Source organism: Thunnus albacares, chromosome 12 (genome assembly GCF_914725855.1).
Source record: "Thunnus albacares chromosome 12, fThuAlb1.1, whole genome shotgun sequence".
Taxonomy (NCBI): domain Eukaryota; kingdom Metazoa; phylum Chordata; class Actinopteri; order Scombriformes; family Scombridae; genus Thunnus; species Thunnus albacares.
This window is the reverse complement of record NC_058117.1, coordinates 32,877,768-32,948,744: the sequence shown is the minus strand read 5'-3', so window position 1 is coordinate 32,948,744 and position 70,977 is coordinate 32,877,768. Positions and strand designations below refer to the sequence as shown.

Here is a 70,977-nt window from a genome sequence, read left to right as displayed (position 1 = left end):
CTCTGTCCTACAACTACTCCAAAGCTGCTGCAGCTGATGATCATTTCTTCTGGTATCGACAATATCCAGGAAAACCACCAGAGTTCCTCATGTACATCTCAGGTGGTAGTTTCACAAGACCAGCAGATTCTCTGAAGTCAGAAACAAGATTCTTCACTGAACTGTTTGAAGACAAGCGTGGAGTCAAACTGCAGATCTCCTCTGCTGCAGTGTCTGACTCTGCTGTGTACTACTGTGCTGTGAGGCCCACAGTGGCAGGAAACACCAAAACTCTGTACAAAAACCTTTGGAGCAAAGACAACAGAATACTCCACAACATCCACTAGAGGGAGTCACACACTGTTAAACTTCAGAGGTTTGAATCTTCACATATTTGACTCAGTCCTACAAAAGACTCATCTGTATCCAACATGTGTGAAACCTGGATTATGATGGTGACTGCAGCATCACTGTCATTTCCACAGTTGAATCACAGAAGTGTAACAGAAGGGATGAATGGGTCCGACTCTTTCTCTCTTGATAAGGATTCCTGTCTCTCAGCTCAGAGTATCTGCTGATGCAGAGTACTGATCCCATAGCAGTGCTCTCTTTTTCCCACATTCAAATCTGTGAACCCCACTGCTTGAAACTCATTGGAACAACTTCAGCATGAGGTCTCATGAGGTCATGGATTGCTGATGTGACTGAATGAATATAACTGGTAGTGAAAACACTGAAATGTTATAATGACATGGAAGAAGAGACTGTATTACATGTAGATTGGTCTCATCATGGCAGATACTTGATCTGATGAATCACCTGAGTATTACTGCAGATACTGATGTAGTGTGTCAGTGTTTGTCTGTTCAAGGCTCCATTCTGGGGCTTTTTCTCTTCAACATCTACATGCTGCCACTAGCTCAGGTTATGGAAAACAACTAAATATGTTACTAGTTATGCAGATGATACACAAATTTACATAACCATATCACCAGGAAACTATGGTCCAATACAAGCACTGAGTAAGTGCACTGAACAAATCAATGATTGGATGTGCCAGAATTTTATTCAATTAAACAAAGATAAAACTGAAGTAATTGTTTTTGGAGCCAAGGAAGAACGTTTAAAAGTCAGCACTCAGCTTCAATCGATAATGTTAAAAACTACAAACCAAGCCAGAAATCTTGGTGTAGTCATGGACTCAGACCTGAATTTCAACAGCTACATTAAGACAATTACAAAGTCAGACTACTATCACCTGAAGAATATATCAAGAATTAAAGGAATTATGTCTCAGCAGGATTTGGAAAAACTTGTCCATGTATTTATCTTCAGTAGACTCGACTACTGTAACGCTGTCTTCACAGGTCTACCTAAAAAACAATCAGACAGTTGCAGCTGATTCAGACGCTGCTGCTCGAGTCCTCACTAAGACCAAGAAAGTGGATCAAATCACTCCACTTCTCAGATCTTTACACTGGCTTCCTGTCTGTTAAAGAACTGAATCTAAAATACTGCTGTATGTTTATAAAGCACTGAATGGTTTAGGGCCAAAATACATTTCTGATCTGCTGCTTCATTATGAACCATCCAGACCTCTCAGGTCGTCTGGATCAGGTCTGCTTTCTGTCCCCAGAGTCAAAACTAAACATGGAGAAGCAGCGTTCAGTTTTTATGCTCCACATATCTGAACAAACTCCCAGAAAACTGCAGATCTGCTGCAACTCTCAATTCTTTTAAATTGCAGCTGAAGACTTTTCTGTTTGAGTTTTATTGAACCAAATTTGAGGGTCAATATTTTACACTGCACTGTAACTTTTATTCTCCTATTTTATCTGTCTTGTTCTTTTTTAGCTTCTTTTTATTTCCAAATGTAACACATTTTAATTGTATTTAAATGTCTTTTTACTTGTGTTGCTTTTATATTCTGTCTTGATGCCTTTTATGGTCTATGTAGAGCACTTTGAATTGCCTTGTTGTTGAAATGTGCTACACAAATAAACTTGCCTTTCCTAACAGAGAGAACAATAAATACAGAACTACAAAGAGACTGAGACATTCAGGGAGGAGCTAAACTGTTACTGAACTATAGAAGAGAGACGCACTTCCATATTCAGCAGAGTTCAATACACAAACCACAAACATTACCTTCATTCAACATGCTGGCTTTGCAATACTCCGTATTTTATTTACTATTTCTGGCCATTCTTGCAGGTATGTTGGATTCTGTATTCTATAAAAGTTTAATACAAATAGTATCTGAATGTGATTAATTCATTGAGACTTTGACAACATGTTATAACAGAGTTATCTCTTCCTTTAGGTGTCAGCTGTCAAGAACTCACTCCAGTCAACAATGAAGAGAACAGTTTAGAAGGCAGCACTGTTACTCTGTCCTACAAATACTCCAAAAAACCAGGTGGTGGTGATGAGTTTTACTGGTATCGACAATATCCAGCAAAACCACCAGAGTTCCTCATCTCTCACTCAGGAACAGGAAGTCTGATATCAGATCCAGTACCTAGACTGTCTTTTAATGTGATTAAAGATAAAACCCAAATGGATCTGCAGATCTCCTCTGCTGCAGTGACAGACTCTGCTCTGTATTACTGTGCTGTGAGGCCCACAGTGACAGCAAACCCACAGTCTCTGTACAAAAACACAAGCTGACACACTGACAAGCTGCTGGAAGCCTTTTTTCCACACTGTTGTACTGAACTTTTTACCTCCACTAGAGGGCCACATTATCAAGTAGGCGGTGCACTACTTCTGCACTGTGTTCAACCATTCTGTCAATAATAACTGCTGCTGTGAAGAGAACAATTCTCAGACTGAATGTTGAACATCAGATAGTTTCACCTGTTGATTTAAACCTTGTTGTAGAGATGGAACATTGGCTGTGGATTATTCTTGCTGCTCTTTTCTTTGGTAACGTAGAAAACACATCATGTTTTTATATATCATTTTATTTTAAAAGTGTCTCTGTTTTGATCAGTTTTTGTCCACAGAGTAACACTGTACAGTTGATATTTTCCACTGTCTTCTCCTCTCAGCCTCATGAACAATGTTAGTCTAATGGCTTCATTTTCTCTACTTTTTCCAGGACTAATAGCTGGAGACACAATCTCTCCTGAACAAGATGAAGTCAGTGGAAGAGAAGGAGAATCTGTCACACTCACATGTACCTATCAGACAAGTTATAACAAGATTTACCTTTACTGGTACAAACATCATTCTGACCTTCAGGCACTTCAGTTTACACTCTGGAAAAGAGCAAAGGGGAGCACAACTGAATATATTCCTAATAAACGATATAAATCCTATCAGGTTATTCCACAATTGGGGAGCTCTAACAGCAAATGCCCTTCTACCCCGTCTCAAGCTTTGCCCTGGGGACTGAGAGCAACAGCTGGTCCACAGATCTTAGAGAACAAGCTGGGGTGCAAGAGATGAAGGTCAGTGATATAAGATCACTGGGGGCCGTTCAGAGATTTAAAAACAAGCAGTAAAATTTTAAAATCAATTCTAAAAACCACAGGTAACCAGTGCAATGAGGCGAGAACAGGGGAAATGTGATCATATTTTCTAGGTCCTATAAGAAACCTAGCCACAGTATTCTGTACAAGCTGTAGGCGGTTGATTGATTTTAGGGGCAGTTCAGCAAATAAGGAGTTGCAGTAATCTAAATGACTAGAGACAAAAGCATGAATGAGTATTTCAGCATCACTGAAAGAAAGAAAAGATCTAATCTTTGCAATGTTCCTGATTTGAGTGATAGCTGATTTGGTGATTTTGGTAAAATGTTTAGAAAAATTCAAGTCTGAATCAAAGATTACACCCAGATTTCTGGCCTCATGTGTGCACTGCAAACCCTGGGAAACTAAGGTCTTGCTTATAGAGTCCCTGTGTGCTCTGGGCCCAAACACCATCACTTCAGTTTTGTCATTATTGAGCATTAAGAAATTATTGGACATCCAAGATCTAATACTTGAAAGACACGTTGTGAGTGAGGTAAGTGAGGTAATGTCTGATGGATTTATGGATAGATATCTGTGTATCGTCTGCATAAAAATGGAAGGAAATATTGGAGTTGTGAATGACTTGACCCAGTGGTAACATGTAAATGGAAAACAGTAAAGGGCCAAGAACTGATCCTTGAGGAACTTTGCAGCTGATAATTGAGGATTTGGAAGAGACATTTCCAATTGAAACTGAGAATGTTCTGTTGTCAAATAAGATTTAAACCAGTCTAGAGCAGTACCAGTCACGCCGATGCAGTTTTCTAGTCGATTAATTAATATTCCATGATTGACTATGTCAAATGCTGCAGAAAGGTCTAAAAGTACCAGAACAGTACAGCAGCCAGCATCCAAATTCATTCGAATGTCATTTAAAACTTACTTTAAAAGTGCAGTTTCTGTGCTATGATGAGTGTGAAAACCAGCCTGAAATTTGTCAAAGAGAGAGTGGTCATTCATAAAAGAAATAAGCTGAGAGTAAACCACTTTCTCCAGCACCTTGGTGAGAAAGGGTCATTTGGATATAGATCTAAAATTATTCAGATTAGTGGTGTCAAGATTTGATTTTTTGAGAAGGGGGTGAAAAACAGCAGATTTAAAAATCGGAGGCACAATCCCTGAAGACATAGATTTGTTAAAAATTGCTAAAATATTTGACGATAAAAAGGCAGAAAACTCCTTTAAAAATCTAGTGGGTAAAACATCAGAGGGAGAGGTGGAAGATTTCATGCCATTGATTATCCTCAGTAAATCTAACTTAAAGAATTAAAAAACTGATGCACTTCACAGTGTGGCAAAATAAGCAGAAATGGTATGATTTGGGCTCTAATGTTGAAAACTTTATTGACAAAAAACAAATGAAAACTCACACCTTTCAATTGAGGAGACTTCTATGGAATTGGGAGTTAATGGTAATAAAAAGTAACTTGTTGGGGATTTGCAGCAATAAGATGAGAGAAGAATTTTGATCTTTTGTCCTTTACAGTGTAATTAAATTCTTTTAAAAGCTCTTTCATGGCATTAAAATCGTGTCTTAATTTGGAAACTTTCCATTTCCGTTCAGCATGTTTACATGCCCTTCTAATGTTCTGGACACACTCATTAAACCATGGAGATGGTTTTGTCAAAATAGGGCTTTGGACAATTATACAGGTGCTACAGTGTCCAGTGTAGTAGCACAACGTTGCTAATATTTAGAAACCAGCTCCTCTACAGAGGAGGAATAATCTAAAGGGTCAAGCTGCTGTGAAGCATGATGGGTATTGCAGAAATTCTCACAGGTTTGTGGCGTGATGGGTCTAAAATAACGAGGGCCTCTAGGGTTCGAAACCATAGACACTAATGGGATGTTAAAAAGGATAGCTGCAAGGTCAGAAACATGCTTGTTTAAGGACTGTAGATTTACTGGATTAATGTCATAAATAATAATTAGGTCAAGAGTATGACCATGTTGGTGAGTAGAGCCAGAGACATGCTGAATACAGTCAAAAGTACTGATAAGATCAAGGAATTCAGATGCACGTTTGTCACTTTGGTTGTCAAGGTCTAAGATTTGACCACAGCTGTGAGTTGGTTCATTGACATGTTGTATGAAGCTCAGATCTTCCAATAGATGTGAAAAGTCAGAAGCCTTCTTGTCTGTGTTATTGTCAGTGTGTAAATTAGAGTCAGCAATGATGATTATATTGTCATAGTTAGAGCTGATGATAGATAAGAGCTCAGAGAGATCAGACAAGACATTTGGGCAACGCTTTGGTGGTCTACAGACAATAGCTGCAAAAAGACATTTCAGTATGACAGCATGGTACTCAAATGAACTAAAATCATCTAAAGAAACATCCCTCAGCCTCAGAGCATCGATACATATGGCGGCTGTCCCTCCGCCCCTCTTCCCTTGTCTAATGGAGTAGGAGAAATTATAAGTTTGCAGGTTAAATTTCATTAAGAGCATCTGTGTTTAGCCAGGTTTCAGTTGAAAATAGACAGTCAAACTGAGGCTCTACAATAAGATCATTCATTTAAAAGTTTGACTGCTGAGGGACCTGATATTTAAAAGTGCTATTTGCAGATTTACTGTCTTGCTTTGATCTGTAAGTGGTTGGTAACAGCTACTGGATGCAGGGATGCATATGAGGTCTTATAAGAGACTGAGATTTGTTGAATTAGATTTTAAAATGGTCTATGAGGTCTTTCGGTTGCATGGACTGGAATCCTGTCTGGTGAGCAGATAGATGGTACATGCTGATCAGATAAACTTGAGGATATGTGTGAAGTATTTGTTGCAGCAGAACAAAGTCTGTGAAAAGTCTGATGGTCAATTTTACAGTCAGAGTCTGAATAAACACTGAGGGAGGATTCACTTGAGCAGCAAATCCACATCAATGACAAACCAGCTGGATGAGGCTTCAAACACAAACTGTGATGAAGTTCATGATGTCATTGATGGTTCGACAACCTACAGAGATGATTTCCTGGCCCCGCCCTCTGAGGTTCAACTCAACCAATGAGATTATTTCTGTCTGCAGAGCAGAAATGTTTGAGGAAGTAAAATCCCAATCAGCTTGATGCTGAGGAGAAGGGCTGTGCAGCAGAGAGGCTGTTTAGTTTCTTCATTCTACTGCAGTGGAAGAACATTGATCATCTGCTGTCTGTTTGGTTTCAACAACTCCAAAGACATGTTGCTTTACCTCTTTATACTTTTATCTCACTTTATAGGTGAGTGTTAGAACAGAGATGAAAGTCTCATTTTACCTGATGTATTAACCAGATATCTGTTTTTCATAGCTGGATGATTTTGTGGAAGTAAATTCAGAAACGAACCTGCTGATTGTTCTCCTTTAATCAATCATCTTTATTCATTCATCTCTTCCTCTGCATGTTCTGTTCTTCCCCAGAGTGTAAAGGACAAGACAGCGTGACCCAGCCAACAGGAGATGTCATTGCTGCTGAAGGAGACACAGTTACACTTCCTTGTACATTTGAGACCAGTGCTCTTAATGCATATTTGTTCTGGTACAAACAAGAAGTAAATGATCTTCCAAAGTATATTTTGCGACGAGATACCTTTGGAACAGGAGATAATGCTCCTGAGTTTGTGAGAGAAAGATTTAATGCTACAATCATCAAACCATCAGTTCCTCTGAAGATCCAGAAGCTGCAGCTGTCTGACTCTGCTGTGTACTACTGTCCTCTGCAGCCCACAGTGACAGGAAACACCAAAACTCTGTACAAAAACCTTTGGAGCAAAGACAACAGAATACTCCACAACATCCACTAGAGGGAGTCACACACTGTTAAACTTCAGTGGTTTCTTATCAAACAGTCTAGATTCTTTTCCCTCATGAGACACAGTTGTGATGAAGAGTTTTACAAATGAATGTCATTTGACATATGAGTCTCCTCCTACTGACTGCAGAGGTGGCTGCATGGCAGAGAGCTGTTTGATTCCAGCTGTGAACATCAGACCAAACACAACTCACAAAACCACTCAACACTTATTCAAACTCAACATTCACTTACAGCATTTCACTTGTGTAACCATGGAAACACTGGCTGTCATTTTACTGTTTTCAGCTCTTGTAGGTACGTATGTTTTTGTCATTGTGTGATATTTTCCAAATGATGGATATTTGACTCTGGAACAGAACTTTAATACAACATGTTTCCTTCACTAGGTAACACCTTGGAAGATGATTTCTATAGAAATCAGTCAAATGAACAGTTGATCAGTTTGTGTCCACAGAGTAACACTGTACAGTTGACATTTTCCACTGTCTTCTCCTCTCAGCCTCATGAACAATGTTAGTCTAATGGCTTCATTTTCTCTACTTTTTCCAGGACTAATAGCTGGAGACACAATCTCTCCTGAACGAGATGAAGTCAGTGGAAGAGAAGGAGAATCTGTCACACTCACATGTACCTATCAGACGAGTTATAGAGGTGCTTACCTTTACTGGTACAAACATCATTCTGACCTTCAGGCACCTCAGTTTATACTCAGTGATGTATATATTCCTGATAAACGATATAAATCCAAAACATCAGCTACATCAACTGAGCTGACCATACAGAATCTAACCCTGGCAGACACAGCTCTCTACTACTGTGCTCTAGACACACAGTGATAGAAAGTGTAGAAGAGGCTGTACAAAAACCTGAACACAGATATCTGACTACTCTTCAAAGAGGAGGGAAGTGGTATTCAAACCACAGCTTCATATCAGATGGATTCTGCTAATTCCTGTTTTATCAGAGTCACTGTGGTTACAGCTGCTAATGAAACACTGTGGGAGGATTCACATGAGCAGCAAATCCACATCAATGACAAACCAGCTGGATGATGCTTCAAACACAAGACACCATCAAACATAAAGTGACATAAAACTGTGTGTTGAGCAAAAACCTGAAGTTACTCGTCGGGTTAAAAAGTGAATGTAATGAAAATATGAGAATGTTTGTTTCATACTGTCAGTTTTTATCATGAGCTGTTTCCATTAGACATTCAACAAGGGTGTCTGCTGCCTCCACTGTTTGAACCACGAGTGTGAATGAGATATGGTCACTGACTACTGAGCACGTGCAGGAACGCTATTCTGTTAACAGAGCTTCGCTAGCTTGTTGTGCTACATATCACTATCTATTAACATGGTACTACATTATGAATTTCTTGAAGAATTTCAGTACAAGTTACAGTACATTTCTCAAACAGGTTGTAGCCACTGTAGGTCTTTGGTTATTGGCCATGATTAATGTTCTTAACTGTCTAAAGTTAACTAGTGTGCAGTGTCTGCTTAACAAACCTGATCTGGATCCAACTGTATGCAATCATTTCAGGTCTAGCTCAAAATGACCTTTTATTTCAAAAAATATTTTGAGTTGTTGGATCTTAGCTCAGATTTCGATACAGTGGATCATGGAGTCCTCAGTGACAGGCTACAACGGTGGGTTGGCCCATCTGTTTCTGATTTAAGCTGGTTTATATCATATTTATCAAATAAACAATTATTTGTGATGGTTGGTAATGATATGTCTGATGCTGCTGTCTTGAGTTATGGAGTGCCTCAAGGGTCTGTTATTGGTCCTGATCTTATTTTCTATTCATATACTACTGTTTTAACATATCTTTTCACTTTTATGCAGACGACAAACAGCTGTACATTTCCCTCAGATGTGGCAATTTCAGCAAACTGTCTGATTTAAAGGATTGCCTGGACTCTATGAGAAGCTGGATGTTTAAAAACTTCTTTAACTTTCTTATTCAGTGATGATACAACAGAGGTTTTGAGGCATTATTTAACTACATAACTAAATCTTTACTTCAAGATTCAAGATTTAGTTTATTGACATTTTCTTGTGTATTTGCATATACAAAAAACAAAATGCTGTTCCTCCCAGCTCACAGCAATGTAACAACAACAGAGAGGATAAAGATATACTGTGTATGCAAAAATTCTATTTAAAAAATTGATAACAACACATAAATCCCAAGAGAAAAAAACAAAAAAAGAACTAGCAGTTAGCAGCACAGTGTATTAAAGTGCATTTAGAGAGAAAAGTACATGTCTCAATTGGATGTAGACAGCTCTTGCATGTCAACGACTGACCAGCACTGATGGGGGAGTTATATAATCCATTATGCTGTCCAGAGAACATTTGGCAACATGATTGTTGTTGCATGACCGGTATGTATAGGTTAGCAGTTAGCCTAGCTTGCACTCATCTGCACTTGCTTTGGGTCCACTGGGTGCAGCAGACCAAACGCCATCAGCTGATTTAGCTCCCAGCCAGTATTTCCCGAAGCAAAAGTCTTTGTCACAAATGTCCAAAAAAACTGATATAGACATATTATAGACATATTTCCCCTACACTCCACAGGTTGACACAGACGTAGACGTAGACATGGACAACGATACTGCAAGTCAGAACTACGAGAGGCCGCTGCAAACGTTGGTTGTGCCACCATCACACCAGTTCATGGAGAGAGAGAATACCACCAACAAGGACCCCTTAATTTCTCTTCTTGTCTCTTTCTCTTCTTCACAAAATAACTCTTCTGTTAGCTTCATCAGTGCAGTTTCTCCTTTGGAATGTAGGTAACAGTAGCAGGTAGCAGTTGACAGCTAGCTAGCTGTTTTGGTTTAAAAATATATCTAAAGATGATATTTCCTCTACTGTTAATTAATTTTGTTACCTCTTCTGTAGAGTATCTTCTGAAGGTTATTTTAAGGTTATTTTGCAAAATGTCCCACTTTGTAGGTCCACGTTTGAGATGTATTCAGGAGCCCATCTCTGGTGCAGCCACTCTCTGAGCTGTGAGAGCAGGGAGGAGGAGATTAAGGGAGGAGCAAAACTGTCACTGAAGTACAGAAAGACACAAACTTTCACTGTGGTGTTTCATACTAAACAACACAGACAGTTTCTTCTTATCTTCAAGATGGTGTCAATGCAATTAAGTCTGTTTTCAACTTTGTTTCTGATCACACTAACAGGTAGGTGACACATTTCATATTTACTTCTATTGATGTTTGATTGAAAACTGAGCATGAAGTTGTATGTATTCATGTTATGAGTCTTTGACAACATGTTATAACAGAGTTATCTCTTCCTTTAGGTGTCAGCTGTCAAGAACTCACTCCAGTCAACAATGAAGAGAACAGTTTAGAAGGCAGCACTGTTACTCTGTCCTACACACACTACAAACAACCAACTGGTAGTGATGAGTTTTACTGGTATCGACAATATCCAGGAAAACCACCAGAATTCATCATCTATCATTTAGGAACTGGAGAGATATTAAATGCTCTAATTTCTGGACTGGAGATTACAGTGAAAGACAAACAAATCCATCTGCAGATCTCCTCTGCTGCAGTGACAGACTCTGCTCTGTACTACTGTGCTGTGAGGCCCACAGTGACAGCAAACCCACAGTCTCTGTACAAAAACACAAGCTGACACACTGACAAGCTGCTGGAAGCCTTTTTTCCACACTGTTGTACTGAACTTTTTACCTCCACTAGAGGGCCACATTATCAAGTAGGCGGTGCACTACTTCTGCACTGTGTTCAACCATTCTGTCAATAATAACTGCTGCTGTGAAGAGAACAATTCTCAGACTGAATGTTGAACATCAGATAGTTTCTCCTGTTGATTTAAACCTTGTTGTAGAGATGGAACATTGGCTGTGGATTATTCTCGCTGCTCTTTTCTTTGGTAAGACAGAAAGCAGAATGTGTTTCCTTTCTCAACAGTTTTTAACACAGAACTGATCTATAAGTGCTTTTAATGTCCATCATAAAGGAAACAGGTAATTTCTGCCTCCATTTATAACTTTTTTAGAAAACTAGATGTGGTTCAGTCTGACAGACAGCAGTCAGTAAAAACAGACTATTCTAGATGTCTCAGTGTCTGCTAGGTAACTCTTTAAAGCTGCTGATTGTTCTCCTTTAATCAATCATCTTTATTGATTCATCTCTTCCTCTGCATGTTCTGTTCTTAACCAGAGTGTAAAGGACAAGACAGCGTGACCCAGCCAACAGGAGATGTCATTGCTGCTGAAGGAGACACAGTTACACTTCCTTGTACATTTAAGACCAGTTACTCAAATCCCACTTTGTTCTGGTACAAACAGGATGGAAACAACAGCCCCAAATTCATCCTGAGCCGAGTTAAACTGGATGAAGGGAACACACCAGATGAGTTTAAAGAAAGATTTTCATCCACGTTGGATTCAACCTCAAAATCAGTTCCTCTGCAGATCTCCTCTGCTGCAGTGTCTGACTCTGCTGTGTACTACTGTGCTCTGCAGCCCACAGTGACAGGAAACACCAAAACTCTGTACAAAAACCTTTGGAGCAAAGACAACAGAATACTCCACAACATCCACTAGAGGGAGTCACACACTGTTAAACTTCAGTGGTTTCTTATCAAACAGTCTAGATTCTTTTCCCTCATGAGACACAGTTGTGATGAAGAGTTTTACAAATGAATGTCATTTGACATATGAGTCTCCTCCTACTGACTGCAGAGGTGGCTGCATGGCAGAGAGCTGTTTGATTCCAGCTGTGAACATCAGACCAAACACAACTCACAAAACCACTCAACACTTATTCAAACTCAACATTCACTTACAGCACATTTCACTTGTGTAACCATGGAAACACTGGCTGTCATTTTACTGTTTTCAGCTCTTGTAGGTACGTATGTTTTTGTCATTGTGTGATATTTTCCAAATGATGGATATTTGACTCTGGAACAGAACTTTAATACAACATGTTTCCTTCACTAGGTAACACCTTGGAAGATGATTTCTATAGAAATCAGTCAAATGAACAGTTGATCAGTTTGTGTCCACAGAGTAACACTGTACAGTTGACATTTTCCACTGTCTTCTCCTCTCAGCCTCATGAACAATGTTAGTCTAATGGCTTCATTTTCTCGACTTTTTCCAGGACTAATAGCTGGAGACACAATCTCTCCTGTAAAAGATGAAGTCAGTGGAAGAGAAGGAGAATCTGTCACACTCACATGTACCTATGATACAACCGAGACTGGTGTTTACCTTTACTGGTACAGACATCATTCTGATCTTCAGGCACCTCAGTTTATACTCTGGAAAGGAGCAAAGGGATATAGTAGACAATATAGGCCTGATAATCGATATGATTCCAAAACAACAGATACATCAACTGAGCTGACCATACAGAGTCTAACCCTGGCAGACTCAGCTCTCTACTACTGTGCTCTAGACACACAGTGATAGAAAGTGTAGAAGAGGCTGTACAAAAACCTGAACACAGATATCTGACTACTCTTCAAAGAGGAGGGAAGTGGTATTCAAACCACAGCTTCATATCAGATGGATTCTGCTAATTCCTGTTTTATCAGAGTCACTGTGGTTACAGCTGCTAATGAAACACTGTGGGAGGATTCACATGAGCAGCAAATCCACATCAATGACAAACCAGCTGGATGATGCTTCAAACACAAGACACCATCAAACATAAAGTCACATAAAACTGTGTGTTGAACAAAAACCTGAAGTTACTGGTCTGGTTAAAAAGTGAATGTAATGAAAATATGAGAATGTTTGTTTCATACTGTCAGTTTTTATAATGAGCTGTTTCCATTAGACATTCAACAAGGGTGTCTGCTGCCTCCACTGTTTGAACTACGAGTGTGAATGAGATATGGTCACTGACTTCATGTTGTCTTCAGGTATTTACATTTGTTGACATAAGAACTGTCAGTTGTCAGTGTTTTACTATTATCTACCTGATAAAAGTTTTAAGTTATGTAAACCAGGACAGAAAAGACTCAAACTTTCACTGTTTCCAGGTTTTCAAGCCTCTCATGAGCTGTTCTGGATAAGAACGTCAGCAGAAAAGACTGTTACAAGGATGTTTAATATAGAAAAACAGGGAATTCATCTTCATCTTTACCCAAAGTTGTGGGATATTAAATATGTGGATGAAGTATTTCTTACCTTTCTGTCCACTGTTTTATCCTTCGGGAGTGTAGCAGCTGTGAAATATAGGTGATCCCTCTGGAAACTAAAAATAAACTAAACAAGACACATAAATAAATGACCAAAAAACCTCTTCCATGGACGACCTGAACAAGGTCATCCCAGTCCTTCCCTGTTATTAGCAGTGTTCCTCAGGGCTCTGTCTTGGGCCTCCTTCATTTTATCATTCATCTCTTACCACTTGGCCATATTCTCAGAAAATTTGGGATACAGTTCCACTGCTATGTGGATGACACCCAGCTCTACCTGTCTACCAAACCTACTTCCACTCTTGCATCCTCTTCCTCTTCCACTTGCCTGCTGGAAATCAAATCCTGGCTTTCACATAATTTCCTCAAACTTAACAGTGATAAAACAGAGATTCTCCTCGTGGGTACAAAATCTACTTATCCAAACTCACCAGTTTTTCACTGACTATTGATTATTCCACAGTCACCCCTTCCCCCCAGGTTAAGAGTCTGGGCGTCATCCTTGACAGCACATTATCCTTTGAGCCACACATCAATAATATCACCCTGTCTGCTGACTTCCACTTACACAATATCTCTCATCTTTGTCTGTCTCTTACATCCAACAGTACTGCCATTCTCACTCATGCTCTGATTACATCCTGTATTGATTACTTCAACTCTATCCTTTCTGGTCTTCCTCACAAGTTCCTCCATAAACTTCAACTGGTTCAAGATTCTGTCGCCTGTATCATTACCAGAACCTCTTCAAAGAACATTTCACCTCTGTTCTCCAGCAACTATACTGGCTTCCTGTTAAACACCGTATTGACTTTAAGATTCTGCTTCTCACCTTCAAGGCCCTTCATAAGTTAGCACCTCTGTATCTCTCTGACCTCCTTCACACCTTCACATCCTCCTGTACTCTCAGATCATCCTCTGCCATTCTCCTCACTACACCTCCTGCCTGCTTGACAACCATGGGGTCCAGAGCCTTCAGCTGTGCTGCCCCTCACCTCTGGACCTCTGTCTCCCAGACATACACAACACTGATTCTCTCCCAACCTTCAAATCCCGTCTTAAAACGCACCTTTTCAAAGTGGCTTATTCCCTCTGATTGCTTCATTCAAATCAAGTTTGCACTGATGATAATTTTATACTTCTATTTACTATTTTAACCCTATTTTATATGATGCTGCTTTGTTGGATTTATTGATGTTGTTTTCACTGCTAAGTGTTTCATTTTAGTTTGTGTTTGTAAGGTTTTTTTGTGGCAGTGACAGGAAACACCAAAACTCTGTACAAAAACCTTTGGAGCAAAGACAACAGAATACTCCACAACATCCACTAGAGGGAGTCACACACTGTTAAACTTCAGTGGTTTCTTATCAAACAGTCTAGATTCTTTTCCCTCATGAGACACAGTTGTGATGAAGAGTTTTACAAATGAATGTCATTTGACATATGAGTCTCCTCCTACTGACTGCAGAGGTGACTGCATGGCAGAGAGCTGTTTGATTCCAGCTGTGAACATCAGACCAAACACAACTCACAAAACCACTCAACACTTATTCAAACTCAACAACTTCACTTACAGCACATTTCACTTGTGTAACCATGGAAACACTGGCTGTCATTTTACTGTTTTCAGCTCTTGTAGGTACGTATGTTTTTGTCATTGTGTGATATTTTCCAAATGATGGATATTTGACTCTGGAACAGAACTTTAATACAACATGTTTCCTTCACTAGGTAACACCTTGGAAGATGATATTACTGCCAGCAGTGCTGAAGTGTTTTCATCAGAGGGCAGTAGTGTTACTCTGTCCTGTAACTATTCAGTTAAAGCTAATAATCTCCAGTGGTATCGACAAGATCCTGGATCAGCTCCTCAGTTCCTTCTCCTGATCACTGATACAACATCTCCTACTGTGGTGAATGCAAAACCTGCAGACCCTCGACTGACTGTTGAACTGAAGACAAAGCGAGTTGATCTGCAGATCTCCTCTGCTGCAGTGTCTGACTCTGCTGTGTACTACTGTGCTCTGCAGCCCACAGTGACAGGAAACACCAAAACTCTGTACAAAAACCTTTGGAGCAAAGACAACAGAATACTCCACAACATCCACTAGAGGGAGTCACACACTGTTAAACTTTAAGGATATTAAACAACAAATGTTTGAGGAACATCCACTAAAGGTGTCCCCTCTCTCTCTCTCTCTCTCTCTCTCTCTCTCTCTCTCTCTCTCTCTCTCTCTCTCTCTCTTTCTCTCTGCTGCTGTTTATCCTTCAAACTGAAACTGGTTCACACAACCTGAAGGTTTCGGTCCAGAAATTTTATTTTTTTATTTTAATACAGTGAAACTTAAGTTTTACACTCTTGCTAACGGGCGATTTTTTAAACGATCAAGATGTAAACTATTAGTTTGGTTGTTGAAAATGATACATTGGAGTAAGAGAGAGCGCTTTCAACTTTTTATCTTTAGTACTGAAACTGTTATACTTCAGTGGTTTCTTATCAAACAGTCTAGATTTCTTGTAGTGGTGATAAAAACATCAGAAAATGAAACACTACAGATAAAACATGTATTATTTATATAAACAATAACATCATAACTGAGTGTTACAGCAAATCCTCTGATATCTAATAGAGCTCACATTAAACTCTGTGAACCAACTATTTTTATGAGGCACTCTTCATAACTGCCCAAATACAAAACTGTTTTAATAATGTGAACAATATATTTGAGTAAAATATTCAGTATATGAATAACATGGTTATCATATTGTTACATAATATACAAGCTGCAGTGGAATATGTGTGGAAAGTGGTGTAAGTAAGTAAAGTAAATCCTGCTGAAACTGTCTGTTGATGTTAATCTTACTGCTCATAGTCTGGGTATAATATTTGATGCTGTGTTTTACTTTCATCATCAGCTGAGTTAAGTTGAATAGTGATGAAATAATGTCGTCTCCATGTTTGAAGCAAACAATCAGGTCCTTTTTGTGTTTGTAAAGCCTGAAAAGGTGATCAGCTACCTTTCTGCAACTCCAGTTATAAATGTAACCAGTCTGTTAACCAGGAGGAAGAGTAACTGAGAGAAGTGAAAATACAGATCTAAGAGGAGACGGAGAGATTCAGGGAGGAGCTAAGCTGTTACTGAACTATAGAAGAGAGACGAACTTCCATATTCAGCAGAGTTCAATACACAAACCACAAACATTACCTTCATTCAACATGCTGGCATTGGACTGTTATGTATTTCCTGTGTTTTTTCTTGTAATTCTAACAGGTATGTTATATTTTATTCCTGTATTTTTTAAATTCTGAATCATTCATTGAAATGTTAACAACATGTTATAACAGAGTTATCTCTTCCTTTAGATGTCAGCTGTGAAGAACTCACTCCAGTCAACAATGAAGAGAACAGTTTAGAAGGCAGCACTGTTACTCTGTCCTACAAATACTACACAGAAGCTGATAACTACGATTATTTCTATTGGTATCGACAATATCCAGGAAAACCACCAAAATTCCTCATCTCTCACACAGGAACGGGGAATCCACTATCAGCTGCAGTATCTAGACTGTCTTTTAAAGTGAGTGAAGATAAAACCCAAATGGATCTGCAGATCTCCTCTGCTGCAGTGTCAGACACAGCTCTCTACTACTGTGCTGTAGACACACAGTGATAGAAAGTGTAGAAGAGGCTGTACAAAAACCTGAACACAGATATCTGACTACTCTTCAAAGAGGAGGGAAGTGGTATTCAAACCACAGCTTCATATCAGATGGATTCTGCTAATTCCTGTTTTATCAGAGTCACTGTGGTTACAGCTGCTAATGAAACACTGTGGGAGGATTCACATGAGCAGCAAATCCACATCAATGACAAACCAGCTGGATGATGCTTCAAACACAAGACACCATCAAACATAAAGTGACATAAAAGCAATGCTGCTGCTCCGCATACGCAGAGTACGCAGAGTGCATGGGGCTTCAAGTACCAGGCGGGGGCCCAAAATTAAGGTTGATAAAAATGTCATGATAATTATCACATTATTACATTTTAACACTAATTGAAAAAATATATAAATTAGTTATGGAAAGGCCCACCGTTGTTTTTTTCATTGTATGTACCCTATCACTCAATTCAGGCAAATTAGATGTTTTTACCTAATACATAAAAAGAGCTCTCTCAGCTTCTTCTGTTCATTCTCTATGGTGGTTCTTATCTCTATGGGTGTAATCCCCCCTCCCACCACAGTGTGGGTTGCGATGGCAGAGTGGCGCTGTCCGTATTTCTGCTCGTTAACTCTGCGGGAAGTGAAGACCGCAGAAGCAGCGATTCAAAGTTTATGACTAACTTTGCTGAAAACTTTATCCAAAATATGAGATATTTGCGTCTTTTTATGTTTATGGTGAATGAAACTTGCCAGACAAAGTTTCATCCTTCTGAGGCTCATTAAGAGCTCTTTGCGTTCGTGTGTGGATGAGGCCAAACTATCCAACCTCACTTTGCTGTGTGTTGAGCGGGACATAAACACTAATAAGGACTAAGTGGTTGGCAGGTTTGCCACCATGAAGGAGAGGAGGATGAAGTTTTAAAAGGGACCGTGAAATATAGAAAGTTTGTCAAACTGTTTGGATTATTTTGTTCCATGGAGGATGGAGAAATACACAAATGGACTAATGATACACTAAACTACAGCAGTCTAAGCAGGGACAACAACTGGTGAGTGAAACATCCATAATTAGTCTTTATTAACTTAAAAGAAATCAGTCATAATGTTAGATGAATGTTTAACTCCATGTTTACTGCATCTCAGCACCTGTCTGTGTCACTGCCTGTGGTGTTGCAGACTGTCCTCTTTGTATTTGAATAGGCCTTGTAGTGTTGTAGACCACTGTGTCTATTTTATGTTTATGTTATTCCCGTGTTAGAAAGACATGGTGTGGAGACAGAGCACCTGGCTTGTCTCTATCTATCTGTGGTGGTGCTGAACTGTTGGTCAGTCGGTGTATGTAGAGCACCACATGCTGTCCTCAGTGCTGAAACATTTGAACACGGCTGGCAACCTGTTTTCTTTTTTGTTCTTCAGAACAAGCTTGTCTCAAAGTGGCTTCACTGTATGTTTCCTGAGACATAGGCTTGCATGGCTCAATAACGATTTGTGATTATGAATAGGATATATCAGCTATTTTACAGTTGCGCATTTTAAAATGACTGTTTTAGAAAGGCCCCTTGAGAATGCTTCTCCCCCTCTGTGCTGAGAGTCTAGCTCCGTCCCTGAATGAGGCATAATGGCAAGTAAGAGACAACATGAATCTCTGAAAAAAAGCTGAAAAACGGAGGAAGAGAAAACTGGGCCCCCATGACCAATTATGCTTAGGGCCTCCAAATGGTTAGCAGCGGCCCTGACGGAAGGTTGGATATCGGCCTATAGTTAGTCAGTAGATTACTATCTAGGTTTAGTTTTTTTAATAAAGGTTTTACAACAGCTGTTTTGAAGGTATCTGGGAAGATGCCTGTTCTAAGAGATGTATTTATAATGTTCAGGACATGACTTGAGACACTATTAAACACCCGCTTAAAAACTGCAGTAGGTATAGGATCAGTGCAGGAGGTGGAGGACTTACACTCAGTGACAGTTTTGCAAAGATCACTTCATGTGATACATGTAAATCTTCCCATGGTTACATTACAGTGTTTGCTGAGATCATCTGTGTTTACACCAGCAGCTCTATTTGAGGTTATTTTGTTGTTGTATAACAGTGCGAGCTCCTCACACTCTGCTGGTGAAGACTGTGGAGGGGTGGGGGGGCAGTGTTGAGCAGCTGATCAATAGTGGAGATCAGAGTTTCCAGCGTTCTCTGTAATAATTTTAGAGAAGTACTCCTTTCTTGCCATGCGTACAGCTTTGTTATAGGCAGTTTCTCTTGATCTCATTAACATAATTATTGCTTAACCATGGGGAGATTCTGTTGGTCGACCTCTTTTTGACTTTTAGTGAAGCAACAGTATTTAACACAGATGACAGTGCACCATTGAGATTTTCTACCATGTCATTTAGAGAGCAGTCATGACTGTGTGGCTCGAATGATCTCATAAGATCAGAAAATTTAGCTTCAGCTTTATCATCTTAAAAACGCTTTTGATCTATTAGTTCGTTTTTAGTTCTAGTTAAGGTTTCTCTGCATCAAAGAGTACACAGTGATGGTCAGAGAGAGGTAATTCAGTTACTGAAACATTACCGATGTTTAACCCAGTTCCTATCACTGAGTCTAGAGTATTACCATGCTGGTGAGTTGGACCAGTTATATGCTGAGTTAGTGCAAAACTGTCTAGTATATTTATGAGCTCTATAGTTTTAGAATCATTTCTTTTATTAAAATGGATATTCAGGTCTCCGTTTAGGATCACCTTATCATATCCAGTAACACAGAGTGAGATCAGCTCAGACCATCAGTTATCAGATCATTAACTAGAATAATGTTGTACAGTGATGTCTCATGTTTAGGGATATTTCTGTAACTTCCTGTATGTAAGAATCAATAAATAACACTTCCCACATCCAGCTGATACAAAAAGCTGCTTCCAGTCTGTTAACCAGGAGGAAGAGTAACTGAGAGAAGTGAAAATACAGATCTAAGAGGAGACGGAGAGATTCAGGGAGGAGCTAAGCTGTTACTGAACTATAGAAGAGAGACGAACTTCCATATTCAGCAGAGTTCAATACACAAACCACAAACAGTAGTGACAGCAAACCCACAGTCTCTGTACAAAAACACAAGCTGACACACTGACAAGCTGCTGGAAGCCTTTTTTCCACACTGCTGTACTGAACTTTTTACCTCCACTAGAGGGCCACATTATCAAGTAGGCGGTGCACTACTTCTGCACTGTGTTCAATCATTCTGTCAATAATAACTGCTGCTGTGAAGAGAACAATTCTCAGACTGAATGTTGAACATCAGATAGTTTCTCCTGTTGATTTAAACCTTGTTGTAGAGATGGAACATTGGCTGTGGATTATTCTTGCTGCTCTTTTCTTTGGTAAGACAGAAAGCAGAATGTGTTTCCTTTCTCAACAGTTTTTTAACACAGAACTGATCTATAAGTGCTTTTAATGTCCATCATAAAGGAAACATTTATAACTTTTTTAGAAAAAAAGATGTAGTTCAGTCTGACAGACAGCAGTCAGTAAAAAACAGACTATTCTAGATGTCTCAGTGTCTGCTAGGTAACTCTTTAAGCTGCTGATTGTTCTCCTTTAATCAATCATCTTTATTGATTCATCTCTTCCTCTGCATGTTCTGTTGTTCCCCAGAGTGTAAAGGACAAGACAGCGTGACCCAGCCAACAGGAGATGTCATTGCTGCTGAAGGAGACACAGTTACATTTGGCTGTCAATATAAGAGCAGTGCATCAAATCCATATCTGTTCTGGTACAAACAAGAATTAAATGATTTTCCAAAGTATATGCTGCAGCGTTACAAGTCTGGAGGAGGAGATAATGCTGCAGAGTTCCAGAAAAACAGATTTGATGCTACAGTTAACGGGACATCAGTTCCTCTGCAGATCTCCTCTGCTGCAGTGTCTGACTCTGCTGTGTACTACTGTGCTCTGCAGCCCACAGTGACAGGAAACACCAAAACTCTGTACAAAAACCTTTGGAGCAAAGACAACAGAATACTCCACAACATCCACTAGAGGGAGTCACACACTGTTAAACTTCAGTGGTTTCTTATCAAACAGTCTAGATTCTTTTCCCTCATGAGACACAGTTGTGATGAAGAGTTTTACAAATGAATGTCATTTGACATATGAGTCTCCTCCTACTGACTGCAGAGGTGGCTGCATGGCAGAGAGCTGTTTGATTCCAGCTGTGAACATCAGACCAAACACAACTCACAAAACCACTCAACACTTATTCAAACTCAACATTCACTTACAGCATTTCACTTGTGTAACCATGGAAACACTGGCTGTCATTTCACTGTTTTCAGCTCTTGTAGGTACGTATGTTTTTGTCATTGTGTGATATTTTCCAAATGATGGATATTTGACTCTGGAACAGAACTTTAATACAACATGTTTCCTTCACTAGGTAACACCTTGGAAGATGATTTCTATAGAAATCAGTCAAATGAACAGTTGATCAGTTTGTGTCCACAGAGTAACACTGTACACTTGACATTTTCCACTGTCTTCTCCTCTCAGCCTCATGAACAATGTTAGTCTAATGGCTTCATTTTCTCGACTTTTTCCAGGACTAATAGCTGGAGACACAATCTCTCCTGTAAAAGATGAAGTCAGTGGAAGAGAAGGAGGATCTGTCACACTCACATGTACCTATGATACACGTTATAGCAATATTGCCCTTTTCTGGTACAAACATCATTCTGACCTTCAGGCACCTCAGTTTATACTCTGGAAAGGAGCAAAGGGATATACAAGTGAATATATTCCTGATAAACGATATAAATCCAAAACATCAGCTACATCAACTGAGCTGACCATACAGAGTCTAACCCTGGCAGACACAGCTCTCTACTACTGTGCTCTAGACACACAGTGATAGAAAGTATAGAAGAGGCTGTACAAAAACCTGAACACAGATATCTGACTACTCTTCAAAGAGGAGGGAAGTGGTATTCAAACCACAGCTTCATATCAGATGGATTCTGCTAATTCCTGTTTTATCAGAGTCACTGTGGTTACAGCTGCTAATGAAACACTGTGGGAGGATTCACATGAGCAGCAAATCCACATCAATGACAAACCAGCTGGATGATGCTTCAAACTCAAAACCATTTCATGGAACAAAAGATTAAATGAGAAAAACTAATCAACAGATTATTCACATTAAAGTTTTGATATTTGCAGCCTTGTTCATTTTTCCTTGTTTTGGTTTGTATCAAGATTTCAAGTGTTTGTTGTCACTATTCAGCCATGATGTGTCAGTAGATGAACACAACACAGAACGCATCGTTCCCATCAGAAAAAGTGCTTTCAGTCAGTCAGTATTCTGTCATTGCAGCTAAACAGTGGAACTCGCTCCTCAAGCTCATCAAGGAAATTCATACATATCACACTTTCACAGACCAGCTGACGATGTGGCTCATTGAAAACCAGGTTTGCCGACATTAGTCTGTCGACAGCCCTCTCTGCTGCCATCTTGTGTTTTTAATGTGATACATGTAATTCTGTTTTATCATATGTCTTCAGTTATTACCTTATTCTGTTCATGCTGTTGTGTATATATGTGTATATAACAAAAATATCGTAAAAACGGTAAAACGTCTGTCAGCAACAGTTGCCAAACACTTACCATCAAATAACAGTAAAAAACCTTTAATTATTCTACAGAGATTTCTTTTAAAAATACGGATATTTACTTCAGACATTGTCTGCATTTTAACAGTCCAACTGTTGTAAAATAAAAATAAAATATCATTATAAAACATCACTAGAATGTTAAACAAATGTATTAATCTGCACAATTTTTTTTTTTAAATGATTGCAGAAATATCTTAAAATTACCTAATTTAAATGAAGACTGTTGTTTTCATACAGTAATCTTTGTTAAATTCATAGGATTATCCAATCCATCCACAAGGACTCCCCATCAAAGTACAGATTTCTGGATGTAAAACACAGAAAAATTATGTAAAATTACATTTAAATTACCCTCCTATAGCACCCATTAACTGTATCTTGAGAGCTTTAGGCTTTTATTTTATGTGATTATCCAGTCTATTTACAGTAAATTCCTGGTAAAATTATTTTATACTGTACAAAAATATAAGATCATGTGATAATAGTTTATAAAAACATAATTATGATAATCGTTACTTTATATAAACATTATTTGACAGTAAAAACAAGCAACTCTCCAATATATTTACAGGCTTTTCTCATTAATGTATGAGGTTTACTTTATATAAACATTATTTGATAGTATTTAAAAGCAACTATAAAATATATCTACTAGGGGTGTGCCCGAATACAAAGACGCTATTCAGCAAAGCACAAAAAACATGTGAAATACCAGCGTGGAGGTCGGTTACATCACTATCTCAGTGTCTCTCCTCTGCTCCGCTGTTACGTCTATCAGCAGGTCTCAATGAGGGGAGTCACATCCACCTGCTACATGACTCACATTTCCTTATTTGGACATCACTCCCGGAATACACTGAGAGCGTGGTGCTGATAACGCCAAGGTCACAGGTTCGATCTCTATACTGGCCAGGATCAGTTGTTGTAAAGGGAGAAGTTCTTGTGCCGCCTGCAGATGGAAAGAAAGTTGATGTAAACTTCCCTGTTTCTAACCCATGGAATGACCAACAGTGCCACATCATCTCACACGTGTATCCCGTGAAAGCTTCACGTCCAAAGTCCTGCTCCTTCTTACTCGTTGTCAGGAGACTACTACTGTAGCAGCATTGAAACGTACACTTCCCTTTCCACATGACCACGTGGCCTAAAGGATGAGGCGTCTGACTTCGGATCAGAAGATTGAGGGTTTGAATCCCTTCGTGGTTGGCTATCCCTGCTTGCATTGCATATGTGTCTGTTGAGTGAAGAAAACCCCAACCAGAGGCTGTGAACATGTACATCAACCTATGTGACATTGCTGATCATGGGTAAAATCTGCTAGTAGTCACAGAAATGCAGCAGATTAAACAAAGTGTTTGGCTTTAGGAACTTACAGGAAGTATGTGTTTTCTGTGATTAACATCTGTATCAGAGGGGGTACCTGTAAATATTCTGCACCCTCGCTCTGCTTATTATGGGCACATTCAGCAGGAGTAACGCTTTGGAGGAATCCTGGTTAACGTCAGTTCCTTCAAATCAAGGTATTGTGTGTTTCCTGCCATGAAGATTTGTATGCAGAACGTTGGCTTTTCAATGTTTGGAACCACGACATTGCTGATTGTGATGAAAAACTACTCATGAGTGGAGTAATGCTTTGGAGGAACTGTGCTATAAATGTGTTTGGTGTGTACACCAGCATTATGCAGAGAAAACCTACTTCTGTCATGGAATAACTTTGAGATGGACAGCAGCAAAGTCACCAGCAATGTGGGGGGAAATTCAACCTTCTGGGGGTTACACAGTCCCAACTGTCAATAGGCTGCCTATACTGTAAGGCAGGTTCAGGAAGTGCTACCATCGTCCTCCCCCCATCGCTTCAATTGGATGCGTCCATCCATGTAATGTCAGAGGTCAAGCAGGAAATAAATCAAGATGGAAAGAGTGGAGTTTGAATCTAAAATAACGCTAGCCGATACAAATGGATGAAGGTCCCAAAAAACAAAAAGGTGGAGCAGAAAAGGTCAGAGAGAAAAAGAAAAAGATCTTGAGGCTGATGCTGCAAAATGTTTCAAGTTAACACATTTATTCAAAATATCGATCCTACTGCCAACCAAAATCCTGGTAGCGTTAGCATGGCTAGCTGCAGTGATAACATTAACAGTCCATTGCCAAATGAAGAGGAGGAGGAAGAGTCTGGACAGATGAGCAGCAGGCTGATTCCAGTGGAGAGCAGGAGCAAGAAGAGGAGGACGCTGCCGAGGACGAGTGAAAGCTGCATGATAACCTCCAGCAGGTGATACTGCTAACGTTAGCTCATGTAGTGACAGTGTTAACAGCAGAGCTCTGAACCTGACGCTCTCTGTTACACAAGTAGCATGCAAGAGCAGCTTCATCAAGAATAGATTACGGAGCACTACATTTAGAAGCGTTCATGTTTATGGCTACAGAATAAAACTTTCTTATAGCTTTAGACACTGATGGAATGATGTAATCGACAGGATGGCAGAGAAGAGACGTCTTCTCACCGCCTAAGGTAGGACATGCTATTCTATTCTATTCTATTCTATTCTATTCTGTTCTATTCTATTCTATTCTATTCTATTCTATTCTATTCTGTTCTATTCTATTCTATCTATTCTATTCTATTTGTTGCTCATGCTGTTTTTTAAATGTTATCAGCTGATTGGTCACACTGGGTCCACTCCATTAGGCTGCAGGCCTGCTGCTTGTCACAGCCTGACAATACCAGTGAGTGAATGTTTAAATAGTGTCGGTAACATGAAATCCTGACTGTTAAGCCTGATGTGTGAATTGCATCAGATCAGCTGCAAACACAATGTTGGATGATTGACTATTAATAGTTCTCACAATTCCAGATCATCAATGAATTAAATCCTAAATATGCCTCTTGGGCTGCTGATTTGTCCTCTAAGCTATTTCTTGTCTATTTATTTATTTATTATAGTATTTTATGAAACCCTGTAAGTACACCTGTTGTTTGGGTTCTAACTTGATATCTATTGCTTAGCTTATATGTTATAAATACCCTGTTATTGCTTTATGCAACTCATAAGTGTGTTTGTTGGGGATAAATGTTGCCGGTCCAGATGAGAATTGCCAGGGCAGAATTTTGTTCCCAGTCTGACTCTGCAGCCCACAGTGACAGAAAACACCAAAACTCAAACTCAAACACAACCTGACAGATTTTTGATGCTTCTGTAGTTTCACATGACAACAGATCAGTCATGTAAAAGCTGCTCCAGGCAAAGTTTTTATGTTGACAATGAAGACATAAGAGAAGAGAAAGAGTCCTGTGATGGTGATATAACTGGTAGGATGTCAGTGTACACATCCTCCTTACTGGGATCAGTGATGTCACAGTGATGTCATTAAGGGAGGAGGGGCTTCCTCTACAGATGGGAGAAGCCCAGCTGTCCCCATCAGAAAGTAAGCAGACTTCAGTAAGTTGACTTTGAGGATTACTGAGCTGTTTATCTTTGAACATGTTGCTTTTAGTGCCAGCTCTGCTCCTCTGTATATTCACTGGTAAGTCACATTTTATTCATTTTATTAATTAGTTGAATTCAGTGGCAAGAACATTCATATCTGATAATGTAATTAAAGCAGCTACATAGTTACTGAAGCACAGAACAAGAAGCCCAAGAAAATGTAAATTTGTTCACTAACTTCTGGATTTAAATATTTTCATGTAGGTGTCAGCTGTGAAGAACTCACTGCAGTCAAGAATGAAGAGAACAGTTTGGAGGGCAGCACTGTTACTCTGTCCTATAAATACCCAAAACTTTCATCTAGTGATTATTTCTTCTGGTATCGACAATATCCAGGAAAACCACCAGAGCTCCTCATCCAGCACTTAGGTTCTGGAGCAGTAGCAAATCCAAAACCTGGACTGGAGATTACAGTGAAGGACAAACAAATCCATCTGCAGATCTCCTCTGCTGCGGTGTCTGACTCTGCTGTGTACTACTGTGCTCTGCAGCCCACAGTGACAGGAAACACCAAAACTCTGTACAAAAACCTTTGGAGCAAAGACAACAGAATACTCCACAACATCCACCAGAGGGAGTCACACACTGTTAAACTTCAGTGGTTTGATATGAAACAGTCTAGATTTCTTGTAGTGGTGATAAAAACAACAGAAAATGAAAACTACAGATAAAACAGATATTATTTATATAAACAATATGTCATCATAACTGAGTGTAACAGCAAATCCTTTGATATCTAATAGAGCTCCAATTCAACTGTGAACAACTATTTTTACGAGGCACTGTTATTCATAACTGCCCAAATAAAAAACAATTTTAATAATGTGAATAATGTATTTGAGTAGAATTTTCAGTATCTGGACATCATGGTTATATATATATTGAACTCCACTGACAGATCAAACAATATGAATCAAATATCTCCATAAACTGGTTGAAATCACAGAATCAGAGTTTGATTGGTTTATTCTTATTATAAAACAAGTTTTTCTGTAGTTCTCTCTGAGTTCTTGTGGTGAACCACAGGGTTCAATCCTGGGTCCTCTTGTTTTCAGTTTACATGTTACTGTTGGATCAAAGAGTTAAGTGTTAGTGTTCCAGATCTTCCTACAATCAAGTTCTTAAACTGAGATCCTTTAACTTGACCCTAAAATTCTGCCAAACAGGTGAAATCTGCTGAAACTGTCTGTTGATGTTAAACTTACTGCTCATAGTCTGTGTATAATATTTGATGCTGTATTTTCCTTTAATCATGAGCTGATTTAAATTGTACAGTGAAGAGGTAATGTTGTCTCCACTTCTGAAGCATATAATTAGGTTCTCCTTGTGTTTATAAAGTCTGAGAAGGTGATCAGCTACCTTTCTGCAACTCCAGTTATAAATGTAACCAGTCTGTTAACCAGGAGGAAGAGTAACTGAGAGAAGTGAAAATACAGATCTAAGAGGAGACGGAGAGATTCAGGGAGGAGCTAAGCTGTTACTGAACTATAGAAGAGAGACGAACTTCCATATTCAGCAGAGTTCAATACACAAACCACAAACATTACCTTCATTCAACATGCTGGCATTGGACTATTATGTATTTCCTATGTTTTTTCTTGTAATTCTAACAGGTATGTTACATTTCATTCTTGTATTTTTTGAATTCTGAATCATTCATTGAAATGTTAATAACATGTTATAACAGAGTTATCTCTTCCTTTAGGTGTCAGCTGTGAAGAACTCACTCCAGTCAACAATGAAGAGAACAGTTTAGAAGGAAGCACTGTTACTCTGTCCTATAAATACTACAAAGCTGCTGCAGCTGGTGATTATTTCTTCTGGTATCGACAATATCCAGGAAAACCACCAGAATTCCTTATTTCTCATTATGGAACAGAACCAGAAAAGAATTTAACAAACTTGAGGTTATCTGTTAAAGTGACTGAGGGTCGAACCCAAATGAATCTGCAGATCTCCTCTGCTGCAGTGTCTGACTCTGCTGTGTACTACTGTGCTCTGCAGCCCACAGTGACAGGAAACAGCAAAACTCTGTACAAAAACCTTTGGAGCAAAGACAACAGAATACTCCACAACATCCACTAGAGGGAGTCACACACTGTTAAACTTCAGTGGTTTCTTATCAAACAGTCTAGATTCTTTTCCCTCATGAGACACAGTTGTGATGAAGAGTTTTACAAATGAATGTCATTTGACATATGAGTCTCCTCCTACTGACTGCAGAGGTGGCTGCATGGCAGAGAGCTGTTTGATTCCAGCTGTGAACATCAGACCAAACACAACTCACAAAACCACTCAACACTTATTCAAACTCAACATTCACTTACAGCACATTTCACTTGTGTAACCATGGAAACACTGGCTGTCATTTCACTGTTTTCAGCTCTTGTAGGTACGTATGTTTTTATCATTGTGTGATATTTTCCAAATGATGGATATTTGACTCTGGAACAGAACTTTAATACAACATGTTTCCTTCACTAGGTAACACCTTGGAAGATGATTTCTATAGAAATCAGTCAAATGAACAGTTGATCAGTTTGTGTCCACAGAGTAACACTGTACAGTTGACATTTTCCACTGTCTTCTCCTCTCAGCCTCATGAACAATGTTAGTCTAATGGCTTCATTTTCTCTACTTTTTCCAGGACTAATAGCTGGACAACAAATCTCTCCTGTAAAAGAAGAAGTCAGTGGAAGAGAAGGAGAATCTGTCACACTCAGATGTACCTATCAGACACATTATGATGGTGCTCACCTTTACTGGTACAAACATCATTCTGACCTTCAGGCACCTCAGTTTATACTCCGAAAAGGAGCAGGATCACAGAGTGGTTATGAATATATTCCTGATAAACGATATAAATCCAAAACATCAGCTACAACAACTGAGCTGACCATACAGAATCTAACCCTGGCAGACACAGCTCTCTACTACTGTGCTCTAGACACACAGTGATAGAAAGTGTAGAAGAGGCTGTACAAAAACCTGAACACAGATATCTGACTACTCTTCAAAGAGGAGGGAAGTGGTATTCAAACCACAGCTTCATATCAGATGGATTCTGCTAATTCCTGTTTTATCAGAGTCACTGTGGTTACAGCTGCTAATGAAACACTGTGGGAGGATTCACATGAGCAGCAAATCCACATCAATGACAAACCAGCTGGATGATGCTTCAAACACAAGACACCATCAAACATAAAGTGACATAAAACTGTGTGTTGAACAAAAACCTGAAGTTACTCGTCGGGTTAAAAAGTGAATGTAATGAAAATATGAGAATGTTTGTTTCATACTGTCAGTTTTTATCATGAGCTGTTTCCATTAGACATTCAACAAGGGTGTCTGCTGCCTCCACTGTTTGAACTACGAGTGTGAATGAGATATGGTCACTGACTTCATGTTGTCTTCAGGTATTTATAAATGGACACTGACTGACTGACTTCATCCTCTTTGTTCCCTGTTGGCCATCAGGTCACAATCAGCTCCTTCCATTGTTCACTATCCTTGACAACATGTTGAGCTTCACCCCAAATACACACTGAAGCATTAAAACTCTGAAATCACTGCTCGTTTATATCTTCACACATGAAAAACTCAACAGAATCACTTTAACAGCTGAAACTTTAGAATCAGCTGATTCATTAAAACTGAAGCTTCCACAACAACTCCACCATCTTTACATCTGACCTCTGACAGCTGCAGAGCACCAAAAGACACAAAATTATCAATTTATATTCAAGAGGAAATAAATTCTAAAAAGTAAACAAAAAATCAGTTTTTCAAATATTCATTCTCAGTTTATAATAGAAATATTAAAGGAGCAGCAGCAGGTTCACAAAAATGAACCTTTTATATGTTCAGGAAGAAAGTGAGTCTGCAGCAGATTTAAAACATTCATTTATTCAAAGACAAATAAAGAGGCAGCAGCAGCTTTAAAAGAGTCAGAGTATTTTACCAACTAGTATTTTTTAAAACAAAGTACAACGTTTCCCTATCCAAGTTGTTTTAGTGCCCTAACCTAATCAAACCTTAACCATCGTGTGGTCACATCATAAAAAGGTTTGATTTTTGAAACAACAATTTTGTCCAGATAGTGACTTTAAAAAAATACTTACGTGTCATTCTGGAGGGCATGGACCTACGATGTATTCTGGTGTTTAATCTGGAAGACTTTTTGGAAATCCAACATGGTTTATTTGATATCTGATCAGGTTCTTAATATTACATGTGTGTATTTATAAGTTTTGGGCAGTAAGACTGAGCATTCAGCAGCCATACCAACATGTACCCTGTTTCTGCTGAATGACTGAAGCTAAGCAGGCGTGGGTTTGGTTAGTACTTCAATAGGAGACCTCCTGGAAAAGCTAAGTTGCTGCTGGAAGTGGTGTTGGTGGGCCAGTAGGGGCCAGTCTTCCCTCTGGTTCTAATAAATCCTGCTACCCCATTGCAGTAACGGGACACCGTGCTGTAGGAGACGCCGTCCTTCAGATGAGACGTTAAACTGAAGTCCTGACTCACTGTGGTCGTTAAAGCTCCCATGTGACCCCAGTTTCCTGGTAAAATTCCCAACCTGACTCTCTCCATCTGGCCACCTGATCATCCCCCAGTGTAACTGGCTCAATGATTCCCTTCCTCTCCACTTCAAGATGATGTGTGGTGAGCGTTCTGGTGAAAATGGCTGCTGTGCATCACCCAGGTGGGTTCTACATATTTGTGGTTGTTGAGGTGAGTTTCATGTTTCATGTTACAGGAATGTGATGACTGTTTTTCACTACCTTGAAGTGTAAGGGATTACAACTTTACTCTCACTGATTACATTACACTCACTAAGCTCAGTAACACTCTGTTACTTTGACTCTTTGGGAGTTCAACTCGTTTGCGTCTCACCTGCAGTTAGATGTAGAATAGATATCAGTTTTGTCTGTGTGTTCAGTGGAAGGACTGGTTCACAGTGTGTTACCATGGTGCAGGATATGCATGTTAGTTAAAATACTCTACATACAGTTCAATAGTCAGAATATATATTTATTATATAAATGTACTATTTTTATATTAAAATGTAGTTCATATGTATACCAAGATTTATGTAAACATGAATATTAATTAAAGTGTCCCACAATGTCTCATGTGAGATTCCTAGTTTCCTTCGTGCATGATGAGTTTTGAGTCTGTAATTATTCAGCAGTTTAATACATTTAGTCTGGAGAACGATGACATAGTTACGGGTTTATCTTTGTGGGCTTCAAACAAACAAATAAACAGATACATACATATATAGAGAGACAGATGTAGAGGTCTTGTCTTGGTGCTTATAACATTGGCATGAGAGGAGGAATAGGTGGAGGGAGGGGCGACTCACAGAAGAAGAGAACAGAAGAAGACTCCCGTTGTCAGAGGCAGTCGATACCTGAACCACTAAACACAGATACTGTCAGATGTTGTCACTGCATTGTTGTGATATTTTGTTGTTTTTTGTGACCGTACTAAAAGGGAGGTGAAACAATACAGGAATAATAAATGTCTTTAACAATGTGAGAAACTTGTGGAGCAGATAATCTGATTTTAACTTTGTGTTTAACATCAAGTTATCTCTTCCTTTAGGTGTCAGCTGTGAAGAACTCACTCCACTAGAGGGAGTCACACACTGTTAAACTTCAGTGGTTTGTTACCAAACAGTCGAGATTCTTTTCACTGGTGAGAAAAATGAAAGAACAATGAAGGCAGAAAGATAGAAGAATGATGTAGACTGTCCTGATAGCTATGAAGTATGGTTCACATCAATGAGAGAGTATCACACAGTAACTCTTCTGACAACAACACTAACAGCTGAGAGGCTCCCACCAAGGGTCCACTTTCTCCTCGCTGCTGTTTTATCCTAAAGGACTCAATCAATATACAACACAGTCATTAACTCCATGTGGTAAAACTGTCAGCTGTCAATCAGTGTAATGCTATTAGCTATGAGCTAATCAGTATAATGTGAGATAAAGCACATTGAACACATTATTAGTCAGAGCTGTGAGAGCAGGGAGGAGGAGATTAAGGGAGGAGCAAAACTGTCACTGAAGTACAGAAAGACACAAACTTTCACTGTGGTGTTTCATACTAAACAACACAGACAGTTTCTTCTTATCTTCAAGATGGTGTCAATGCAATTAAGTCTGTTTTCAACTTTGTTTCTGCTCACACTAACAGGTAGGTGACACACTTAATATTTACTTCTGTTGATGTTTGATTGAAAACTGAGCATGAAGTTGTATGTATTCATGTTATGAGTCTTTGACAACATGTTATAACAGAGTTATCTCTTCCTTTAGGTGTCAGCTGTCAAGAACTCACTCCAGTCAACAATGAAGAGAACAGTTTAGAAGGCAGCACTGTTACTCTGTCCTACAAATACTCCAAACAAGCTGATTATTTCTTCTGGTATCGACAATATCCGGGAAAACCACCAGAATTCCTTATTTCTCACACAGGAACGAGGGATCCAATATCAGATCCAGTACCTAGACTGTCTTTTAATGTGAGTGCAGATAAAACCCAAATGGATCTGCAGATCTCCTCTGCTGCAGTGTCTGACTCTGCTGTGTACTACTGTGCTCTGCAGCCCACAGTGACAGGAAACACCAAAACTCTGTACAAAAACCTTTGGAGCAAAGACAACAGAATACTCCACAAAATCCACTAGAGGGAGTCACACACTGTTAAACTTCAGTGGTTTCTTATCAAACCGTCTAGATTCTTTTCCCTCATGAGACACAGTTGTGATGAAGAGTTTTACAAATGAATGTCATTTGACATATGAGTCTCCTCCTACTGACTGCAAAGGTGGCTGCATGGCAGAGAGCTGTTTGATTCCAGCTGTGAACATCAGACCAAACACAACTCACAAAACCACTCAACACTTATTCAAACTCAATATTCACTTACAGCATGTCACTTGTGTAACCATGGAAACACTGGCTGTCATTTTACTGTTTTCAGCTCTTGTAGGTACGTATGTTTTTGTCATTGTGTGATATTTTCCAAATGATGGATATTTGACTCTGGAACAGAACTTTAATACAACATGTTTCCTTCACTAGGTAACACCTTGGAAGATGATTTCTATAGAAATCAGTCAAATGAACAGTTGATCAGTTTGTGTCCACAGAGTAACACTGTACACTTGACATTTTCCACTGTCTTCTCCTCTCAGCCTCATGAACAATGTTAGTCTAATGGCTTCATTTTCTCTACTTTTTCCAGGACTAATAGCTGGAGACACAATCTCTCCTGTAAAAGAAGAAGTCAGTGGAAGAGAAGGAGAATCTGTCACACTCACATGTACCTATGAGACAAGCTATAAAAATATTTACCTTTACTGGTACAAACATCATTCTGACCTTCAGGTACCTCAGTTTATACTCTGGAAAGGAGCAAAATCATACAGTGCTTATGATCATATTCCTGATAAACGATATAAATCCCAAACAACAGATACATCAACTGAGCTGACCATACAGAGTCTAACCCTGGCAGACACAGCTCTCTACTACTGTGCTCTAGAGACACAGTGATAGAAAGTGTAGAAGAGGCTGTACAAAAACCTGAACACAGATATCTGACTACTCTTCAAAGAAGAGGGAAGTGGTATTCAAACCACAGCTTCATATCAGATGGATTCTGCTAATTCCTGTTTTATCAGAGTCACTGTGGTTACAGCTGCTAATGAAACACTGTGGGAGGATTCACATGAGCAGCAAATCCACATCAATGACAAACCAGCTGGATGATGCTTCAAACACAAGACACCATCAAACATAAAGTGACATAAAACTGTGTGTTGAACAAAAACCTGAAGTTACTCGTCGGGTTAAAAAGTGAATGTAATGAAAATATGAGAATGTTTCTTTCATACTGTCAGTTTTTATCATGAGCTGTTTAGGTTCTGCTGTAAAATCATAATTTGACATTAAGGTCAATCTTTAAAATGTTCAATATTATATTTCAGTATCATATTAGCTATGAGCTAATCAGTATGATGTGATATGAAAAGCACATTGAACACATTATTAGTCAGAGCTGTGAGAGCAGGGAGGAGGAGATTAAGGGAGGAGCAAAACTGTCACTGAAGTACAAAAACCTTTTTTAGTGTCAAAATTTAAAATATCCACCTGCAACTGACCTATTCAAGAAATATAACATGCAGTTCACTTTATCCACCAGTCTGTGCTCCCCCTCTTCTACACTCTCTAGTTTTAAACTACCAACTGTTGCTGAAATATCTGGCCTCATTCGAAAATCCAAATCTTCTGCCTGCCAACTAGATCTTCCTCCTACTCACTTGGTAAGAGCCTGTCTACCCCACCTGTCCTCTCTAATAACCGACATCATACATTCCTCCCTTATTTCTGGTCTTGTTCCTTCATCTGTCAACACAATTTGAATAATTTCAATATCAAATTTACCATTTCTCTCTTAAATACTCAAAAGAACAGTTGCAGCTCAGATTCGGGTTCACTTGTCAGACAATAACCTGTATGAACATTTTCAGTCTGGTTTCCGTCCCTCCCACAGTACAGAGACAGACTTGGTCAGAATCACCAATGACCTGTTGATAGCAGCAGTCTCTGGCCTCTCAACCATACTTGTCCTCCTGGATTTGAGTGCAGCCTTTGACACCATGGCACATACCATCCTCCTTGACAGATTAGCTTCCACTGGAATCACTGGTATCCCACTTTCCTGGTTTCATTCATATCTCTCTGGTTGCCCTCATTTTGTCCAACTCAAAAATCTAAAATCCCAGTCCTTCCCTGTTATTAGTGTTCCTCAGGGCTCTGTCTAGGGCCTCCTTCATTTTATCATTTATCTCTCACCACTTGGCCATATTCTCAGAAAATTTGGAATACAGTTCTGCTGCTATGCGGATGACACCCAGCTCTACCTGTCTACCAAACCTACTTCCACTCTTCCATCCTCTTCCTCTTCCGCTTGCCTGCTGGAAATCAAATCCTGGCTTTCACATAATTTCCTCAAACTTAACAGTGATAAAACAGAGATTCTCCTTGTGGGTACAAAATCTACTTTATCCAAACTCACCAGTTTTTCACTGACTATTGATTATTCCACAGTCACCCCTTCCCCCCAGGTTAAGAGTCTGGGCGTCATCCTTGACAGCACATTATCCTTTGAGCCACACATCAATAATATCACCCTGTCTGCTGACTTCCACTTACACAATATCTCTCATCTCTGTCTGTCTCTTACATCCAACAGTGCCGCCATTCTCACTCATGCTCTGATTACATCCTGTATTGATTACTTCAACTCTATCCTTTCTGGTCTTCCTCACAAGTTCCTCCATAAACTTCAACTTGTTCAAGATTCTGCTGCCTGTTTCATTACCAGAACCTCTTCCAAAGAACATTTCACCTCTGTTCTCCAGCAACTATACTGGCTTCCTGTTAAACACCGTATTGACTTTAAGATTCTGCTTCTCACCTTCAAGGCCCTTCATAAGTTGGCACCTCTGTATCTCTCTGACCTCCTTCACACCTTCACACCCTCCTGTACTCTCAGATCATCCTCTGCCATTCTCCTCACTACACCTCCTGCCTGCTTGACAACCAAGGGGTCCAGAGCCTTCAGCTGTGCTGCCCCTCACCTCTGGACCTCTGTCTCCCAGACATACACAACACTGATTCTCTCCCAACCTTCAAATCCCATCTTAAAACGCACCTTTACAAAGTGGGTCATTCCCTCTGATTGCTTTATTCAAATCAAGTTTGCACTGATGATGATTTCATACTTCTATTTACTATTTTAACCCTATTTTATATGATGCTGCTTTGTTGGATTTATTGATGTTGTTTTCACTGCTGTGTGATTCATTTTAGTTTGTGTTTGTAAGGTTTTTTTGTAGCAGTGACAGGAAACACCAAAACTCTGTACAAAAACCTTTGGAGCAAAGACAACAGAATACTCCACAACATCCACTAGAGGGAGTCACACACTGTTAAACTTCAGTGGTCTAAGTGTTTGTTTTATAAAACTGAAACTCTGATGTTAATGAGCTGAACATGAATATCAGAGATATGATGCAGCAACAAACAACCAGACAGTTATACATATATCATAACAGTATAATGATCACATAGTAGTTTATTTGTGTTGACTGTTCAACGCAGTGATATTTGAGATGTAAAAAATAACTTTCTGATATCAGTTAAACTCAAAGAGGAACAACAAGATCCTCCAGTGTGGACAAAAGTGACAACAGAACATCTCAGATACAGTTTGGATCATTTCTCAGAGGCACATTTGTTATTAACACACAGAAAAATGTGATTGTTGAAGTTGAACCTCACTGATCACAGAATGTCAACAGCTGGTTTCAGAGCCCCGTCCACTGAAGTTCAAGTTTGTTATGAAACAGTCTGGATTTGTTCAAATGATAAAATTCTCAGGAAAAGTGCAGAAATTAAGATGAAAGAATGATGGAGAGTGATAAACTTACTACTTAAATACTCTTTAATAATTCAAATTCAAAAGCCAGACATCAAATTTTATAAAGACCTTCGATCTAGCGACCCCCAGTCCTACCAGTACAAAGCCCTTCAGTGCCAAGAGTTGAACAAAGATAAGAGTCCCCTCTGCCAGCTGGTCCTGAAGCTCTGCCCTCACACACCAGGGCTTCAGGACAGACACCAAACAATCTGGCCCAACTCAATCATCTCAAAACAACAAGAAGATGATATCAAATATTGGAACCAAACCAAAGTAAATTAGAATTGTATTTGCCCCTAAAGAGAGAGTAAATGGTGGCAGAGTACCTGACCACCGTGACTGATAGAAAACTAAGGAAAACACTGACAGACTGAGTGGACACAGCCGGGCCATAGAAACAGGTCGTCACAGGCAGAACAGGCTCCCCAGGGAGGCCAGGCTGTGTTCACTTTGTCATAAAAGAGAGGTTGAGACAGCATCTCACTTCCTGTTATACTGTGAGAAATATAAGGATTTAAGAGAGAAAAAATAAATCATATATATCCTGAGTTGATCCATCTCCCCGACCCTCAGAACCTGCCTCTATGTGGGGAGAGAAGTCAGTGTGCAGTAATAGCTGCAAAATATGTTAAATATTGTCATACTTTAAGAGAAACAAGCACTATACTACATGTTTCTGTGTGATTACATCTGTAAAAAAATTATATTGTATTTGATATGATTGTTGATATTTGCATATTGTATATTTATTGCTAATCATCTGTCAATGTTAATAATTTTCTGTAGTGTTTTGGTAATATAGGTTTGTGATCTATCATGTCAATAAAGCTTATTTGAATATGAATTTGATATGTAGTTGTATGGTGCAACACTGATGACAATAAGGTTTTGGGATGTTAACTTTGTATGTGAGCTATTGTTGACATAAGTGAGAGTATCACACAGTAACTCTTCAGACAACTAATCTAACAACAGAGAGGAAACCACCAAGGATGTCCTTTCTCTCCACTGCTGTTTGATCCTTAAAGCTCAAACTGCTTCACACAACCTGACAGTTTGGTCCAGAGGATAAAAAAACAAGACACATGATCAATAATTATTTTCATTGATTATCTAAAAGCAACAGATTTAGGTTGAAGCTGATGTTTAACTGCTTAAATTCCAGCAGGTACAATGACATTCAGCAAAGTAGAGAAGTTGTCCTGTAACACTCATTGAGACATTGTGTGTATTTGAAGTAAACTAACACTCAAGACTTTATATAATGTCAGAATTCAGAAGCTCAGTTTCTTTAAGTTTCCTCAGAGACACTTTGCTTTTCATCTCTCCCTGATCTCACTTTGGTTGGTTTGGAACAAGAATCATCAAAAATCATCAACTGTTATGTAATTTCATCTCAACACTTTCATAATCAGTAGAGCAAATCATTTCTACATGAGACTTTTTTATAGTTTGTATGTTGGTTTCATCTGTTTGACACAATGATAATGAAGAAATAAACACTATTTATATCAAACATGAGTGAAACATGATTTATATGATGGTGACTGCAGCATCAGAGTTTCCAGAGTTGAAGGTAGAGGAAGAGTAACTGAGAGAAGTGAAAATACAGATCTAAGAGGAGACGGAGAGATTCAGGGAGGAGCTAAGCTGTTACTGAACTATAGAAGAGAGACGAACTTCCATATTCAGCAGAGTTCAATACACAAACCACAAACATTACCTTCATTCAACATGCTGGCATTGGACTATTATGTATTTTCTTTACTGTTTCTAGTCATTCTGACAGGTATGAAAGTTTCTGCATGAAAAAAATTCCACTTTTGTCTGAATGTGATTCCTTGATCGTGACTTTAACATGTTATAACAGAGTTATCTCTTCCTTTAGGTGTCAGCTGTCAAGAACTCACTCCAGTCAACAATGAAGAGAACAGTTTAGAAGGCAGCACTGTTACTCTGTCCTACAAATACTCCAAAAAACCAAGTAGTAGTGATGAGTTTTACTGGTATCAACAATATCCAGGAAAACCACCAGAATTTCTCCTGTACATCTCAGGATTGAACAGTACAAGACCAGCAGAATCTCTAAACAAAAGGTTCTCTACTAAACTGTCTGGAGAAAAACATGTTGATCTGCAGATCTCCTCTGCTGCAGTGACAGACTCTGCTCTGTACTACTGTGCTGTGAGGCCCACAGTGACAGGAAACACCAAAACTCTGTACAAAAACCTTTGGAGCAAAGACAACAGAGTACTCCACAACATCCACTAGAGGGAGTCACACACTGTTAAACTTCAGTTGTTTGAATCTTCACATATTTGACTCAGCCCTACAAAAGACTCATCTGTATCCAACATGTGTGAAACCTGGATTATGATGGTGACTGCAGCATCAGTGTCATTTCCACAGTTGAATCAAAGAAGTGTAACAGAAGGGATGAATGGGTCCGACTCTTTCTCTCTTGATAAGGATTCCTGTCTCTCAGCTCAGAGTATCTGCTGATGCAGAGTACTGATCCCATAGCAGTGCTCTCTTTTTCCCACATTCAAATCTGTGCACCCCACTGCTTGAAACTCATTGGAACAACTTCAACATGAGGTCACATGAGGTCATGGATTGCTGACGTGACTGAATGAATATAACTGGTAGTGAAAACACTGAAGTATTATAATGACATGGAAGAAGAGACTGTATTACGTGTAGATTGGTCTCATCATGGCAGATACTTGATCTGATGAATCACCTGAGTATTACTGCAGATACTGATGTAGTGTGTCAGTGTTTGTCTGTTCAAGGCTCCATTCTGGGGCCTTTTCTGTTCAACATCTACATGCTGCCACTAGCTCAGGTTATGGAAAACAACTAAATATGTTACTAGTTATGCAGATGATACACAAATTTACATAACCACATCACCAGGAAACTATGGTCCAATACAAGCACTGAGTAAGTGCACTGAACAAATCACTGATTGGATGTGCCAGAATTTTCTTCAATTAAACAAAGATAAAACTGAAGTAATTGTTTTTGGAGCAAAGTAAGAACGTTTAAAAGTCAGCACTCAGCTTCAGTCGATAATGTTAAAAACTACAAACCAAGCCAGAAATCTTGGTGTAGTCATGGACTCAGACCTGAATTTCAACAGCTACATTAAAACAATTACAAAGTCAGACTACTATCACCTGAAGAATATATCAAGAATTAAAGGAATTATGTCTCAGCAGGATTTGGAAAAACTTGTCCATGTATTTATCTTCAGTAGACTCGACTACTGTAACGCTGTCTTCACAGGTCTCCCTAAAGAACAATCAGACAGCTGCAGCTGATTCAGACGCTGCTGCTCGAGTCCTCACTAAGACCACGAAAGTGGATCAAATCACTCCAGTTCTCAGATCTTTACACTGGCTTCCTGTCTGTCAAACAACTGATGTCAAAATACTGCTGTATGTTTATAAAGCACTGAATGGTTTAGGGCCAAAATACATTTCTGATCTGCTGCTTCATTATGAACCATCCAGACCTCTCAGGTCGTCTGGATCAGGTCTGCTTTCTGTCCCCAGAGTCAAAACTAAACATGGAGAAGCAGCGTTCAGTTTTTATGCTCCACATATCTGAACAAACTCCCAGAAAACTGCAGATCTGCTGCAACTCTCAGTTCTTTTAAATCACAGCTGAAGACTTTTCTGTTTGACTTTTATTGAACCAAATTTAAGGGTCAATATTTTACACTGCACTGTAACTTTTATTCTCCTGTTTTATCTGTCTTATTCTTTTTTTAGCTTCTTTTTATTTCCAAATTTAACACTTTTTATTGTATTTAAATGTCTTTTTACTTGCTTTTATATTCTGTCTTGATGCCTTTTATGCTCTATGTAAAGCACTTTGAATTGCCTTGTTGTTGAAATGTGCTTCACAAATAAACTTGCCTTTCCTAACAGAGAGAACTATAAATACAGAACTACAAAGAGACGGAGACATTCAGGGAGGAGCTAAACTATTACTGAACTATAGAAGAGAGACGAACTTCCATATTCAGCAGAGTTCAATACACAAACCACAAACATTACCTTCATTCAACATGCTGGCTTTGCAATACTCCGTATTTTACTTACTATTTCTGGCCATTCTTGCAGGTATGTTGGATTCTGTATTTTATAAAAGTTTAATACTAATAGTATCTGAATGTGATTCATTTACTGAGACTTTAACAACATGTTATAACAGAGTTATCTCTTCCTTTAGGTGTCAACTGTGAAGAACTCACTCCAGTCAACAATGAAGAGAACAGTTTAGAAGGCAGCACTGTTACTCTGTCCTACAAATACTCCAAAGAAGCAACTGGTGGTGATTATTTCTTCTGGTATCGACAATATCCAGGAAAACCACCAGAATTCCTCATCTCTCACACAGGAACGAGGGATCCACTATCAGCTGCAGTACCTAGATTGTCTTTTAATGTGAGTGAAGACAAAACCCAAATGGATCTGCAGATCTCCTCTGCTGCAGTGTCTGACTCTGCTGTGTACTACTGTGCTCTGCAGCCCACAGTGACAGGAAACACCAAAACTCTGTACAAAAACCTTTGGAGCAAAGACAACAGAATACTCCACAACATCCACTAGAGGGAGTCACACACTGTTAAACTTTAAGGATATTAAACAACAAATGCTTGAGAAACATCCACTAAAGGTGTCCTCTCTCTCTCTCTCTCTCTCTCTCTCTCTCTCTCTCTCTCTGCTGCTGTTTATCCTTCAAACTGAAACTGGTTCACACAACTTGAAGGTTTTGGTCCAGAAATTTTAATTTTTAATTTTAATATAATGAAACTAAAGTTTTACACTCTTGCTAACGGGTGATTTTTGAAATGATGAAGATGTAAACTATTAGTCTGGTTGTTGAAAATGATACATTGGAGTAAGAGAGAGCGCTTTCAACTTTTTATCTTTAGTACTGAAACCTGTCTGTTGTCATGGTTCAGCAGTGATGCATCTCTGTTGCCATGGTTACTGAGCTCAAAGAGGGAAGTGAAACACTGAAGAGCAGAAATGTGATCAATCTCTCTCCCTGCAGTGGGTGGAGTCGCCCCCACCCTGACTTGTTGCCTAAACCCAACTACACACGGGACTCAGGATGCAAACCCGGGTCTCTGCTGCCAGAGTCCTGCATGTTGTACGCCTGCCATCCACTCCATCCTCCTCCTTCTGACTTCACAGCCATATATACCATACCATCATAAGGATGATACAGTTTAATACTAATGTATGTCAATGTTTAGTTGAGTTTTTTTTCCTTCTCAAACACACTGCTGGTCGGCTCTTTCATGTGATATCTTTCCATGCAGATAGGTCTGTGAAAATGACTCCCGCTTCCTTTGTTGGGCTGACAAATCTCAGAGCTGTGTGTCTCAAAACCTGCACAAATAAAATATTTGATATTAAGGAAACAGCTTAACCACCTTGATTTTTTTCCCGCCCAAATACCTGACATGTTTCTGTTCCTTAATGATCTTGTTACAACATGTGAGCTGTTGTTACATATGTAATAACCACAGTATATCACCTGTTTTGATGGTTTTGGTTAAAGGTCATCAGCCATACTGAGCCATGGCTCACCAACAGTAGCAGACTGGTATATTCTCTCTTTTCAAAGAGGAAACACTGAGCTCATAATTAATGACAAACATGGGATCATTGTTGAGTTGATGCTAAGAAGCTGTGATGGTAAACTTCACTGATTTCAGAGGAATCTCCTTATAAATAAAACTGTTTGTGTGAGTCCTTTATTTCATTGTTTGAATATAGTTTTAGTTTTGACACACTTAATAAAGTGTGTGTGTGTGTGTGTGTGTGTGTGTGTGTGTGTGTGTTCAGTGAACTGTATCAGTCAGTTTCTGTTCAGTCTGACTGAGGGAGGTTTTTGTACGACGGTTTTTCACTGTGTGAACAGATACTGACTGTTGATATTGTGGCGACCTATACAATGGTAAACTGCTGCATCTTCAGCCTGAACTCCTCTGATGGTCAGAGTGAAGTCAGTGTTTGATCCACTGCCTGTAAAACGATCTGGAATCCCTGATGCTCTACGGTTTGACCAGTAAATGAGCAGTTTAATAGTTTTTCCATCTCTCTGTTGGTACCATTCCACAGAGTCAGAATTAATAACAGTCTGACTGGTCTTACAGCTGATGGTTGCGGAGCCTCACAGAGCAGATGTCACTGCTGCAGGCTGAGTCACTGTGATCTGGCCTCTGGACTCTGAGGATACAGAGACAAAAACATAAAGCAGCGTCATGGTTTTGATGGTTTTGTGGGCTTCATTTCAGAGGGACGGATGTTCATAGAGGAGAGGAGTTTGATTCTCTGGACTTTACCTGTGAAGCAGCAGCAGAGGAGAGTCCAGATGAGGACGGAGATCAAAGTCATGTTGTTGATGAGGAGGATTTCTGTGGCTTCTGTTGTGATGAAGGACAGCTGTCAGTCATCCAGTGTTCAACTCTCAGGATTATAAACTCTCCCAGAGCACTGGAGCATGGTGCCGCTGATGCAAAGTGGCTCTCTAGGAAATGCTCTGACTGACTCCAACAGGGACTTGGATTACTCTGATGATGCTGTTTCGTCAATGGATCAATCAACTTATCACAGTATTGATTAGGATGTGTCAGTGATTATTTTTATGTGGTTTGGACTTCATGTGTATTGACGACTGTTTTTTTTTTAGAATGTATTTTCTTATATTCAAATGTATTACCACAAAAAGATAATATAACTTGAGTTTTAAAATCATTATATACGAAATAAAATCACATATTCATAAATTGGCGGCTCTGTGTTGTTGTAAGTTTTCGAGTTATTTCAGTAATTTTACTTCATTTTGGTGAGTTTGTTTGTGTCAAAGTCAGAGAGCCGTGTCTCTCTACACTGAGAGGTTTTTGTACGGCGGCTCAATGAGTTTGTATCACTGTGGTGGACTTTTGGTGGAGGAACCAGACTGGATATTGGAAGTAAGTTTCTGCTAAAATATTAAATACTGTATCATCAGTTAAGTTTATAATTTCTACGTCTGAACATTTGTAGTAGATATAAGTTTCCACTGTGCTGATCTAAAACACTTTAAAGTCTCAGTTTTAATTGTTTGTTCTTCTTGTGTTTCCTTAAAGTTGAACTCAAAGCAGCTTTACTGAACTTTTTTTTGAAATGTTCAAGTTAATTTGTTAAATGTGAACAGCTTGAACTGCAGGACAGAGTAAAAAACAACAATCCTACTTTAAAAATGATTTTAATTTCAGCCTTTAATTCTCTGTTTTAATTTAATAATTTAAATTCAAAGAAGATAAACAATGTGAAATGCTGTGAATCTCTGATCATTTAAAATGTCTCCAGTTGTCTTTTAACCTCAGTCTGAAATCATTTTGACAGATTTTTGAGGGTTTTTCATTTTTTGAATGTCTCAACATTTTCCGTATATTACGGTGGTCTGTTAGTTTTGACTGAAGAATCTGATTAACTGTTGATCTTTTGATAGTTTTGAAAGTAAATATGTTGTTATAAATTCAAACTAAATCATAGATGTCTGAATTATATATTCAAACTTTATGTCCTTATTTATATATAGTGTATAGTGTAAAATAAAATACATTAAACAGTCATATAAACGACTTAAAGGAGTTTCTGTCAGATGTTTTTTCTGCTCCACCAGTCACTCACTGACACACTGTTTCACTTCCCTCTGAGAAACCTCTCATGCATATCAGCACAGAAAGAGTCCTCATATGGCTCCACCCTCTCACAGTAAAGGTGTCCAAGTGTCTGGTGTTGGATTGACAGCTGTCCTCTAATCTGATTGGTGTCTCCTAGGTGATGTCCGTCCCACCCTGACGGTGCTGCCCCCCTCCAGCGAGGAGCTGCAGCAGGGGAAGGCCACGCTCATATGTCTGGCCAACAAGGGCTTCCCCTCAGACTGGAGTCTGGCCTGGAAGGTGGACGGCAGCAGCAGCAGCAGCAGCAGCGGGGAGGAGAGCAGGAGCCCCGGGGTGCTGCAGAAGGACGGCCGCTACAGCTGGAGCAGCACCCTGAGGCTCCCTGCAGACCAGTGGAGGAAGGTGGGCTCTGTGACCTGTGAGGCCACCCAGGGCTCCCAGACTCCAGTCTCAGAAACTCTTAGGAGAGACCAGTGTTCCCAGTCCTGACCTGACTCACTGGGACTCTGCTACTGGTTTTACTCTGCTACTGCTCTCACTCTGATCTCTAATCAGAACAGTGTAACATTGTGTAACTTCAAACTGTAACAACTGCATTATTGTAGTACTGATGACTTAGATGCTTGAAACAATAAACATTTTCTCTCTTGAAATCAAATATTTTTCTGTGGATGTTTGACACCAACAATACATGCAGGATTATAACTATTTCTTGATCTTAATCTTGGGATTATATAAAGTATTGTTACATATCTATGAAGTCTTTGAGTCTCAACTGACAGTGTGTCTGTTTAGCAGTGGTATCATAAATCATTATGTAAAACATGGTGTTAATGGAAGGATGAAAGGATCCCATAATTTTAAAATCCTTTCAAAATGTAGTTTACATTAATAGAGTTTTGAAGATTAGAAACAAAGTGCAGAGTATTGTCAGCAAAAGATGATATCACCTGGTTCTTCTTTTACACCAAAGGTTTCCATGTCAGTATGTTTGTTGCATGTTTCTTTAAGAATACCAAAAGAACACCTCTGATGTGTTTTTATTTATGTGCTGCATTAAAGTTCTTATTGAATTGTCCCTGGTTTTGAGATGTTAAAATGTGCAATAATTTGTTTTAATGTCTGAAAGGGTATTATCTTATTCAAAGAGAAAAGTAACATTTGTATTTGTAATGTTTTAAACAGATATAGGACTTTGTTTGCTCATATTTTAGTTTTCTAAACTGGTTTGATCATTTCATGGAAAATCACCCAGGTATCCTTTGACCTTGATGTAATTTATTATTATTTCAGTTTCATAAAGGGTAAATGTGCATTAAGCTGATATCCTGAATCCTGTCAATAAATTGACAAAAGTCTAAAGAATAAAAAATGAAGATCTGACATAGAATGCAGGACATAATCATAACAAATATGTTAAAATAACAAAACATGAGTGTGATCTCTAAAGTTACACTATGTACATATACAGTAGGTACAATCATTGTACAAATGTAGTGCATGCGGCCTGCCTCCCCATGTTCCCCCCACACTAGACCTCTGACCTTTTCATGTGTGTCTGAAAGAAAAAAGGGAAAAAACTGCTAATAACACAAAAATGACTGTCTAAGATAATTTTGTTTCCATTAGAGTTCTTCTTAAAAGCCCTCCTTAATTTCAGCTCCTGCCATAAAAACAAGAGATACCAACATTGTTTCCCTCTGAGATCTGATTATTATTATTACACCAGAAGGAATATAGGATTTTGTGAAATATAATAAAATGTCATCGGCATATAGATCTGTTTTAATCTTAAAGCTGAATCTGGTTCACTGACAGTTTGGCCCAGAGGATAAATAATAAGAAACATCTTCACTGATTACTTTTGTAGACACATAACGGACCGTATTTTAAGTGCAGCGTGGTAGATCCTGGATGTACGGACTGTGCAGGTGTCTCCAGGCACTCCTGTTATTCAGGTTCATGAATGTGCCGGAGCACAAAGTGGAAAAGGGCTGGATGAAGGTGAATATAGAAGGGAGGGTGGGCTGATTATTTGTCAAGTCAATTATTATCAAACAGTCTAGATTTCTTGTAGTGGTGATGAAAACAACAGAAATAGAAGCAATACAGATAAATAGATCATATCAACATTCTATAGAAAATATGACATCATAATTTCTCTTCATGAACCGGTTGACATCGCAGACTCAGAGTTTGATTGGTTTATTCTTATTATAAAACAAGTTTCTCTGTAGTTCTCTTGGATTTCTTGTGGTGAACCACAGGGTTCAATCCTGGGTCCTCTTATTTTCAGTTTAGATGTTACTGTTGGATCAAAGAGTTAAGTGTTAGTGTTCCAGATCTTCCTACAATCAAGTGATTCTTAAACTGAGATCCTTTAATTTGCCCCTAAAATTCTGCCAAACAGGTGAAATCTGCTGAAACTGTCTGTTGATGTTAAGCTTACTGCTCATAGTCTGTGTATAATATTTGATGCTGTGTTTTCCTTTAATCATCAGCTGGCATAAATCGTACAGTGAAGAGGTAATGTTGTCTCCACTTTTGAAGCAAACCAATAGGTTCTTCTTGTGTTTGTAAAGCCTGAAAAGGTGATCAGCTACCTTTCTGCAACTTCAGTTATAAATGTAACCAGTCTGTTAACCAGGAGGAAGAGTAACTGAGAGAAGTGAAAATACAGATCTAATAGGAGACGGAGAGATTCAGGGAGGAGCTAAGCTGTTACTGAACTATAGAAGAGAGACGAACTTCCATATTCAGCAGAGTTCAATACACAAACCACAAACATTACCTTCATTCAACATGCTGGCATTGGACTATTATGTATTTTCTTTACTGTTTCTAGTCATTCTAACAGGTATGAAAGTTTCTGCATGAAAAAAATTCAGTTCCACTTTTGTCTGAATGTGATTCCTTGATCGTGACTTTAACATGTATTAACAGAGTTATCTCTTCCTTTAGGTGTCAGCTGTGAAGAACTCACTCCAGTCAGCAATGAAGAGTACAGTTTAGAAGGCAGCATTGTTACTCTGTCCTACAACTACTCCAAAGAAGCCGCTTATAGTGATTATTTCTTCTGGTATCGGCTATATCCAGGAAAACCACCAGAGTTCCTTATTTCTCATTATGGCACAGGAGATCAAATATCAGATCCAGTATCTGGACTGTCTTTTAATGTGAATGCAGATAAAACCCAAATGGATCTGCAGATCTCCTCTGCTGCAGTGACAGACTCTGCTCTGTACTACTGTGCTGTGAGGCCCACAGTGACAGCAAACCCACAGTCTCTGTACAAAAACACAAGCTGACACACTGACAAGCTGCTGGAAGCCTTTTTTCCACACTGTTGTACTGAACGTTTTACCTTCACTAGAGGGCCACATTATCAAGTAGGCGGTGCACTACTTCTGCACTGTGTTCAACCATTCTGTCAATAATAACTGCTGCTGTGAAGAGAACAATTCTCAGACTGAATGTTGAACATCAGATAGTTTCTCCTGTCAGGAGCGTCGCAGTTGTGGGTGTTATGGATGATGTGACATTCGCACTTTCACGGAAACATTATTCCGTCCCCCCACTTTTTCCTGAGGTAGTCATTGATGAAATGAAACTGAGTTTCCCATACATGAAAAACCTATTGGTCAAGTTAGATTAATTGAACAGCCATCCAGCCAAACACAGCCATTTGACCAACCCACCAGGCCAGAGAAGAGTAAACAGTTAAAGTACAGTAAAGTTACATTTGTGCATTCAGCAACGGTGCTTCTGTTACTTGCTGCTGGTTGATGAGAGAATAAGAGATCAGAGGTATGAAACAGCTATTTAACTAGTTAGTAATGTAGAATTTTCTTTTGTAACTTTGTCTTGTTATGTGATGTATCAGTTCAGCTAACATCATTGAACATAAATGAAATAGGCTATCCTAAATGTGAGCCAGGTGGCAAATTTGTTTGTAAAGTCACTTCTATTGTGGTTTTAAATGGTCAAAGACAAAGGTGAGCTTTCATATTTAAGATGTGTAACATCTGTCTGTCATAGGGAAATGTGTTGCCTGCCTTATTGTAAAGTCTTAATGACCAAATTAATGTTTGTTAGCATGCTAATCGCTAATCGTGAGTTAAGCTAATCGCTAATTAGCCACCATGCTAGGTGGACTTTAGCAAGAATATGTACAAGTTACCTCTGTGTCCAGAATGTAAACTCACATAGTTTATGCTGTTTTAAGCTAAATGTCAAAGGAATATGTTGCTTTAGACGTCATAGTTTTACTCCTCATGTCAGAGAGTTATGTGTGTTTTTCATTTAATATAAGTTAGAATGAGCTATAGTTTGTTTTGTGTATTAAAGCTAGACCACAGTAATATTACTATTTATTATTGAGCTTAAAAAGGGTTCAGATGGTTGTAGCTGTGGTCTGTGAGAGCTAGTTGCTCACTCTCTGCACTCACTAGCCTCAAATCACCTGCTTATGTGATTTTTCTCCTGTTAGCTTTGAGGAAGACTTCAGATGAAGAGGAACAGCTTCTTCCCTGATACAAAACCTCCTGGACAACTTTTGGTATTTAATTTCCCAATTAAAGACAATTAAAGGTCCCCTTTGGGTTTTTTTTTTTTTAATTGAAGACAATTTATGTTGCACTAGTCCCTGGACTCAGAAATGACTCTTTACTGATACTGATTTGTTAGCAGGGTTCAGGTTGTTATGCATCCATATACTATCCATTTCATTTTAATCGAAGTGTAAGTTTTCTTTGATTTCATGTCTATAAGGTGTGTGAGGAAGTAGGATAAAGATACTCTGTGATTATCTTAAGTATAATAAGGATAACTATGCTCCAGTACAGCAAATCATACAAATAACTGGATGTAAGTAGTAAACTGCTATGAGACCCTAAATAAATTCTGCTGAGTTGTTACACTCATATGGTCTCAGTAATTATTTAATGGTAAGCTGAAGCAGTGGTTACAACTACAGTAGTAGAAAACATTGTTTAAATTCATGGCATTCATTTTGATTTGGCATGCTGAGACTGGAAGAGGGCTCGAAGGCGGGGGGTTGCCGTGCTCATGTCCCACCTCTAGAACCCCCACACTTTTAAAATCGCTGCTCCACCCCTGTTTGGGGGCTTCCAACATACTGCAATCATTTTCTTAGCAGCTGTCAGACCTGAAAGCACTATACACTTCTGATGTTTAGAGACCTGAAGCGAGGAAATGATGTTCAAAATCAAAACTGGTATGAAATAAATGCTGTCAGTTTGGAGGCAACATCCTGCCAGAACTGGGCACCGGGTGGACATTCCCATGTGAAGAAATGTGTCGGGGGTCTTTAACAAGAACAAGGTGCACGAGGCATCACTGATAACTTTGATGAGATAAAGCTTCAGGGGCGTCAGGTAAATTCTGTGCATATAATTATAATGAATCTGCTGATGGTCGGGACTCTGAGAGGCCAGATTAATGAAATGAAATCTTACTACTGTGTCTGAAAACAATTTCTTTTTGCATTTTCATAAACACGTCTAATCCAGGTCATAGTGAACTTGATTATAATTTTCTCTACACAGAAGAACTTGACAAGAACGTCCTTTTTCTCCACAGTTTGTGTTCCTGTCATTGTTGATCAGATGTGGTGACAAACCTCATGTTAGCTCCAGGAGACGTTATATGATAGGACACTGAACACTTTGATAGAAACATCTCTTTTATATCTCCAAAAGAAACTTATTGAGATGATGATGATGATGATGATGATGATGATGGTGGTGGAATACCAGGGTGGTTCACTGATTAAAGAGACCTTCCTGTTTAAAACAGTTGACAGGTTGAATCTCCTCATGATGAGCTGCTCTGGATAAGAGCGTCAGCTAAACAGCTGAAATGTAAATGTGATGTAAATGTTGAGAGTTCCTCAACAGATGATAAAGAGGAAGGGCCAATGATGTGAAGGCCCAGATCCATCAGAGTATCAATGTTCTTCCTCTCTCTCCTCCCCTCTCACTGCAGACATGAAACACTGGCTGAGAAACATCCTGATTCTGACTCTCTGGCTAGGTAACTCTTTAAAGCTGCTGATTGTTCTCCTTTAATCAATCATCTTTATTGATTCATCTCTTCCTCTGCATGTTCTGTTCTTCCCCAGAGTGTAAAGGACAAGACAGCGTGACTCAGCCAACAGGAGATGTCATTGCTGCTGAAGGAGACACAGTTACACTTGCTTGTACATTTGAGACAAGTATATATAATAATGCATATTTGTTCTGGTACAAACAAGAAGTAAACGATTTCCCAAAGTATGTTTTGCGACGATTCTCTGGAACAGGAGAAAATGCTGCAGAGTTCCAGAAAGACAGATTTGATGCTACATTGAACAAAACATCAGTTCCTCTGAAGATCCAGAAGCTGCAGCTGTCTGACTCTGCTGTGTACTACTGTGCTCTGCAGCCCACAGTGACAGGAAACACCAAAAACTCTGCACAAAAACCTTTGGAGCAAAGACAACAGAATACTCCACAACATCCACTAGAGGGAGTCACACACTGTTAAACTTCAGTGGTTTCTTATCAAACAGTCTAGATTCTTTTCCCTCATGAGACACAGTTGTGATGAAGAGTTTTACAAATGAATGTCATTTGACATATGAGTCTCCTCCTACTGACTGCAGAGGTGGCTGCATGGCAGAGAGCTGTTTGATTCCAGCTGTGAACATCAGACCAAACACAACTCACAAAACCACTCAACACTTATTCAAACTCAACATTCACTTACAGCACATTTCACTTGTGTAACCATGGAAACACTGGCTGTCATTTTACTGTTTTCAGCTCTTGTAGGTACGTATGTTTTTGTCATTGTGTGATATTTTCCAAATGATGGATATTTGACTCTGGAACAGAACTTTAATACAACATGTTTCCTTCACTAGGTAACACCTTGGAAGATGATTTCTATAGAAATCAGTCAAATGAACAGTTGATCAGTTTGTGTCCACAGAGTAACACTGTACAGTTGACATTTTCCACTGTCTTCTCCTCTCAGCCTCATGAACAATGTTAGTCTAATGGCTTCATTTTCTCTACTTTTTCCAGGACTAATAGCTGGAGACACAATCTCTCCTGTACAAGATGAAGTCAGTGGAAGAGAAGGAGAATCTGTCACACTCACATGTACCTATCAGACAAGTGCAGGGGGTGCTTTGCTTTACTGGTACAAACATCATTCTGACCTTCAGGCACCTCAGTTTATACTCTGGAAAGGAGCAAAATCAAACAGTGGTTATGATCATATTCCTGATAATCGATATAAATCCCAAACATCAGATACATCAACTGAGCTGACCATACAGAGTCTAACCCTGGCAGACACAGCTCTCTACTACTGTGCTGTAGACACACAGTGATAGAAAGTGTAGAAGAGGCTGTACAAAAACCTGAACACAGATATCTGACTACTCTTCAAAGAGGAGGGAAGTGGTATTCAAACCACAGCTTCATATCAGATGGATTCTGCTAATTCCTGTTTTATCAGAGTCACTGTGGTTACAGCTGCTAATGAAACACTGTGGGAGGATTCACATGAGCAGCAAATCCACATCAATGACAAACCAGCTGGATGATGCTTCAAACACAAGACACCATCAAACATAAAGTGACATAAAACTGTGTGTTGAACAAAAACCTGAAGTTACTCGTCGGGTTAAAAAGTGAATGTAATGAAAATATGAGAATGTTTGTTTCATACTGTCAGTTTTTATCATGAGTTGTTTCCATTAGACAGGCTGTGATACTTTTACTCACAGAATCAACTCTGTGAGGGAAATATTTAATGTGAGGATACAGATAAAATCTAAAAATAAAAACAATTTACCTTGGTTTAATGAAAATTTGTGGAAACTAATGAAATCTAGAGATGCTGCACTAAGGACGGCAATTAAAACTAGAAGTGACACCGACATGCTGATATATAAAGGTTTAAGGAACAAAGTTATCCAAGAGCTAAGAGAAGCTAAATCTCGTTTTTATCTCAATATTTTGAATGAGGCAAAAGGCAACAGTAAATTGATCTGGAAAAACATCGATGATCTCACAAGGAGGGACACAAAATTTTAAACTCAAAGTACAGGGAAAGTTAATTGAAGATCATCTTCAAGGAAACTGGATATTGTTCCTATAGATGCTACAGGTCAGGTTTTCGAGCTGGTAGAAACTAATGAGTTACAGGTAAACAAAATCATCAGCTCCTTATAAAGCTTTAAATATAGAGATGCTTTCCAATTTGACACCACGTTTGTCAAATCACACAAAGGTATTTTAACTCCCCCTATTGCTCATTTAATTAACTTGTCTTTTAAACACAGCTCCTTTCCTGATGACTGGAAACGTGCCGTTGTCACGCCTGTTTTTAAATCTGGAGACCGCCTTGAAACCAGTAACTACAGACCAGTAAGTATACTGCCAGTACTCTCAAAGGTTGCTGAGAAAGTTGTCATTAAACAACTGACAACATTTCTTAATACAAACAATTTTGGTCTACATTGTATGCAATTTTACTTTAGAGCAAATCATTCAACTGAAACTGCTACCTTGCACCTAATAGAGCAAATTAAATCAAGACTTGACAAAGGAGGAGTAGTTGTTGCTGTATTTTTAGATCTGCGTAAAGCATTCGACACAGTCAATCATGATGTTTTAATATCGAAACTCTCTAAATTTAACTTCTCATCTAGAGCACTGGCATGGATGTGTTCATATTTATCTAATAGGAGACAATGTGTTAAAGTTGGTGACACACTGTCCAGTAACATGAAGTGCACAATGGGTGTTCCACAAGGGTCAGTGTTAGGTCCCCTATTATTTAGTCTATATATTAATGATCTCCCTCAACAGTGTCATGATGCAGAGCTACAAATGTATGCAGATGACAGCGTTGTGTACACACATGCAAAAACAGCTGAGTTAGCTGCTGCTAAGCTAACAATTGTATTGGAAAGGATCCCACATTGCCTTGATCAATCATGTCTGAGTCTAAATGTAAACAAGACAAAGGGTATGTTTTTCTCTAAGACTATGGTACAACCTCCTAATGCTGATATTCTCATCAAAGATGAAAAAATTGACATAGTTACTGATTTTAAATATCTTGGTGTGACACTGGATCCAAATTTGAACTTTGAGAAACATGTTAAAAACAGTTAAAACCATAAAGTACAACTTAGCAAATTTTAGACATATTAGAAACTGTCTCTCTTTGGACGCTGCAGATATTTATGCAGCTATGATTCTTTCTCAGATGTCTTGTTGATCACATGTTGGGGGCAGGCTGGAGAAACAGCCATAAAACATCTTGAGTCCAAACAAACTCTAAAAACTCTGGACAAAAAGCCAATGCATTTCCATCACTGTAGGGTTCTGGAGAAATACAATTTACTGAGCTCTGAGAAGTTTAAATTATTCTCAAATTTGTGCCTAGTTTATAAATGTTAAATGGTTTGGCCTCCTCCACTATGTGACTTTGTGTTCACTCACTCAATAAGTTCTATTAGATCCTCCAGAATATCCTCTACACAAGATTGTACCATTTAATCACACTGCATTTGGACAATCAGCTTTCTCTGTGAAAGCCACAACTCAGTGGAACGTCCTACCTGATGATATGAAGAACTGTAGTTCAATCAATACATTCAAGGCCAAATTAAAAAATCTACTAAAGACCAATCGGCTGTGTGACCATTGAGTCTAAACTCCATCTATGGTCTTCTCATTAGCGCAGGTAGTCTTGCTTTTAATTTGACAAGTTTACATTATTAATTTCTAATTGACATTGTGGGTGTATGTGATGTGCTGTGTGTGGCTTTGTATTTTCTATTTGGTATGGTGTATTCTGTGTGTTTTGTTTTTTTTGCTTTGTACTGTTTGTTGATGTGCTGTTGTATGTTTTTTGTCGGGACGAGGGATGCAAATTATCTTCGAGCTAACTCTGGTGCATCTTCAATGTATAAAACTGCACACTGTCCCAGTCAATAAATAAATCAATCATTATATGTTGAGGATCAAAGTGAGTCTGCACCAGATGTAAAACAGGAAACATTAAATCTCCAGTGATGACTACATACAAGACAAGCTATGCTAGGAAAGGAGAGAGGCACAAACATGTGTTTAGTGTAAAGTTGTCAGTAGGAGGAATAACACAGGGCTGTGAATGAGCTCTGTCACTGTGATCAGACTCCTCCTTTAAATCCACCAACTTAGTGTTGATGAAGACTAAACAGAGATCAGAGTCTTCTTTATACTCGCTGTAGCTCAGAGTTACTCAACACTGCAGATATGACGTCTCTGTTCATCTCAGTGTTGCTGGCTGCTATGTGCCTTGGTATGAACACAGCTCTGTTTCTGTCATATCAATCCAACATTGACATGATTCTTTAACAGCTCACTGATACTGTTTGTTGCTGTTTTACAGAATGCAGAGCACAAAAAGACAACGTGCTGCAACCAAAAGGAGATGTGACTGCTGCTGAAGGAGAGGCAGTAACACTTGACTGTCAATATAACAGCAGTGTTACAAATAATTACCTCTTCTGGTACAAACAGGATGGAAACAACAGCCCCAAATTCATCCTGAGCCGCTTTAAAATTGGCACAGGAAAAACAGAAGACGAGTTTAAGGAAAGATTTTCATCCACGTTGGATTTTTCTTTAAGATCAGTTCCTCTGCAGATCTCCTCTGCTGCAGTGTCTGACTCTGCTGTGTACTACTGTGCTCTGCAGCCCACAGTGACAGGAAACACCAAAACTCTGTACAAAAACCTTTGGAGCAAAGACAACAGAATACTCCACAACATCCACTAGAGGGAGTCACACACTGTTAAACTTCAGTGGTTTCTTATCAAACAGTCTAGATTCTTTTCCCTCATGAGACACAGTTGTGATGAAGAGTTTTACAAATGAATGTCATTTGACATATGAGTCTCCTCCTACTGACTGCAGAGGTGGCTGCATGGCAGAGAGCTGTTTGATTCCAGCTGTGAACATCAGACCAAACACAACTCACAAAACCACTCAACACTTATTCAAACTCAACATTCACTTACAGCATTTCACTTGTGTAACCATGGAAACACTGGCTGTCATTTTACTGTTTTCAGCTCTTGTAGGTACGTATGTTTTTGTCATTGTGTGATATTTTCCAAATGATGGATATTGGACTCTGGAACAGAACTTTAATACAACATGTTTCCTTCACTAGGTAACACCTTGGAAGATGATTTCTATAGAAATCAGTCAAATGAACAGTTGATCAGTTTGTGTCCACAGAGTAACACTGTACAGTTGACATTTTCCACTGTCTTCTCCTCTCAGCCTCATGAACAATGTTAGTCTAATGGCTTCATTTTCTCTACTTTTTCCAGGACTAATAGCTGGAGACACAATCTCTCCTGAACAAGATGAAGTCAGTGGAAGAGAAGGAGAATCTGTCACACTCACATGTAACTATGAGACAACCGAGACTCGTGTTGACCTTAACTGGTACAAACATCATTCTGATCTTCAGGCACCTCAGTTTATACTCAGGAAAGGAGCACGATCATGGAGTGGTAATGAATATATTCCTGATGATGGATATAAATCCACAACATCAGATACAACAACTGAGCTGACCATACAGAGTCTAACCCTGGCAGACACAGCTCTCTACTACTGTGCTCTAGACACACAGTGATAGAAAGTGTAGAAGAGGCTGTACAAAAACCTGAACACAGATATCTGACTACTCTTCAAAGAGGAGGGAAGTGGTATTCAAACCACAGCTTCATATCAGATGGATTCTGCTAATTCCTGTTTTATCAGAGTCACTGTGGTTACAGCTGCTAATGAAACACTGTGGGAGGATTCACATGAGCAGCAAATCCACATCAATGACAAACCAGCTGGATGATGCTTCAAACACAAGACACCATCAAACATAAAGTGACATAAAACTGTGTGTTGAACAAAAACCTGAAGTTACTCGTCGGGTTAAAAAGTGAATGTAATGAAAATATGAGAATGTTTGTTTCATACTGTCAGTTTTTATCATGAGCTGTTTAGGTTCTGCTGTAAAATCATAATTTCACATTAAAATCAATCTTTAAAATGTTCAATATTATATTTCAGTATCATATTAGCTATGAGCTAATCAGTATGATGTGATATGAAAAGCACATTGAACACATTATTAGTCAGAGCTGTGAGAGCAGGGAGGAGGAGATTAAGGGAGGAGCAAAACTGTCACTGAAGTACAAAAACCTTTTTTAGTGTCAAAATTAAAAATATCCACCTGCAACTGACCTATTCAAGAAATATAACATGCAGTTCACTTTATCCACCAGTCTGTGCTCCCCCTCTTCTACACTCTCTAGTTTTAAACTACCAACTGTTGCTGAAATATCTGGCCTCATTCGAAAATCCAAATCTTCTGCCTGCCAACTAGATCTTCCTCCTACTCACTTGGTAAGAGCCTGTCTACCCCGCCTGTCCTCTCTAATAACCGACATTGTACATTCCTCCCTTATTTCTGGTTTTGTTCCTTCATCTGTCAACACAATTTGAATAATTTCAATATCAAATTTACCATTTCTCTCTTAAATACTCAAAAGAACAGTTGCAGCTCAGATTCAGGTTCACTTGTCAGACAATAACCTGTATGAACATTTTCAGTCTGGTTTCCGTCCCTCCCACAGTACAGAGACAGACTTGGTCAGAATCACCAATGACCTGTTGATAGCAGCAGTCTCTGGCCTCTCAACCATACTTGTCCTCCTGGATTTGAGTGCAGCCTTTGACACCATGTCACATACCATCCTCCTTGACAGATTAGCTTCCACTGGAATCACTGGTATCCCACTTTCCTGGTTTCATTCATATCTCTCTGGTCCAACTTAAAAATCTAAAATCCCAGTCCTTCCCTGTTATTAGCGGTGTTCCTCAGGACTCTGTCTTGGGCCTCCTTCATTTTATCATTTATCTTTCACCACTTGGCCATATTCTCAGAAAATTTGGAATACAGTTCCGCTGCTATGCGGATGACACCCAGCTCTACCTGTCTACCAAACCTACTTCCACTCTTGCATCCTCTTCCTCTTCCACTTGCCTGCTGGAAATCAACTCCTGGCTTTCACATAATTTCCTCAAACTTAACAGTGATAAAACAGAGGTTCTCCTCGTGGGTACAAAATCTACTTTATCCAAACTCACCAGTTTTTCACTGACTATTGATTATTCCACAGTCACCCCTTCCCCCCAGGTTAAGAGTCTGGGCATCATCCTTGACAGCACATTATCCTTTGAGCCACACATCAATAATATCACCCTGTCTGCTGACTTCCACTTACACAATATCTCTCATCTCTGTCTGTCTCTTACATCCAACAGTACCACCATTCTCACTCATGCTCTGATTATATCCTGTATTGATTTCTTCAACTCTATCCTTTCTGGTCTTCCTCACAAGTTCCTCCATAAACTTCAACTGGTTCAAGATTCTGCTGCCTGTATCATTACCAGAACCTCTTCCAAAGAACATTTCACCTCTGTTCCCCAGCAACTATACTGGCTTCCTGTTAAACACCGTATTGACTTTAAGATTCTGCTTCTCACCTTCAAGGCCCTTCATAAGTTAGCACCTCTGTATCTCTCTGACCTCCTTCACACCTTCACACCCTCCTGTACTCTCAGATCATCCTCTGCCATTCTCCTCACTACACCTCCTGCCTGCTTGACAACCATGGGGTCCAGAGCCTTCAGCTGTGCTGCCCCTCACCTCTGGACCTCTGTCTCCCAGACATACGCAACACTGATTCTCTCTCAACCTTCAAATCCCGTCTCAAAACGCACCTTTTCAAAGTGGCTTATTCCCTCTGATTGCTTTATTCAAATCAACTTTGCATTGATGATGATTTTATACTTCTATTTACTATTTTAACCCTATTTTATATGATGCTGCTTTTTTGGATTTATTGATGTTGTTTTCACTGCTGTGTGTTTCATTTTAGTGTTTGTAAGGTTTTTTTGTAGCAGTGACAGGAAACACCAAAACTCTGTACAAAAACCTTTGGAGCAAAGACAACAGAATACTCCACAACATCCACTAGAGGGAGTCACACACTGTTAAACTTCAGTGGTCTAAGTGTTTGTTTTATAAAACTGAAACTCTGATGTTAATGAGCTGCACATGAATATCAGAGATATGATGCAGCAACAAACAACCAGACAGTTATACATATATAATAACAGTATAATGAACACAAAGTAGTTTATTTGTGTTGACTGTTCAACTCAGTGATTTTTGAGATGTAAAAAAATAACTTTCTGATATCAGTTAAACTCAAAGAGGAACAACAAGATCCTCCAGTGTGGACAAAAGTGACAACAGAACATCTCAGATACAGTTTGGATCATTTCTCAGAGGCACTTTTGTTATTAACACACAAAAAATGTGATTGTTGGAGTTGAACCTCACTGATCACAGAATGTCAACAGCTGGTTTCAGAGCCCCGTCCACTGAAGTTCAAGTTTGTTATGAAACAGTCTGGATTTGTTCAAATGATAAAATTCTCAGGAAAAGTGCAGAAATTAAGATTAAAGAATGATGGAGAGTGATAAACTTACTACTTAAATACTCTTTAATAATTCAAATTCAAAAGCCAGACATCAAATTTTATAAAGACCTCCAATCTAACGTCCCCCACTCCTACCAGTACAAAGCCCTTCAGTGCCAAGAGTTGAACAAAGATAAGAGTCCCCTCTGCCAGCTGGTCCTGAAGCTCTGCCCTCACACACCAGGGCTTCAGGACAGACACCAAACAATCTGGCCCAACTCAATCATCTCAAAACAACAAGAAGATGATATCAAATATTGGAACCAAACCGCCGAATCACAAAGTAAATTAGAATTGTATTTGACCCTAAAGAGAGAGTACATGGTGGCAGAGTACCTGACCACCGTGACTGATAGAAAACTAAGGAAAACACTGACAGACTGAGTGGACACAGCCGGGCCATAGAAACAGGTCATCACAGGCAGAACAGGCTCCCCAGGGAGGCCAGGCTGTGTTCACTTTGTCATAAAAGAGAGGTTGAGATAGCATCTCACTTCCTGTTATACTGTGAGAAATATAGAGATTTAAGAGAGAAAAAATAAATCATATATATCCTGAGTTGATCCATCTCCCCGACCCTCAGAACCTGCCTCTATGTGGGGAGAGAAGTCAGTGTGCAGTAATAGCTGCAAAATATGTTAAATATTGTCATACTTTAAGAGAAACAAGCTCTGTACTACATGTTTCTGTGTGATTACATCTGTAAAAAAGCCTTTTATTATATTGTATTTGATATGATTGTTGATATTTGCATATTGTATATTTATTGCTAATCATCTGTCAATGTTAATCATTTTCTGTAGTGTTTTGGTAATATAGGTTTGTGATCTGTCATGTCAATAAAGCTTATTTGAATATGAATTTGATATGTAGTTGTATGGTGCAACACTGATGACAATAAGGTTTTGGGATGTTAACTTTGTATGTGAGCTATTGTTGACATAAGTGAGAGTATCACACAGTAACTCTTCAGACAACTAATCTAACAACAGAGAGGAAACCACCAAGGATGTCCTTTCTCTCCACTGCTGTTTGATCCTTAAAGCTCAAACTGCTTCACACAACCTGACAGTTTGGTCCAGAGGATAAAAAAACAAGACACAGGATCAATAATTATTTTCATTGATTATCTAAAAGCAACAGATTTAGGTTGAAGCTGATGTTTAACTGCTTAAATTCCAGCAGGTACAATGACATTCACCAAAGTAGAGAAGTTGTCCTGTAACACTCATTGAGACATTGTGTGTATTTGAAGTAAACTAACACTCAAGACTTTATATAATGTCAGAATTCAGAAGCTCAGTTTCTTTAAGTTTCCTCAGAGACACTTTGCTTTTCATCTCTCCCTGATCTCACTTTGGTTGGTTTGGAACAAGAATCATCAAAAATCATCAACTGTTATGTAATTTCATCTCAACACTTTCATAATCAGTAGAGCAAATCATTTCTACATGAGACTTTTTTTTAACTTGTATGTTGGTTTCATCTGTTTGATTCAATCATAATGAAGAAACAAACACTATTTATATCCAACATGAGTGAAACATGATTTATATGATGGTGACTGCAGCATCAGAGTTTCCAGAGTTGAAGGTAGAGGAAGAGTAACTGAGAGAAGTGAAAATACAGATCTAAGAGGAGACGGAGAGATTCAGGGAGGAGCTAAGCTGTTACTGAACTATAGAAGAGAGACGAACTTCCATATTCAGTAGAGTTCAATACACAAACCACAAACATTACCTTCATTCAACATGCTGGCATTGGACTATTATGTATTTTCTTTACTGTTTCTAGTTATTCTGACAGGTATGAAAGTTTCTGCATGAAAAAAATTCAATTCCACTTTTGTCTGAATGTGATTCCTTGATCGTGACTTTAACATGTTATAACAGAGTTATCTCTTCCTTTAGGTGTCAGCTGTCAAGAACTCACTCCAGTCAACAATGAAGAGAACAGTTTAGAAGGCAGCACTGTTACCCTGTCCTACAACTACTCCAAAGCTGCTGCAGCTAATGATTATTTCTTCTGGTATCGACAATATCCAGGAAAACCACCAGAATTCCTCATGTACATCTCAGGCAGTAACTTCACAAGACCAGCAGACTCTCTGAAATCAGAAACAAGATTCTTTACTGATCTGTTTGAAGACAAGCATGGAGTCAAACTGCAGATCTCCTCTGCTGCAGTGTCTGACTCTGCTGTGTACTACTGTGCTCTGCAGCCCACAGTGACAGGAAACACCAAAACTCTGTACAAAAACCTTTGGAGCAAAGACAACAGAATACTCCACAACATCCACTAGAGGGAGTCACACACTGTTAAACTTCAGTGGTTTCTTATCAAACAGTCTAGATTTCTTGTAGTGGTGATAAAAACATCAGAAAATGAAACACTACAGATAAAACATGTATTATTTATATAAACAATAACATCATAACTGAGTGTTACAGCAAAACCTCTGATATCTAATAGAGCTCACATTAAACTCTGTGAACCAACTATTTTTATGAGGCACTCTTCATAACTGCCCAAATACAAAACTGTTTTAATAATGTGAACAATATATTTGAGTAAAATATTCAGTATATGAATAACATGGTTATGATATTGTTACATAATATACAAGCTGCAGTGGAATATGTGTGGAAAGTGGTGTAAGTAAGTAAAGTAAATCCTGCTGAAACTGTCTGTTGATGTTAATCTTACTGCTCATAGTCTGGGTATAATATTTGATGCTGTGTTTTACTTTCATCATCAGCTGAGTTAAGTTGAATAGTGATGAAATAATGTCGTCTCCATGTTTGAAGCAAACAATCAGGTCCTTTTCGTGTTTGTAAAGCCTGAGAAGGTGATCAGCTACCTTTCTGCAACTCCAGTTATAAATGTAACCAGTCTGTTAACCAGGAGGAAGAGTAACTGAGAGAAGTGAAAATACAGATCTAAGAGGAGACGGAGAGATTCAGGGAGGAGCTAAGCTGTTACTGAACTATAGAAGAGAGACGAACTTCCATATTCAGCAGAGTTCAATACACAAACCACAAACATTACCTTCATTCAACATGCTGGCATTGGACTATTATGTATTTTCTTTACTGTTTCTAGTCATTCTGACAGGTATGTTATATTTCATTCTTGTATTTTTTAAATTCTGAATCATTCATTGAAACTTTTACAACATGTTATAACAGAGTTATCTCTTCCTTTAGGTGTCAGCTGTCAAGAACTCACTCCAGTCAACAATGAAGAGAACAGTTTAGAAGGCAGCACTGTTACTCTGTCCTACACATACTACAAAAAACCAGGTGGTGGTGATAACTTTTACTGGTATCGACAATATCCAGGAAAACCACCAGAGTTCATCATCTCTCATTATGGAACTGGAAGAACATTAAATGCTCCCATCTCTGGACTGGAGATTTCAGTGGAGGGAAAACAAATCCATCTGCAGATCTCCTCTGCTGCAGTGTCTGACTCTGCTGTGTACTACTGTGCTCTGCAGCCCACAGTGACAGGAAACACCAAAACTCTGTACAAAAACCTTTGGAGCAAAGACAACAGAATACTCCACAACATCCACTAGAGGGAGTCACACACTGTTAAACTTCAGTGGTTTCTTATCAAACAGTCTAGATTCTTTTCCCTCATGAGACACAGTTGTGATGAAGAGTTTTACAAATGAATGTCATTTGACATATGAGTCTCCTCCTACTGACTGCAGAGGTGGCTGCATGGCAGAGAGCTGTTTGATTCCAGCTGTGAACATCAGACCAAACACAACTCACAAAACCACTCAACACTTATTCAAACTCAACATTCACTTACAGCATTTCACTTGTGTAACCATGGAAACACTGGCTGTCATTTCACTGTTTTCAGCTCTTGTAGGTACGTATGTTTTTGTCATTGTGTGATATTTTCCAAATGATGGATATTTGACTCTGGAACAGAACTTTAATACAACATGTTTCCTTCACTAGGTAACACCTTGGAAGATGATTTCTATAGAAATCAGTCAAATGAACAGTTGATCAGTTTGTGTCCACAGAGTAACACTGTACAGTTGACATTTTCCACTGTCTTCTCCTCTCAGCCTCATGAACAATGTTAGTCTAATGGCTTCATTTTCTCTACTTTTTCCAGGACTAATAGCTGGAGACACAATCTCTCCTGTAAAAGAACAAGTCAGTGGAAGAGAAGGAGAATCTGTCACACTCACATGTACCTATCAGACAAGCTATGCAGGGAGTGTTTGGCTTTACTGGTACAAACATCATTCTGACCTTCAGGCACCTCAGTTTATACTCAAGAAAGGATCAGTGAGTGGTGAATATATTCCTGATAAACGATATAAATCCAAAACATCAGCTACATCAACTGAGCTGACCATAAAGAGTCTAACCCTGGCAGACACAGCTCTCTACTACTGTGCTCTAGACACACAGTGATAGAAAGTGTAGAAGAGGCTGTACAAAAACCTGAACACAGATATCTGACTACTCTTCAAAGAGGAGGGAAGTGGTATTCAAACCACAGCTTCATATCAGATGGATTCTGCTAATTCCTGTTTTATCAGAGTCACTGTGGTTACAGCTGCTAATGAAACACTGTGGGAGGACTCACATGAGCAGCAAATCCACATCAATGACAAACCAGCTGGATGATGCTTCAAACACAAGACACCATCAAAAATAAACTGACATAAAACTGTGTGTTGAACTAAAACCTGAAGTTACTCGTCGGGTTAAAAAGTGAATGTAATGAAAATATGAGAATGTTTGTTTCATACTGTCAGTTTTTATCATGAGCTGTTTCCATTAGACATTCAACAAGGGTGTCTGCTGATAAAAGTTTTAAGTTATGTAAACCAGGACAGAAAAGACACAAACTTTCACTGTTTCCAGGTTTTCAAGCCTCTCATGAGCTGTTCTGGATAAGAACGTCAGCAGAAAAGACTGTTACAAGGATGTTTAATATAGAAAAACAGGGAATTCATCTTCATCTTTACCCAAAGTTGTGGGATATTAAATATGTAGATGAAGTATTTCTTACCTTTCTGTCCACTGTTTTATCCTTCGGGAGTGTAGCAGCTGTGAAATATAGGTGATCCCTCTGGAAACTAAAAATAAACTAAACAAGACACATAAATAAATGACCAAAAAACCTCTTCCATGGACGACCTGAACAAGTTCTTCTGTAAAATTATAATTTGACTTTAAAGTCAATCTTTGTCTTTTTAGGTAAAATATAATGTTCAGGTTTTCTTTCATGCAGCTGGTCTTTTAACAGGAACACTAGTGAGAGCAGCTTTCCCCCGTACTGGCCTCCCTCCACTTTTTCAGGATTGATTTGAAGATTTTATTGTTTGTCTAGAAATCATTAAATGGGCTAGCTCCAATCTGTCTCTCTGATCTTTTACAACCACATGTCCCATCAAGGTCACTCAGGTCTGCTGACCAGTTGCTTCTGGTTGTTCCAAGATCCAGGTTGAAGCACAGGGGAGATGGTGCCTTTGCAGTTGTAGCCCCCAAACTCTGGAACCAGTTGCCTCTGCATGTTAGACTGGTTCCCACACTGCCTGTTTTTAAATCCCGTCTTAAAACACATTTTTATTCCTTGACTTTTAACTCAGTATGAGAGTTGCATTGCATTGTCTTTTTGTCTGTTAAACTGGTCTTTGTGTCTTTATTGTGTTGTTTATGGCTTTTGTTATCTTGATTGTTCAGCACTTTGGTCAACTTGTTGTTTTTAAATGTGCTTTATCAATAAATTTGAGTTTTATGTGTTTATTAGTCCTGACATGTAACACAAATACAACATTACTGATATTTGTGTTTGACTAAAATGTTCAATATTATATTTTAATTAATTATAAACAGTATTTTCTTATTGATTGATATTATATCAATCTGAAAAGCACATTGAACACATTATTAGTCAGAGCTGTGAGAGCAGGGAGGAGGAGATTAAGGGAGGAGCAAAACTGTCACTGAAGTACAGAAAGACACAAACTTTCACTGTGGTGTTTCATACTAAACAACACAGACAGTTTCTTCTTATCTTCAAGATGGTGTCAATGCAATTAAGTCTGTTTTCAACTTTGTTTCTGATCACACTAACAGGTAGGTGACACACTTCATATTTACTTCTATTAATGTTTGATTGAAAACTGAGCATGAAGTTGTATGTATTCATGTTATGAGTCTTTGACAACATGTTATAACAGAGTTATCTCTTCCTTTAGGTGTCAGCTGTCAAGAACTCACTCCAGTCAACAATGAAGAGAACAGTTTAGAAGGCAGCACTGTTACTCTGTCCTACAAATACTCCAAACAAGCTGATGGCACTGATAATTTCTTCTGGTATCAACAATATCCAGGAAAACCGCCAGAGTTCCTCATTTCCCATTTCGGTTCAGGAAATGCAATATCAGATCCAGTACCTAGACTATCTTTTAAAGTGAGTGCAGATAAAACCCAAATGGATCTGCAGATCTCCTCTGCTGCAGTGTCTGACTCTGCTGTGTACTACTGTGCTGTGAGGCCCACAGTGACAGGAAACACCAAAACTCTGTACAAAAACCTTTGGAGCAAAGACAACAGAATACTCCACAACATCCACTAGAGGGAGTCACACACTGTTAAACTTCAGTGGTTTCTTATCAAACAGTCTAGATTCTTTTCCCTCATGAGACACAGTTGTGATGAAGAGTTTTACAAATGAATGTCATTTGACATATGAGTCTCCTCCTACTGACTGCAGAGGTGGCTGCATGGCAGAGAGCTGTTTGATTCCAGCTGTGAACATCAGACTAGACAAAGAACTTCAGCATTAATTCTGAGACTGACAGGTAACGATATTTGTAAATATTTTAAAATTGGATGTAATGTGGTGTCTCTGTCTGGTTTTCATCAGAACACCTGCTGCTGCGTTCTGTACGAGCTGTAACTGACCAACAGCTTTCTTAGACACACCAGACAGAAGAGCGTTACAATAGTCCAGCCTGTATTGTACAACCTGTATGTATTAACTTTTCTGTGTCTGACTCTGACACTATTCCTTAAATGATAGAAGGACACTTGAGTCACGTTTCTAATGTGACATTAAACATTTAGGTCCGTCAATAATAACACCAAGATTATTGACCTGCTCCTTGGTGTTTAGTGTGAATAATTTTAGGTGGTCATCAGGATCTCAGTTTTGTCTTGATTCAGCTGTAACAAGTTCTGAGTCAGATGCATGCAATCTTGTCACTGATAGAACTGTAATCATTTGAACTTACAGAGATACGTATATAGCAGGGTATCATCTGTGTAATTATGGAGATTGATGTTGCGATATCTAATAATATTGCCAAGTGGTAACATATACAAACTGAGAAGAATTGGGCCTAAGATAGAGCCCTGAGGGACACCACGTCAGGTCTATTTTATTGGAGGAGTGGTCGTCCATGGCCACAATGAATTGTCGACCAGTTAAGTAAGACCTGAACCATCAAAGAACTGTACCAGAGAGACAGACCCAGTGTTCAAGTCTGTCCAGCAGAATAATGTGATCTACAGGATCAAATGCAGCACTGAGATCTAACAGGACAAGCACAGAGAGATTCTTCTCATCAGTGTTCATCCTGAGGTCATTCACAACTTTGACTAGAACTGTTTCCATACTGTGATGGGCCCTGAAACCAGACTGGAACTTTTCAAATACAGTGTTGTCACAGAAGACCTCCTTCAACATTTTTTTTCCTAAAATCTTACTAAGAAAAGGCAGGTTGGATATTGGTCTGTAGTTTGAGATGACAGAACAATCTATATTGTCTTTTTAAGCAGTGGTTTAATTAAAGTGGTTTTGAAAGCCGCAGGAAAGGTGCCTGTGAACAGTGAGTGATTAATTATTGTTAAAACGTCCTCTGCTAAAAAGTTAAAAAACAGTTTTTGAAAAGTGGTGGGAATGAGATCAAGAGCACAGGTAGAGGATTTTAACTCACAGACAACTTTCTTGATTGTTTCCAAGTCCACTGATGTAAACTGATGTAACTGATGCTTGGTGTATTATAATATTCATTCATTGTCTGTAAAATAGGCAGAAAAGTCATTGCATTTAGTAACGTTCAGGTGATCAGAGTAATAGTTCGGGGCCGGGCTCATGAGACTGTCAGCAGTTGAAAAGAGAAGCCTTGGATTGTTAGAATTTGTGATTATAAGTTGAGAGAAATACGATCGCCTGGTGTTTCTGATGGCTGCATTGTGTTCTGCTCAGAGTTCTTTAAAGACATCATAGTGGACCTGAAGTTTTGTCTTTCTCCATCTCCGTTCAGCTTTGTGACAGTTTAATTTGAGTTGGTTGATATCCTGTTTTCTCCATGATGGTTTCTGTTTTTGAGGATTTTTTTGTCCCTGACTGGGGCGACATGGTCAATAGCTGATTGTAGTTTTGTGTTTAAATTGTCCACTAGATCATCAACAGATAAAGGGAGAGTTGGCAAAGATATATTATTTGTATGCAACATAAAATTTACTGCCATTTCAGATGTAAGATATCATCTTTTTACAGTGTGTCTAGAATTACAATGCAGCATATGAAGAGAGACGGTTAATTCAATAAATGATCAGACAGAAGCACATCCATAACTGATGAAATGTCAGCAGAAAGTCCCCGTGTAGTGACAAGGTCTAAGGTTTGACCACAGCTGTGAGTTGGTTCATTAACATGTTGTATGAAGCTCAGATCTTCCAATAGATGTGAAAAGTCAGAAGCCTTCTTGTCTGTGTTATTGTCAGTGTGTAAATTAGAGTCAGCAATGATGATTATATTGTCATAGTTAGAGCTGATGATAGATAAGAGCTCAGAGAGATCAGACAAGACATTTGGGCAATGCTTTGGTGGTCTACAGACAATAACTGCAAAAAGACATTTCAGTATGACAGCATGGTACTCAAATGAACTAAAATCATCTAAAGAAACATCCCTCAGCCTCAGAGCATCGATACATATGGCGGCTGTCCCTCCGCCCCTCTTCCCTTGTCTAATGGAGTAGGAGAAATTATAAGTTTGCAGGTTAAATTTCATTAAGAGCATCTGTGTTTAGCCAGGTTTCAGTTGAAAATAGACAGTCAAACTGAGGCTTTACAATAAGATCATTCATTTAAAAGGTTTGACTGCTGAGGGACGTGATATTTAAAAGTGTTATTTGTAGATTTACTGTCTTGCTTTGATCTGTAAGTGGTTGGTAACAGCTACTGGATGCAGGGATGCATATGAAGTCGTATAAGAGACTGAGATTTGTTGAATTAGATTTTAAAATGGTCTATGAGGTCTTTCAGTTGCACGGACTGGAATCCTGCCTGGTGAGCAGATAGATGGTACATGATGTTCAGATAAACTTGATGATATGTGTGAAGTATTTGTTGCAGCAGAACAAAGTCTGTGAAAAGTCTGATGGTCAATTTTACAGTCAGAGCCTGAATAAACACTGTGGGAGGATTCACTTGAGCAGCAAATCCACATCAATGACAAACCAGCTGGATGAGGCTTCAAACACAAACTGTGATGAAGTTCATGATGTCATTGATGGTTCAACAACCTATAGAGGTGATTTCCTGGCCCCGCCCACTGAGGTTCAACTCAACCAATGAGATTATTTCTGTCTGCAGAGCAGAAATGTTTGAGGAAGTAAAATCCCAATCAGCTTGATGCTGAGGAGAAGGGCTGTGCAGCAGAGAGGCTGTTTAGTTTCTTCATTCTACTGCAGTGGAAGAACATTGATCATCTGCTGTCTGTTTGGTTTCAACAACTCCAAAGACATGTTGCTTTACCTCTTTATACTTTTATCTCACTTTATAGGTGAGTGTTAGAACAGAGATGAAAGTCTCATTTTACCTGATGTATTAACCAGATATCTGTTTTTCATGGCTGGATGATTTTGTGGAAGTAAATTCACAGACAAACCTGCTGATTGTTCTCCTTTAATCAATCATCTTTATTGATTCATCTCTTCCTCTGCATGTTCTGTTCTTCCCCAGAGTGTAAAGGACAAGACAGCGTGACCCAGCCAACAGGAGATGTCATTGCTGCTGAAGGAGACACAGTTACACTTGCTTGTACATTTGAGACCAGTTACACAAGTCGCACTTTGTTCTGGTACAAACAGGATGGAAACAACAGCCCCAAATTCATCCTGAGCCGAGTTAACCTGGATGAAGGGAACACACCAGATGAGTTTAAAGAAAGATTTTCATCTACACTGGATTCCAATTCAGTTCCTCTGAAGATCCAGAAGCTGCAGCTGTCTGACTCTGCTGTGTACTACTGTGCTCTGCAGCCCACAGTGACAGGAAACACCAAAACTCTGTACAAAAACCTTTGGAGCAAAGACAACAGAATACTCCACAACATCCACTAGAGGGAGTCACACACTGTTAAACTTCAGTGGTTTCTTATCAAACAGTCTAGATTCTTTTCCCTCATGAGACACAGTTGTGATGAAGAGTTTTACAAATGAATGTCATTTGACATATGAGTCTCCTCCTACTGACTGCAGAGGTGGCTGCATGGCAGAGAGCTGTTTGATTCCAGCTGTGAACATCAGACCAAACACAACTCACAAAACCACTCAACACTTATTCAAACTCAACATTCACTTACAGCATTTCACTTGTGTAACCATGGAAACACTGGCTGTCATTTCACTGTTTTCAGCTCTTGTAGGTACGTATGTTTTTGTCATTGTGTGATATTTTCCAAATGATGGATATTTGACTCTGGAACAGAACTTTAATACAACATGTTTCCTTCACTAGGTAACACCTTGGAAGATGATTTCTATAGAAATCAGTCAAATGAACAGTTGATCAGTTTGTGTCCACAGAGTAACACTGTACAGTTGACATTTTCCACTGTCTTCTCCTCTCAGCCTCATGAACAATGTTAGTCTAATGGCTTCATTTTCTCTACTTTTTCCAGGACTAATAGCTGGAGACACAATCTCTCCTGTACGAGATAAAGTCAGTGGAAGAGAAGGAGAATCTGTCACACTCACATGTACCTATCAGACAAGTGAATATTATATTTACCTTTACTGGTACAAACATCATTCTGACCTTCAGTCACCTCAATTTATACTCAGGAAAGGAGCAAAGGGAAATAGTGATCAATATAGTCCTGATAATCGATATGATTCCCAAACATCAGCTACATCAACTAAGCTGACCATACAGAGTCTAACCCTGGCAGACACAGCTCTCTACTACTGTGCTCTGCAGCACACAGTGATAGAAAGTGTAGAAGAGGCTGTACAAAAACCTGAACACAGATATCTGACTACTCCTCAAAGAGGAGGGAAGTGGTATTCAAACCACAGCTTCATATCAGATGGATTCTGCTAATTCCTGTTTTATCAGAGTCACTGTGGTTACAGCTGCTAATGAAACACTGTGGGAGGATTCACATGAGCAGCAAATCCACATCAATGACAAACCAGCTGGATTATGCTTCAAACACAAGACACCATCAAACATAAAGTGACATAAAACTGTGTGTTGAACAAAAACGTTAAAAAGTGAATGTAATGAAAATATGAGAATGTTTGTTTCATACTGTCAGTTTTTATCATGAGCTGTTTCCATTAGACATTCAACAAGGGTGTCTGCTGCCTCCACTGTTTGAACTACGAGTGTGAATGAGATATGGTCACTGACTTCATGTTGTCTTCAAGTATTTATAAATGGACACTGACTGACTGACTTCATCCTCTTTGTTCCCTGTTGGCCATCAGGCCACAATCAGCTCCTTCCATTGTTCACTATCCTTGGCAACATGTTGAGCTTGACCTCAAATACACACTGAAGCATTA

The 70,977-nt window shown here is 39.0% G+C and overlaps 3 gene segments (V, D, J or C); all 3 read left to right on the top strand.

Moving 5' to 3' along the window:
• Positions 1 to 43,416: 43,416 nt before the first annotated feature.
• On the top strand, positions 43,417 to 45,152 carry LOC122994088. The segment is given in 3 exon segments: positions 43,417 to 43,438; positions 43,721 to 43,798; positions 44,652 to 45,152. Coding segments are annotated over 3 exon segments (432 nt in total).
• Positions 45,153 to 60,880: 15,728 nt separating this feature from the next.
• Positions 60,881 to 62,628, top strand: LOC122994087 (the record flags this gene model as incomplete). The annotated part of the segment is given in 3 exon segments: positions 60,881 to 60,935; positions 61,040 to 61,350; positions 62,389 to 62,628. Coding segments are annotated over 3 exon segments (606 nt in total), but the record flags the coding sequence as incomplete, so codon positions are not given.
• Positions 62,629 to 68,544: 5,916 nt separating this feature from the next.
• Positions 68,545 to 69,465, top strand: LOC122993832 (the record flags this gene model as incomplete). The annotated part of the segment is given in 2 exon segments: positions 68,545 to 68,969; positions 69,149 to 69,465. Coding segments are annotated over 2 exon segments (468 nt in total), but the record flags the coding sequence as incomplete, so codon positions are not given.
• Positions 69,466 to 70,977: the final 1,512 nt, after the last annotated feature.